Here is a 54,758-nt window from a genome sequence, read left to right on the forward strand (position 1 = left end):
GCCGTGGCCATTAGGCCCTGAAGCCACTACGGTTGGAGGTGCAGTACCATGGGTGACCGCCGGCTTGGTACAATCGAACTCTTCCTCTTGAAAAACCTTGTACGCCGAATTCACCTTCTCTTCTTGCCTCTGCGCGATCTGGTCGACCTTGACGCGCAGGTCCTCAACAGAACCTCTCAACGCATCAACTCTGGAATCCACTCTCGGCTTCCATCCCACCAACTCCTTCATCTCTTCCATGTTTGCATGCATCGACACTTGGAGAGCCTTGAGTGCTTCGCGATCTGCAGCACGATCCGCCACACGATAGATTTGCATTTCCTTCACCAGATCCGCCAAGTCCTTGACGGATTGCTCCATCTCCGCCACTCGCCTCTGCTCCCTCGTTTGATACTGAGAACGTAGAAGGTAATCCAGAATTTCCACCAGGATCTCACTGCTCTGATACCAAATGTCACGATACCAGCTCTCTCTCTCGATAATTCTGTGTCACGAGTACACGGATCAGATACAATCGAGCCGCAGCTCGCCGCCGCCGGACGCAGCCGGGGTTCTATTGGGGTAACGGGCCTCCTCAGCGTCGCACCCACGTTGGGCCTTCAAAACTTGGGTTGGGCTTCTTCTGGCGAATGGGCCTCCTTGCTTCTCCTTGCTCCAGTTGTTCACCCTGGACACCATCCTCCGTTGGCGTCAACAGCCTGGTCACCGTCGTGACAGTCACGATAAAAAATGTCGGAGAAATAAGCTCTCCGTCAATATTTCGAAGAAGTCCTGCAGCGAATTCAGCCTTCTCTTCCATAGGGTGAAGCAATACAAAGCTGATGAGATGAAAATTTGGTTGGCTCTACATTAGTGATTAGGTGCCAGGCCTAACTTGTTTCTCAGTTTTCTTTTAGTCCCCCCCCCCACCACCACTTGTAACTTGCGACTCTTGGTTTTTCATTTTTAATATATTTAATCAGTAGGGAATTTATCCCCTCCTGTTCTTTCAAAAAAAATTATTTCGAACAAATCACGGTAAAAATGTGACTACCAGCTAAAGGATGGAAGAAGCAAAGCAAAGTGACCATCATGATCTCCCTAGTTCCAAGTTCAAAATGGTCTCTAAGGTGCAGCAACCCCCAGCAAACTCTTCGCAACTAGAGCTACATCTAGAATATACATGTTTTGTACAATTTCATCGTTTTCTCTTCCATCCCCCATCAAGACCTAGAGCAATAACTGTAATCTGGGACCGGACAACTCGATTGGCTCTATTATGAAGGATGACGAATCATGAGGATCCTCATGTCGGACAGAGAAACTGTAAGGGCCACCATAGGGAAGAGGTTCTCTATTCAACTCGATGTTGCTCTCTGCCAGTGCGACGTTCGCTTCAAGAGTGTGCAGAACTACTGACATCTTAGGCCAAAGGATAGGGTTGGTCTGCGTACATTGGATAATCACGTCAACCGAACACTCCAGCTCTGCAACATCAAATGAATCCTTGAGATCCCTGTCAACCAGTTTGTATACAGTTTCTTTTCCTTCATCAAATTCGCAGTTTCCTCGGTTTAGCTGGATATTATCGCTGCTTTATTCCAGATTTCTCTAGAATAGCTAAGCCTATGACGGAACTGCTGAAGAAGGGAGTTAAATTTGTGTGGGACGAGAAATGTGAAAAATCTTTTCACACATTAAGGCAATATTTGACTACAACCTCAGTATTAGCTCAGCCAGATAACAGCAAGCCATTCGATGTTTATTGCAAAGTGACCATCATGATCTTCCTAGTTCCAAGTTCAAAATGGTCTCTAAGGTGCAGCAACCCCAGCAAACTCTTCGCAACTAGAGCTACATCCAGAATATACATGTTTTGTACAATTTCATCGTTTTCTCTTCCATCCCCCATCAAGACCTAGAGCAATAACTGTCATCTGGGACCGGACAGCTCGATTGGTTCTATTATGAAGGATGACGAATCATGAGGATCCTCATGTCGGACAGAGAAACTGTAAGGGCCACCATAGGGAAGAGGTTCTTTATTCAACTCAATGCTGCTCTCTGCCAGTGTGACGTTCGCTTCAAGAGCGTGCAGAACTTCTGAAATTTTAGGCCAAAGGATAGGGTTGGTCTGCGTACATTGGATAATCACATCAACCGAACACTCCAGCTCTGCAACATCAAATGAATCCTTGAGATCCCTGTCAACCAGTTTGTATCCAGTTTCTTTTCCTCCATCAGTTCTCTAACCTGGAGAAGAGGAACATGGGTGTTACTGTCTCCCACTTGGGAGTTAAATGCAGTAAATAGTACACAAATATGTGCATAGGAGTTTACCCAATCTAGAATCATGCCCTTCTGAGACTGGCCATGTCCATTGCTCAAGGTTTGAGGACCAGTAATCAATTCCAACAGGAGAATAAAAGTCGTGCTCAGGCTTAGTACTAAGGACACGCTGCACAATGGTGTTCCAAAAATTTGCCGTGGCATCACCACCCAAAGCATTGGGATCATCGTCATCGCCGGCAACATCACTTGTGACAATATCATCCTCATCATTAGAAGCACTAATGTAGCCATCATCAGTAGCAATGTACGTCTGTTGGCTATATTATGCTAAAAATATAATATCGTACCACCCTTCTTCTATGTCTTTCTCATAAAATCTCCACAATAACGTGATATATTTTAATATAACCACTACTTTTTAAAAAGTACCATCACATCAATTAATTGCCATATGACAAAAGTCAAAATCTCCTGCAAATACATTAAGTTTCCGGCCAACTGTGCTTCGCCGTCCCTAATAAATAATTTTACGCCTCCTTTAACCACAATAAATATAGCAAAAAAAAAGACATAAACCTATTTCGATACCTAAAATATAATATACTACTTAAATGATAGCATTATGACAATAGATAGCTCAAAATGTACCACAAATATTCTATGCATGAATTAAAGTTCGCATGAACTACAAACCTACAACGCGAAATACAGACCCCACGCAGCAAAGCCGCGGGCCATTCTAGTGACAAAGAAAAGAGAAACCTTTGAACCCTTCCTTATATCTCTAGTTTGCTGCCAGATAAAACTACTACCTCCTTTCCAAAATACAATTCATTTTACTTTTTTGATCCTAAGTTTTACCACTCGTCTTTAAAAAAAATAAACATAGTCAAATTTAAATCATTTTTGAAGAATTTTTATTAATAAAGCAAGCTACAACGAAAGAAATGATATGTTGCACAAAATTTTGAATAAACAAACGAGTAATTTTTACGATTCACTCTCGTTTCCACAACCCAAGTTAGCACCATCTCTTTCATTTAGTTAATGAGTTTGTGATCCATTTTGAATAAACTATTCGACTCAGGGATTTCTTAGCAGAGCTACGGAGAGCTCTACTAAAAATTCTTATATGTCTAGTTTTGTAAGGTGATTTTTAAAAATAAAACCAGTGGTTGCGAGCAGTAAATAGTACTTTATACTTAAATTTTAGCTTAGATGATCTTTTTTTTTCTTGCGGGTAGCATAGAGGATCATTTTCACTCGCAAAAATCACTTATTTTAGAAAATCACTTCGTACATGAAAACCTTATGATAAGATAGGAAAAGTTCTGCTAATCAAATCCTTGTGCTAAATAAATTCTTTAACAAGCTTATTGATATAAAATATATTTCCCAGCTTTATGATCAAGCTCATGAAGGAATATGAAATGAAGGAATAAAGGATAACGAAAATGAAAATCATAGCAAGTGCATACCTATACGAGGTTGACCGCACAAACGTGGTTGATAGATATCGACCCAAACCAAAATAACAGGTAGAAATCTCCGAGCACCAGCCGTGGAAATCTCACATGAACTCCGGCCGGTCTTTTTTGTGTCACGGTACTCATTTTTTGCCAGGAACTTCACAGAGTATCGAGACACGATGCTACAGGAAACCGATGTACAGTATAGCCATCGAACAACAGTCCTACGGGCTACGATGTCGGTTTCGTCGACCCGGTTTCGTCCTGGTGCCCCTGCCCCTGGCGTCACTGCGTGGAAAACCTGCTGACGACGACTGACCCCACACGGCGACCGCCCGACTGGACCCGACGGACCTGCCGCCCACGCGGGCATCCCCCGGTCCTCCTCCGGGTTCCGTCCTCGCCGTCTCTGTAACATCCTTAAAGTAATTTTGGTATAAATCATGTCTTCATCAAATAAAATTTAAATTGAGTTTGGTTTGATTTCCGAAATGTCCGGATTTTAATCCGGAATCTCCGAATTATAGCTTACCCGGAGTATCCAGACTGAACCCGGAGTATCCAGGTTTACTGTACTGGACACGTGTCACCCTCATAATCATTTGTTACCACCTCACCTCCTCGGCCCACACATCAGCCCCACCCCCCTTGACCTGGGAACCTCCTCCCAGTACCCTCTCTCACTCCTCCATTCACCTCCCTCACTCCTCTCTCTAACCAAGGCCATGGAGGAGCTCTCCCTTCTCCTCCACCATTGAGCACCCTCCACCTCGCCGGAGCATCGCCGGAGGACGCCGGAGATCGACGCCGACGAGCTGCACCACCTCCCCTTCATCTTCTTCCTTGGAGCTTGGATCTCCCCCAAGCTTTTCCTTCCTCTTCTTCAAGCTCCAAGCAAGAGGACGAGCTCGAGCTTCACCAAGCCCTCCCCACCATCTTCAAGACCTTGCTAGTGTTGCACTCATCGCCGGTAAGCCCATCCCCTTTCCCGATCCATCTCCACTGCCCTAGGTTGAAGCCATTAGAGCCCCTCTCACCATTGATGACCTAGAGCTCTCAAACCTCAATGCATGTTGGCTTTAGCTATCAAAATAGACTCCCCACGTTCCTACGAACCTTTAGAAACAAACCTCACCCCAAACCGAGGTCGGAATCGCCGGGAACGGACTTTTCAATGTTCCATACGTCGAGCTGCCGGAAAGTCCGGGGTTACTGTAGAAAAGTCAGGGGCCCGGACTATCCGGGGTTGACTGTCCGGAGTGTCCGAACTGAAGTCTGGAGTGTCCGGGAACCCCTATAAAATGGCTCTTTGATAGTTATTTAGTCCCATTGCTTTTAGTTATACTTGATCCCCATAAGTATTATATATTTAGCCTCCTTTATCATGGTTTTGCAATAATAAATCATGCTTCTCATATCCTATGCATCTCATAGCAATCATTCATGGCATATTTACTTATCAAGCATCATTACACTCATGTAGAGACCGTGACGCCGGATCAAGAGGCGGGTGAGCACGAACCAGAAACCATGGGTGACGACGCTTCCATTGAAACTCAAGGCAGGCACCTATGCATTCTTTTATCCCATATTTTGGATCAATGAAGTTTATATATGTGTCTTGATTGTGCATGAGTTACAATATATATATATATATATATATATATATATATATATATATATATATATATATATATATATATATATATATCAATGTTTGCTTAGAACTTATTTGATGCATTATCAACCTTGCTTAGGATAATCTCTCATAGTTGAGTATGCTTGTTAGGTGTCCCGAACTATATGCTTAGCCTTGCATAGTCTCGGTAGAAGTCGAGAGGTGGCAAGGTCACCACCGCTCGCGAGTTATAGGATATAATGTTTGATTCTACTTAGTTAGTCAATGATGAATAAAATTGAGCAACTATGAATTGGTGATTCAGACTTGGACAAGTATGGTAGAGCCATGTTGAGAGTGGAACTCAAATGGTTAGACTTGCTTGAGTTGATTAAGGACCGATGCGTAATCGCTTTGATATTTGAGCACTTTTTCCGTACGAATCACATGCTTAATAATGGGAAGGTAAGCCAACTAACATGAGTCACACCTTGCCTTGATCGGATTCGGCGCTGGTCATGATGGAGTGTGATCAATGGTTCCGGTGCACTTGTCCATCCCGATCGTTCGCTCATAGTCGGTTGTGTTCGTGTCAAAGGTTGAGGCATGAATCAACACTTATCCTTGGCCATGGGTATGGTCGTTGGTCTTGTCCTCGTGTGGGTAAAGTTGTACACCCCTGCATGGTTTTCGATCTATTGCAATAGCCGCGCTCTCGGACATTGAGCACGCTCTTGTACTTTGACTTTAACGTAGAGTTACCGATGAAGTTCATGGAAGATTGAGCTTATGATACATGATCACTTTACTTATGCAATTTCATTGATGTATGTTGTAGAGATTATAGATGCTATGTCTTTTGCTTCTTACAACTTGATCAAAGTAGAGGCTCTTTATGCAAAACTAAATACCATGACCTATCCTTGCTACTAACCAAATGCATTCTCCTTGAGGTCGGGCAAGTATATACCCATATCGAATAAGTCCTGCGAGTACCCTTTGTACTTATGGTGCTATCGTTAAAGTTGATGCAGGTGATGCGCAGCCGGAAGTCGTGTTTGGCTACTTCTACCCCGCGGACGGAGGTGCGGGTGAGGAGTAGATGGCCGGTGGCTATGAGAAGGGCACTATCGACATATAGTGTTACCTTCTATTTTGCATATGCATGGAGTGCGTGTAGTAGAACATTTCCGCTGCAAACTTTGAAAACTTAATGTAATGTACTTTGAACCTCTTTGTAATATAAACTTATGTGTGGATGTGCTTATGTAATGGTATTACTTTTGTGCTAGTGGAGTGTGTTTAAATCCTGGGCGGTGCTCATGACACATTCCAAGAACTACCGGGGTTAGTCCTTTCTAATTGAGTTGATCAATGGACGATGACTCGATTAGGCGGGATTAACTTGGGATGGTTCCTCACAGCGTGGTACCAGAGCTATGGTTGCATTCCATGCATAATTAACACTAAAATTTGGTGTGAAGCACGCTTAGAAATAAAATGGTGATCACTAATAATCAAGTACTTGTAAAAATTTTTGTTTTCCTAAGGTTTTATTTCTTCTGTGGTGTATATAACTCTTACTTCTCATAGAGCTAATTTTCTCATCTCATGGGCTGCACATTAATTATTCTTAATATGTTCACTAACTCATCTTGTCTTGCTCATGATAGATGAACGGGAACTTGGGCCAATTGGTCATGGTGACTCGTGCTGAGGAGGCGGAAGGCTTTCCTCCCCTCCTTGCCAAGATGCTTTGGAGAGGTGTTGACGCTCACTAACGACCATTTTCAGGTGTCAACTTGATCAGAAAATCATGAGAGTTTGCATTTCTTACACGCATCCTTATCCAATAAAGTTCCTAAATCACACTTTACATTTTAAAATATGCAAGTTCCACTTCACTGATAGTAACCTCCTGACCACTAGAAGCCGATAACAAGACTGTCCTCTGGGCACAATCTATCCGGACGCCCCACTTAGCAAGAGTCTCCATCCCCAGAATGACATCGATGCCCTTGGTGTCTAGCAGCATCAGATCTGTACTGAATTCTACCCACCTTAAGGAAACACTGAGTCTGGGGCAGAAGGTATGAGACCTCAATTGTCCTCCTGGTGAAGATACTAACAGGCACCACTTTAATGTTCTAGTACGAATACCATGTTGCTTGACAAAAGACTGCGTAATGAAGGAATGCATAACACCAGTATCGAAAAGCACTGTAGCTGGATATGAATTGACAATGAACGTACCAATAACCACATTGGGAGCCTCGGCCGCTGACTCGGCCGTAACGTGGTTCACCCTCATCTGAAGTGGCGCCCTGGGCTGAGCTGGGCGCCCCTGCTGTCCCGCCTGCGCCTTTCGGGGGCAAGAGTTGGCGTAGTGTCCCGGCTGGCCGCAGTGATAGCACGTGCGAGGGAGTGCTGGAGCCTGCTGTCCGGCAGGAGGAGCTGCCTGCCGTGGAGCCTGAGGTGCTGGCGGAGCTGGTGGAGCGGCACGAGCCGGAGGTGCCGGAAACCTCGGGCCCTGGCCCGCCTACTGTTGCTGTCGAGGAGGGTACTGCTGCAGCCGCTGTTGGTACTGCTGGGGCGGTCGGTACTGCTGCTGCTGGTACTGCTGGGGCGGCTGGAGGCGAGGACGGGTGTTGCTGCCGGAAGCAACTAGAGTGATCTTCCTATTCTTATCCTCCATCTCCCGGTGCTTGCGCTGCGTGTTGAGTGCGCTATCAACCAGATGGTTGAAGTCGTCGAAGCGGAGGTTGAGCAGCGCATACTGGATGTAGTCCTCAAGACCTTCCATGAAGTGCTCCTGCTTGTCGCGGTCATCTGCGACCTCAGCAGGGGCGTAGCGAGCGAGCTGAAGGAAACGATCACGATACTCTGTGACCGTCATAGTCCCCTGAAGTGAAAAAGAAAGATGTATGACGAATGATTCGCTTCTGTTTCAGAAAGATAGAACAAGGGAGATCTTAGCTCAAAAGGAAATGCTGAAGGATTATATCTGAGTTTACCTGCTTAAGTGCAAGGAACTCCTTCTTCTTTGTCTTCATCACGCCCGCGGGGACGTTGTGGCTGCGGAACCACTCCCGGAACTGGATCTAGGTGAAAGCCTCGCGGTCCTGAACCCGGTGGGACTCCCACCAGTCCAAAGCTGCCCCTCGCAGCTGTCCTGCTGCGTACAAGACACGCTCCCGATCATCGCACTGGGCGAGGTCCAACTGACGCTCCACTACACGGAGCTAGTCGTCCGCCTGGAGTGGGTCAGACATGTGGGAGAACGTCGGCGGGTGACCCCTCAGAAACTCTGCACGCCTGTCGCGGGGCTGCTGTGGTGGAGGCGGAGGCTGCAGCTGAGCATGGACCTGCTGCAGTGCCTGAACAGTGTTGTTCAGGGTGGCCATCATCTGCATCTGGAGCTGGAAGAACTGCTCCAGAGTCAAGGGTGGAGGCATCGGCATTCCGGTACCTTGGTTGTTCTACCCCTGCTGCTGGCTAGAACCGGAACCGGTGCTCCTGGTGTTCACCATCTGGTTTGAACAAAAGATGTATGAGCAAAGATATTGCAGAAATAATTTCAGACGGATATGATATCTTTCTGCAAGGAAAACTTAGGCATGATAAAGTAGACAAGATAGAGTGCATGGTTTTAATCCCAACGATCTAACTCATTTTATTAATTAATTAACTTTAACTTAAGACTAATTTTCATTAAACAAATTTAACAACTAAGCTATGCAATCAACCAAAGATCCAAAAACAAACATTTGCATAATAACAAGCATACAAATTTATACTTTGGCCGAGTTTAACACACAACTCGACTAACACAACGCGTCGCAGAATGTTCTATCGTGCTATTATAAAGGGTCATATAGCTTACACCTATGATAGTCAGTCAACTTACTTCAGGCCAAAATCTACGGAAACTATTCTATAGAGAGAAATCAAGGCAAGACGAGTAACAATCTTAGAATTCAAGGAATATAATAGCAAAATAATTTCAGTAGACAAGGCTTAGAGAGAAGAAGACCTAAAACTCGACCAGTTCTATCTAGGCTTTCGTCCTACAGTCGATATAGCTCTGATACCACTCTGTAACACCGGGTTTATAAAAAGACATAAACCGAGCAATCATATACGTGCCAGGATCAAGTCACACGTATGTACAACAGAATGAACAGCATATCACAGCACATATCACGTAAAAAGATATAATAAAGAGAGTACGAATGTTATTTATTACAATAATGACAAAATGTCTGATACAGCGGAAGCGTAAATACATATACGAAAACTCTCGGAAGCTGGGCGCCACAGGGACATTGACTGGGAGACGAACGCCTAGAAGTCCTCGTACTCCTGGTAGCTCCGGGTGAACTCCCTCGCATCGGCAGGAACTAAGCAGCAGTAGAGTATCCCAAAAAGAACAAGAGGAAAAAGAGTAGAGGAGGCAAGTGTGAGTACACAACTTGTACTGAACAAGTATAACACAAACTATGAGGCTCTAAGGTTGGCTGACTCAACTGCATTAGCTTTTAATCTTGGCAAAATTTTATTAAAGCTATTTACTACAAGTGGATGAATTACTATAAATCCAGTTACATTGTAATTAATCAAAATTAATTATGAACTACTGATAACCAAACCGAAACCACCAAGGTAACCCCACTAATCAAAAGGAGGATCCGGGCTGCTCATGACCGTGAGCACGGCTAGTATACCAGTTTTACACTCTGTAGAGGTTGCATATCTTTACCCACAAGTCGTGAGTTACACTAGTTGTTCATCACACTTCCTTAGGTGAGATGGCTAGCAAGCACACTACGAGGCCATTACAAAGAATCTCATTGGTAAGGCGTAACCGCGAAGAGTTGGATCAGCGACGATGGGGCCCACCTCACGGGGGTACAAGACACGGAGCACAGACCAAGCCGGAGGAGCAAGGACCATAGAAGCTTACCACCCTTGCCCCGTAGGTAAGTTACTCCAAACCAAAAAGACCTAATTAGTAAGCCAAGACCGTCCTATTCCAGTCTTGTGGTTGCGCGGTTGTCCCAGGTTGTCGCTCTAATGACGTACGGTCCTTATGGAGAGTAGCTAGCACAAAAACACAGTGCGAGCCCACTAAACCAAGTTTCTAGAAAAAACAATTTTTAACGAGACGTGAGCCACTCAAGCGGGCCACTCCCAGAATTAAGTTGCATATACCATTAATCAAATTAATTAAAAAGGACCAAGTGTGTTATAGCGCAGCAACCTAGCACAACTAACCAAATGCAACCCAAAGGATATATATAAAGGATATAAAGTGGCTAGGAAAATCCTTATAGGCATACAGTATTAAAATGCAGTATGAAATTGTATTTAAAAGTGATAGGTGGTGTTCATGTTATACTTGCCTTCCTCAAAGTTCTCCTGCTGGTAAAACTGCTCTGAAGACAGTGGCTGCTCCGGGTACTGGTACTGATGCTCCTCTGGTAGCTCAACGTCTACTCACGAACACATGGCCAAAAACAAGGCAACAACATAAACATACATGCAAACAAAGACTGACACTAAGAAACAGTATAACAATACATAAAAACAGCAAACAAAACTAATCTAGAACTATTCTACGCATTACAATGATCATGTGGACATAAAGAACGCCTAAAACAGAACTAGAACGTGAAAACTACGCTTAAAACAAGATCCAGGGACTAAACTGTAAGAAAAACAGACTTTCCAGGGGTTTTCTGCAAAAAGCAGGGACCTATACATAATTAAACTATAGATCTGGGGTCTAACGTGTAAAACCGGCAGGTCTGGACTGCGGGTTCTATTTTTAAAAAGGTCAGGGGCCTAAACATTAAAAACTGGGCCTTTCTGGAATTATTTTTGAACAGGCTAGGATGGCGTGTTGATTTTGAAGAAGCTGAGGGGCTCTTTAGCAAAAACGTCAGGGCAAAGGGTGTTGACGCTCCTTAGAGCACCAATTTACGTACCGCAAGCGCACGGATTGTGTAGCTTTTCACTTAGAGTATTCCCCCAAGGTTTATCAATCCACAGAACAAGTGTATTACTATGCTTAACTAAGCACTAATGATGTTGGTAAAAGATCTATATTGAGTGATTGAGTGTGAAATAGATCTAATATTACCAATCTAATCTAATCTAGACTAATGAGTAATGGTAGGTGTGTGCACAAGGTACGAAGAGCATTTGTCCATAGGGTCTAGGATCACTAGAGATGTAATCGCCAAGCAACGAAGAACGGATCTAATCTACCAAAGCTGTGTTCCAAGATCAAAACCTTTCCCTCCCGCATACTGTCACTACACGAGGATAATCGGTAACGAATCAACAAGAACATGATAGTTGATGTAATCTAAGTAAACCATGCAAGAGCAAAGCAAACCCAAAGCCAAGTCGCGAACTATTAGGCATCAAAGCATCATCAACAAGAATCGGGATAGATCAATCTCATAAAGGATTCGGCAATTACAACTCAAGATCTCCTTACAACCCCATGAACAAACGAGGACTTTATCCCATGAAGCTAAGCGAAGCATAGTCGATCATGGTGATGAAATCTCCGTCAAGGGATGGATCCCTTGCTGTCCTCCAACTTGCAGCCGCGCCCAGGGACGATGAGGCCTCCAGTGTCGCCTTTCTCTTGTGTCTAACTCGAATGGATCTCTGAAACTTGTCTCTGGATGCTCTCTCCCTGTGATCCCTCTGTGATCTCTCTTTTTTTGACGGCGGCTTCGGGGTATATATAGGCTGTTCGGGTCGGCGGTTTTGGTAAAACACAGATTAGGGTTGACGCATACTTCGCGCTGAAGAAAACTGAGGCCGATTGGGCCTCGGAATGGGCTGGGCCGGCCGGCTCAGAGGGCCCCAGGCCAGCTGGCCTGGGCCCTTTCTGGCCCCTTTCGGTCCCATCTTTCGTGTGCGGCCTCTTCTCCTTATTCCTCATCTTAGCCCAGTTGTGACCATGCGTCAAAACATCTCCGAAAATGTCCAATTTCCTGCCCAAACATAACATACTCCAAAATCTAGGACAAAATCGAAAATGGTCAAGTTCGGGTGCCAAGTGGCGAGTTAGTACATGAATCATCCCGAAGAATTTACCAAAACCACTCCTAATCATATAATAAAATGGCTACTTAAGGAGCGCCAACATTCCCCCCATGCTTAGCTTTTGCTCGTCCTCGAGCAAATCAAATCATCAAGTCCTTCCATGGGTTGCTCGAGAGTTCTCAAACTGCAAAATTTACTTATTCAAACAAGTCTAACAATATTTCTTCAAACAAAGTTCAGAGGAGCAATGAGGATAATCATATCATGGGCGTTTAAAAACTCATCCAATATTACTCCACGACTCTTACCTTTAGCCGGCAACTTGAATATCGACAACACTTGCTTTTCTTGCCATCCTTGGAGGTTTTTTTTTAGTTTTTAGAAGCAAAATACCCTGCAACAAAGGTTAGACCAAAAATTCTTGCACAAGTCCTTTCATGTCTCTCGATATAAGTGGCTATCCTATTATTATTTACAAACTCTCATCTCCCAAAAGTCTCTCAAGTATAAAGTGGGGCTATAGGTGAGGCTAGCAAAGTATATACATATATTGTCAAGTTAAGAAAACCTTCTAATGATTGCTTACCTTCCGAGCCAATGATCATGAGAGTTTCTCCATAATGTAAAGGGTTCAAGGATAAGAAGATTTAGAATGGTGGACATGTGCAAAGGCATACAAAAAGATTGACTTCAAGGCACAAGCATCGTCCTCGTTGTCGGATTGCACATGGTTGGAATTGAGGATATTGTTCTCAAACAACAAGGTGATATCTCTTTGCACTTCTCTAACCATAGAATCCCTTCATTTGTTCTTTTCTTCTCATACATTTTTTTTTCTTTCTTTCTTTCTCCCGAATTTTCTTTCTCTTTTCCGAACCTTTTCATAGGACACTTTCTATAAAACATAGATAGGCAAATCTCCGAAGTGGCTCCCTGAATTTTTTGGAGCCCGAGCCGAGGCCAGAGGGGCCTAGGCCGGCCGGCCCAAGGGGTGTAGGCCGGCCGGCCCAAGGGGTGTAGGCCGGCCGGCCTGGGGCTTTCCCAACTCGGCTTCGGTCCATTTTTCTAGTACTCCTTCCTTTCTTCATCCCAAAATTATGTTTTATACAAATCATGCGCAGAAACAGAACGTATCCTCACAATTGGGTTGTGGTCAAGGAAGAGGATAATAAACAAGATAATCTCAGGTTCGGGTTTTGGAATCCAGTAGATTTCATGAGTTGTTCCAATGAGGAATTCTCATTACCGAATATTGATGTGGCTAGCAATTCAGAGATGAAAAATACGGACATGATCATTGCTCGAAATTAAAACTCCCAAGAGAAAGAAATCCTAACTCAACTCAATGTACATCCAATACTTATGGTGGAACGAATATAGCTTGTGGATGATAGGATTTTTACTCTCAACTTGCCAAGAACTTGATCAACCTTATGTTTGTAGGGGTTTTATTATTTTTATGATCAACCTCCAAATCATGCCTTACACGCAAGCGTAATCAAAACCAAGTACTAGATCAAAGCTCAAGTGTGGGTATTAACATGGACAAATAATTTACTAAGCTCTATAAATACGAGTTAATTTTCATGACAACGCTCGTGAACAATTGCTTTAAAGAAAATAAAGTAAAACTGAATGCATAAATAAAATGCACGATCCAAAAAAACAAAGATTCTTTTTATTTTGTTTTCATGACTCAACACTAATTTAAGACTCACTCTCACACAAGCGAAAAATAAAGCACACAACGCTAAACTATGACTCTCACACATGCGGAATTAAAGACATGCACACGACGAACTTTCGAGTAAACAAAGACTAACAAAATTCAATCTACGAGTCGCCACACCTTCCCCCCATGCTTAAATTATGCGGCATCCTCGTCGCAATGATATAAAAGACGGGTGTCACGCTCGTCGGCGTTCTCAACGGCACCTAGGGCAATTGCATCTAGGGCGCCCTCCTCCTTGCTTTTGTAGATCTCCGACCATCCCGAATAACTTCCTTATGTTGCGGACAAGGAAGTTGTAGTCTCTCTCAACCAAGCTCTCGATGTCGTCCATCCTTCGATCCATTGCCACGATTTGATCGTGACACCTATCGATGGTGGCGCGGAGATCCGCGATCTCATTGCGGCACTTGAAACAGCACCCGGAGTGATGCCCGCTGCGGTTGGGGCTGTCGTCATCGGGCTCGTCGTCGTCCTTCTTCTTCTTGCCGCTGTCACCTTCGGAGGGGTCGTCTTCCTCCCTTCTCTCCTCTTCAGCCCACCCCGGCCAATCATCATCGTAGTCACGACCGGTGGCGCCCCATGAACTAGGGCTCATGATGCTCTCCCAATCGCTGTCCCCCGCATAATCCTTCGGCTCCAGGGTGTGCTCGACGTAGTTTTTCCGTTTAACTCCGAGAAGGCGCAAGGAACGCCTAGGTGCGGGTGGCTCTCTGTCTTGTCGCTTATCGCCTACGTCTTCATCGCTGATGACGATGCAAACCCTTTGGGCTTGAGCTAGCTTCTCATTGCACCATTAAAGGCCCTTCCCTCCTACGCTCATCCGTGCTTGGGTATTGAATTTCTTCGGAGGGGCCTTCGCTTCACATCGCTTTGCTTCAACAAGGAGGGGCTGCGCACCGGTTGCCGAGATGGGGCTAGGCATCCTTGGCGTGGGGGTGTCGGGCGTCATGCCCCTCTCCTTGATCTCCATTGTTTCAATCGTAGCTCTTGCGCTCGCTGGACCGGCCATTGTCGACGTCTCTCACGAGGTGGTGGTGTAGATTGAAAAGTATGAGAGAATAGATCTATCCCGCGCCTCTATTTAAGTCCTGAAAAGACTTGGACGAGAAGTCTAATATCTCTTCAGTTTTGGCATGCGAAATCTATAAGGCACAGGTTTGAAATTTCCTTATCTCGTGCCTACCAAAAATCGAGACCGATTCGCACACGAGGAGCCTCAGGCTGGCCAGCCTAGGGGTATTGGGCCGGCCGGCCCAGGGGATTTTTCGGCCCCCTGGGCTCCAAATTTTTCCGAGGTGCTCACCAACAAATTATGAGTCTATGTTTTACTCGAAGTTCGTCCAAAATAAAAACAAAACTATGAAAATAAAATCTAAAAGAGAATATTTACAAACTTACCTTGCTTAACGTCGTTAGGCTTGACGTTCCGGTTCCTCCTCCATGGCGTATATGTCGATGTAATGAAGGGGCACGACGTCGGGCTCCAAGAATACCTTTAGTCACTGTCCGTTCACCACATATTGGTCACCTTTCACATCCATGATTGTCACCGCTCCCGTGGGTGAAACTGAGTGTACGACGTACGGTCCATCCCATTTGCTTTGTAATTTTCCTTTGCCAAAAAGTTTGAATCTTGAATTGTAGAGCAGGACCTTGTCTCCTTCTTTGAATTCCTTGTTTTGTAATCGCTTGTCGTACCACCTCTTCATCCTTTCTTTGTAAATTGATGCACTATTGTATGCTTTCAATCTTAACTCCTCCAATTTGCTTATTTGGATTCTCCTTTTAATTCCAGTGGCTTCCGCATCAAAGTTCATTTCCTTCATCGCCCAATACGCCTTATGTTCTAGCTCAACCGGCAAGTGGCATGTTTTTCCATAAACAAATTGATAAGGAGTCATACAAATCGGAGTTTTGTGTGCCGTATGATATGTCCATAGTGCATCATCTAGTCTCTTCGACCAATCTTTTCCTCCTTTTATCACGGTCTTCTTTAGAATGTCCTTCAATTGCTTGTTCGAAGTTTCCACTTGTCCGTTTGTTTGGGGGTGGTAAGCCATGGACACTCTATGTTCAATTCCCAATTTCTTCAAGCATTTACCAAAGTCTTTGCCCGTGAAGTGTGTTCCTCCATCGCTTATCAAGATTCTCGGGATGCCATATCAAGGGAAGATAACCGATTTAATCATGTTTATGGACTCCTCCGTTGATGCCTTCCGACATGGCATAGCTTCAACCCACTTAGAAACATAGTCCACCATCACCAATATATGCTCAAATCCATGTGAGTTCACAAATGGTCCCATGAAATCAATTCTCCAGACATCAAATAGATCTATTTGCAAGTTGTAGTTCAACGGCATGGCATTTCTTTTCGAGATATTCCCCGTCCTTTAGCATTCCGGACAAGTCGAAACAAATCTTTTCACGTCTTCATGCATCTCGGGGCAATAGAATCCACTAGCCCATACCTTAGCTTGAGTTCTAAAGTGCCCATAATGTCCTCCATATCCCGACGAGTGACACTTTCTTAGAACTTCTTCACGTTCCTCCCTCGGTATGCATCTTCTTAAGACTCCATCTTCTCCATATCTATATAAGTATGGTGGATCCCAATAGTATTTTCTCTTTTTCGCGATCACTCTTTTCCTTGCATTTTTGTCCAAGTGATCCAAGGGCATCCCTTTTATTGCCCTTATTATTTCATTCATCCAACTATCTTTGTCGAGAATTCTATATAGGTGATCATCTCTCATTTGATCCTCGATAGGTTCTTTTCCATCATCTCCATGGTTCATCCTTGATAGGTGGTCGGCCACAACATTTTCTGCCCCTTTCTTATCCCTTATCTCCACATCGAATTCTTGTAGCAATAGGATCCATCGAATCAAGCGTGGTTTAGCATCTTTCTTGGACAAGAGATACTTGATTGCAGCATGGTCGGTATAAACTATCACCTTTGAATTTACTATGTATGATCTAAATTTTTCGAAGGCGAATACCACGGCAAGCAATTCTTTCTCCGTTGTTGCATAATTAAATTGGGCTTCATTAAGAGTCTTGCTTGCGTAGTAGATAGCATTTACCTTCCCCTCTTTCCTTTGTCCAAGAATGGCTCCTACGGCGTAGTCGCTTGCATCACACATGATTTCAAAAGGTAGATTCCAATATGGAGGTTGCATGATAGGAGCACTTATGAGGGATTGCTTGAGTGTTCGAAATGCGTGAAGACAATCACTATCAAAATTATACTCCACATCTTTTTGGAGAAGTTGTGTCAATGGCTTGGTGATTTTTGAAAAATCCTTTATGAACCTCCTACAGAATCCGGCATGACCAAGGAAGCTCCTCAAAGATTTGATGTCCGTAGGTGGTGGCAATTTCTCCACGGTTTCTATCTTTGCTCTGTCCACCTCTATCCCTCTCTCGGAGATAACATGACCGAGGACAATTCCTTCTTTCACCATGAAATGACACTTCTCCCAATTGAGCACAAGATCAACCTCTCCACATCTTTTAAGAACTTTTTCCAAATTTGCCAAGCAACTATCAAAGCTAGTACTATGCACCGAGAAATCATCCATGAATACCTCCATAATCTCTTCTATGAAATCTGAAAATATATCCATCATGCACCTTTGAAAAGAAGCGGGCGCATTGCACAATCCAAAAGGCATCCTCCGATATGCAAAAGTTCCATACGGGCAAGTAAATGTGGTCTTATGTTGATCATCCGGGTGAATAGGTATTTGGAAGAATCCCGAGTATCCATCAAGGTAACAAAAGTGTGAATGCTTTGCCAACCTTTCTAGCATCTCGTCAATGAATGGAAATGGAAAATGATCCTTCCTCGTTGCCTTATTCAATTTTCTAAAATCGATGCACATCCTCCATCCCGTGATGGTTCTTTGCGGTATCAATTGCTCCTTCTCATTTTTCACAACCGTGAGTCCTCCTTTCTTCGGAACGCAATGCACGGGGCTTACCCATTCACTATGTGATACGGGGTATATTATTCCGGCATTCAATAATTTGATAACCTCCTTCTTCACCACATCACGCATAGCATGGCTCAACCTTCTTTGATGCTCTTCGACCGGCTTGTATTGCTCCTCGAGTTGTATACGATGTGTGCAAAAAGCGGGGCTAATACCTTTCAAGTCATTAATCGAGTAGCCGATCACCTTTTTGTGCTTCTTTAATAAATTCAGCAACTTCTCCGTCTCTTCCGGGCTCAATTTGTCGCTAACAATCACCGGAAAAGTCTTGTCATCTCCCAAAAATTCATATTTCAATCCCTTGGGGAGTGGCTTCATCTCAACATCGGGCGCACCATCCTCTTCTTGATCTAACTCTCCAATGTCTTCAAATTTTTCTTCCTCCAAATTCCCGTGTTGCGGCTTCAACTCTTCCATTGTTTCCACTAATTCTCCATCTTGATCGTCTTGAGCGTCCCCATTCTCCAAAGCGCGTTGGAGAGGATCCCTAAAAGAATCAATGGAACGAATGCTCTCTACCTCTTCATTATCAAGAGGTAGAGGTGAAGCAAAAGACGGTTTTGAATGAAATTCAAATGTGCGCTTCTCTCCATCTAAATCAAAAGTGACAATCCCTTTTCCAACATCTAGAACAGCATTTACTAATTTGAGAAAGGGTTTTCCAAGGATTATGCCTTCATGCTCATCATCACTAGCATTAATCACAAAAAAGTCGGTAGGAATTTTTTTACCTGCTATAGTAACATTTAGATTTCTAAGCACTCCTAGCGGTTTGATTAATCTACCATCTCCCATGATCAATTTAATGATTGTGGCATCTAGGTTTGGTGTTTCATTAAAAAGATCGACATAAACCTTGGAACTCATCACACTAACATGGGCGCCAACGTCACATAAAACATTGCAACATTTTGTTCCGTTTATCATGCAATGAACACGAGGTGTGAGTGATGGATTACCTTCGCCTTGATCGCTTCCAATCGCATATACTTGGGCTATGTGCACGTAGGGTGATGATTCCTATTTCACTCCCATGATCTTTTTGACCTCCAGCACTTTGTCCAAGTCAATCTCTTCCTCTTTTTCTTCAAAAAGTTTCCGAATAATATCACCGGCCGATACCTTGCCAAATGTATATCCCGTGTGATTATCCGGTGAGAAGTCTTCCGCTATCACCTTCGCCATTCCTCGCTGATTTGGATGCGGTCTTGCTTTGTCGAACAATCTTCCGAAGTCAATTGGTATCCAATCCATTTGCTCAAATTCCCTTAGCGATTTGGCGGTGCCCATGGTTCTTCCTTTCTTTTCCGGGTTGTCTTTTGTTGCACTCCGGATCGATGCTTCTTCATCGTGGTTTGTATCTATGACTTTCCCATGCTTCGGTTGTTCTTCCCTCACTTTCGATGCCTCTTTTCTGAAAATTCCAGCAAGCACCCGCACTTGAGATTCTTCCTCGGAGCTTGCCAAACATTGTTTTTCCCAATCTCTTCGCATGGCCGCACCCTTGCTTTTTTTTGTAGTAGTAGTTGGGCGGCTTCCGTGAGTGTTTTCTCCATGAGATCTCCTCCTGCACACATTTGAATAAACTGCATGCACTCGGGGGTTAGGGAAAAGTAAAAGGTATGCAAGAGTACTTCACCGGAAAATCCGAGCTTCGGTCCTTGTTCAATCAATCCATTGAATCTATCTCATGCTTGATCTATCCCTTCTTCTTCTCCTTGCGCGAAGTTGATCACTTGCTTCCGAATATGTTGAACCTTGCTTAATGGAAAGAACCGCTCGCAAAATTTCTTCATCAAGTCATCCCAATTTCCTTTTACCTCGAAGGATGCAAGTGCAAACCATCTTCTCGCTTCTTCCGCAAGTGAGTATGGGAAAAGATTCCATCTAAACCAAGCTAGCGGAACTCCGTCTTGTTGTACTGTGTTGCATAGCATTGTGAACCACTTGATATGTCTATATGGGTTGTCCGTCTCATCTCCTCTAAAGGGATTTGACGCCGCCATCTTGATGATTTGAGGCTTGATCTCATACTCGGTGGCTCACAATACCGAATCTGATTTTTGCATGTCGAAGTCCTCCGATCGCGGGCTTGCATAATCCCTTAGTGATTTTACTCCTTCCTCCACGTGTTGAATGAGATGGGCCATCTAGACAATCAAAACAAAAACAAGAAAACAAAAATTTTCTAGGGAAAAGGTTAGGTGTTAGTAACCAACAAAATTAATACAAAGTTAAACGTAGCAAAATCGCTTGTTCCCCGGCAGCGGCGCCAGAAAAGCTTGTTGACACTCCTTAGATAGCCAATTTACGTACCGCAAGCACACGGATCGTGTAGCTTTTCCCTTAGAGTATTCCCCCAAGGTTTATCAATCCACGGAACAAGTGTATTACTATGCTTAACTAAGCACTAATGATGTTGGTAAAAGATCTATATTGAGTGATTGAGTGTGAAATAGATCTAATATAACCAATCTAATCTAATCTAGACTAATGAGTAATGGTAGGTGTGTGCACAAGGTATGAAGACCATTTGTTCATAGGTCTAGGATCACTAGAGATGTAATCGCCAAGCAACGAAGAATGGATCTAATCTACCAAAGGTGTGTTCCAAGATCAAAACCTTTCCCTCCCACATACTGTCACTACACGAGGATAATCGGTAACGAATCAACAAGAACACGATAGTTGATGTAATCTAAGTAAACCATGCAAGAGCAAAGCAAACCCAAAGCCAAGTCACGAACTATTAGGCATCAAAGCATCATCAACAAGAATCGTGATAGATCAATCTCATAAAGGATTCGGCAATTACACCTCAAGATCTCATTACAACCCCATGAACAAACGAGGACTTTACCCCATGAAGCTAAGCGAAGCGTAGTCGATCATGGTGACAAAATCTCCGGCAAGGGATGGATCCCTTGCTGTCCTCCAACTTGCAGCCCCGCCCAGGGACGATGAGGCCTCCGGTGTCGCCTTTCTCTTGTGTCGAACTCGAATGGATCTCTGAAACTCATCTCTAGATGCTCTCTCCCTGCGATCCCTCTGCGATCTCTCTCTTTGACGGCGGCTTCGGGGTATATATAGGCGGTTCTGGTCAGCGGTTTTGGTAAAACACAGATTAGGGTTGACGCATACTTCGCGCTGAAGAAAACTGAGGCCGATTGGGCCCCGGAATGGGCTGGGCCGGCCGGCTCAGAGGGCCCCAGGCCGGCCGGCCTGGGCCCTTTCTGGCCCCTTTCAGTCCCATCTTTCGCGTGCGGCCTCTTCTCCTTATTCCTCATCTTAGCCCAGTTGTGACCATGCGCCAAAACATCTCCAAAAATGTCCAATTTCCTGCCAAAACACAACATGCTCCAAAATCCAGGTCAAAATCGAAAACAGTCAAGTTCGGGTGCCAAGTGGCGGGTTAGTACATGAATCATCCCGAAGAATTTACCAAAACCACTCCTAATCATATAATAAAATGGGTACTTAAGGAGCGCCAACAAAGGGGTATCCTCAGATCTGATCCGTTGGATTCAGATCTGGCGGCTCAGATCTAAACGGGGCACGGTCTAATCTGGACCGTCCGTTATAGATCGGGCAGCTCAGGGCTGGGGTCGCGAGGGGCGGTGCTGAGTTGCCAGAGATCCAAGTCCTGCGGCGGCGCTGCGCGGAAATCTCGCCGGACTTTGGCGTTTTGGGGGTTCCAGGGCTTGGTTTGGGCCGGGGTTTGGCCGTGGAGCACCACCGTGGCATGCGTCGTCCACTGGCGGCAACAGGGAGGCAGCTCGGGGCGAGGAACGGCGTGCGCGGTGGCGCTCACTGGAGTGCGAGCGTTCCGGTTCCCGGGGTGGCCTACGGGCTCTAGGGTCTAGCGCAAAAGAGATAGGAGGTCAGGGTGTGGCTCACCGAGGGTCGTGATTGACCTGAGCTGCAGCACAGGGGAGTCGACAGTGAGGTCGGCGGCAGCGCACGGGTGAAGCTCGCAGCCCGGGGTGCGGGAGTGCTCCTCCGGGCTTCTGATCCCCTCGAATCGACGCGCAGGTGAGCTGTGAAGCAAGACAGGGGGTCAGCAGGGCACGAGGATCACCGGCGGCGAAGAATCGTGGCGGCGCAGCGACTCACAGGCGGCGATGTGCGGGCATGATTCTGGCGATGTAGAAGCTTAGGGCCCGGGCTGAGGGCTCTGGAAGCTTTTCTAAGGCTACGGCGGGGCTATTGCGGGGGTTGGACGAGGTTGGGAGGCGGCGGAGCAGCACGGCTGCGGCGGAGTGGGGTGTTCTGCACTGCGGAACACGGCGGGGGTGGAGCTAGGGTGCAAAGGCGGAGGTGGTGTGGCTAGGTGAGGCGCAGGAGGTGCGGGGTGGAGTTTAAAGAAGGGGGCCCGATGCTCTCGGCGTGCGTGCCCGGCTGGTGTAGCGCGGAGATCGCGGCGGGCTGGTGCAGCACGGGGAAAACGGATCTCGGCGCGATCCCAGTTCTGGTGTGGCGCTTCTAGAAGGAGGGGGTGCTTGGGGGCTGGCCAGGGGGTCCAAGCACGTGCGCGGGGTGGAGCGGGGCCACGGGGCATCGAGGGTGCGGGCGGAGTGGAGCGGAGAGCTCGGGCGTGAGCGGACGTCACGGTGAAGGAGATGGGTCTGACCCGTGGGGCCAGCGGGTCAGCGAGACGCGGGGAGCGGGCGACGCGTGGTCTGCGATGGAGCAGCAGCTCGGGCCGCGCAGAAGGAGGAGGCCAGCTAGGCCCGCGTTGGGCCGTGCGGGAAGAGGGTGGGCCGAGCGGGGAGAGGAGAAGGGGAACTGGGCCGGCCGGGTCCGGGGTTTTGGGCTGGATTCCGGTTTCTGGTTTCTGGGTTTTGTGTTTCTTTTTCTTTTCTATTTCCTTTTCTTTTTCAAACTAACTCACACTAACTATTTGAACTCAAATCAAATTTGAATTCAAACTCCTATGCACTCAAACAATTAAAACTTATGCACCAGCATGTATGTACAAACATATTGAACTTAAATAAATTTTATTTATTTATGAAAGAAAATTAAATTAAATGCAAGGCTAAGCATAATAAACCTTAGAAAATTAAATAAAGCCAATTAAATTTATTATTAAATGCTGAAATTTAAATTAGGGTGTTACACTCGAGCTCTGACTTTTACCTTGCTCCCGGCCTAAAGTAACCTTTATTCTTTTTATCCAAGAGAGTAGTTTGTGTGTGTGTCACACTAACTCCTACCATGTTATTATCTTACCTCTGTTTATGCATGAGAATATCCAATCTAGATAGAGCTCACCAACTGATCTATATATTCTCTCACTCATCGCCTTCCCTGCGAAAGTATAAATGACACCCCCGGTATACTCCCGGGTAAAATGCTACAGTGGTATTCCGTGCGCTTGCGGATCTATTCGTGGTTCATGAAATACTGCTGTCCCAAATTGCCGTCTGCGGGCGTCATCGCTAGGTGACGTTGGTAGGCGCCAACAAGCATTTTTGGCGCCGTTGCCGGGGAAGGCACAGAGTGAAATATATTGACAGAGTTGTGAACAAAATCGAAATTGGTATTCGCTTGCTAAACAGGCTAACTTGGCTTTGTTTTCTTGTCTTCGTTGATATAAAAAACAGGATAGTGTATGACCAGTTTCGATTTGCCGCAAAACTTTCAATCCGATCTAGAGTCACTTTTGAGGAGGACGCGAGCTCGTCTCGTATCACCTCAGAGATCACTCTCGGCAGTTGATCCAGTCATCGCATCGTCGTCAGCTCCTAGAGCTATGGCCCAGGAGACACTCCGTGATTACTCTGCTCCGTCTGCTAGCCAGGTCCCGACCGGACCCGAGGTTAACATCAGAGGAGAAAATTTCGAGATCAAGACGGGTCTCATTACGATGGTGCAGGCCAGCCCATTTTGTGGCAGCTCATCTCCAGCAGTTCCTAGAGTTCTGCAGTACTTTTGTTATCAAGGGTGTATCACAAGATGCAATCCGGCTCTATCTGTTTCCGTTTTCGATCTTGGGCAGAGCGAAGCAATGGTTTTATGCTAACAAGGCTGCTATGGATACTTGGGACAAATGCGCCAAGGCGTTCCTCTCGAAGTTCTTCCCGACGGGCAAAACCAATGCTCTTCGTGGTCGAATTTCGAACTTCCAGCAGGCATCAAATGAGTCAATTCTGGAAGCTTGGGAGAGGCTTCAGGAGTATATTATGGCGTGTCCGCACCATGGAATGGATAATTGGCTCATTCTACAGAACTTCTACAACGGGTTGACACAGTCATCCCGTGATCATGTGGATGCCGCTGCGGGTGGAGTTTTCTTTTCGCTGACCATTGAAAGAGCTACATCATTGATCGAGAAGATGGTTTCCAACCAAGGTTGGAGTGATGATCGCCTCCAACCGCGCCAGCGAGGTATGCACTCCGTCAAGGAGGCCGATATGCTCGCTATGAAGATTGATCTCCTCCTCAAGAATTTTGAGGATTATTCCCAAGATAAGGCTCATATGCAAACACTTCAAGCCTTGGAAACTCGCATGACGTGCGAGGTCTGCGGGAATGTTGGACATTCGGGCGACAATTGGCCAGAAACCCAAGAAGAAGCTCTATTCCTCAATGGCAGCAATGGGTTTCGTTCACAAGGAGGTCAGGGGTGGAATCAACCATGCCCATATTACCAAGGAGGTAATGGGAATTCGAATTCTTTCGGTCCTAACCAGCCTACCTTGAGAGATCTTGTCTACGGCCAAGCGAAGATCAATGAGTCCCTTCAGAAGAAGTTGGCCGCTACAGACAAATCTATGGAGACCATCCATGCCAAGATGGACGGATTCTCCACTGCTATGAAAAACCAGCTGAGTTTCAATAAGGCGCTAGAAACTCAATTGGCTCAACTAGCTGATCTACACCTGCTGCTGAACTAGGGAAGATTCCGGAGCAACATGAATCAACTCTAGAAAGCGTGAATGTCATCAATGCTATGTGGAAAGAGCCCCTTAGCAGGACATCCCTCAGCTATGCAGAGAAGCTCACACGCCCAAGAAGAGGTGCGTGGGGCGAGTTGGCAGCCACAATAAGAGAAGATCTCGGAACCCCAATGATCAGCTGCTCAATCTTTGATTATGAATTTGATCACGCCATTTGTGGCCTTGGAGCCAGCATTAACATCATGCCCAAGGTGACTTTCGAGAAGCTAGGATATTGTTGGCGCTCCTTAAGTACCCATTTTGTTATACAATTAGGAGAGGTTTTGGTAAATTCTTTGGGATGATTCATGTACTAACCCGCCACTTGGCACCCGAACTTGACCGTTTTCGATTTTGTCCTGGATTTTGGAGCATGTTGTATTTTGGCAGGAAATTGGACATTTTTGGAGATGTTTCGACGAGACTCATGATCATGCAATAACACGAAGAAAGACGAAGGCCAAAGCCCAAGCAAAGGACCAAAGGCCATGACAACTAGAAGCCCGTTCATGCACATCCACCCTCCAATGAAGCCCAAAGGACAAAGCCCACAAGATGAGATCGAGATACTTCAGGGCTAAGCAAAGAAAATAGAGGTTTAAGGAAGGATTCTCCATCCTATCCTTTCCCTCGAAGAAATCTCGAATATAACGACGTCCAACGGGGTGCAATCGTGAAAGGTATAAACTCCAGAAGACTCCAGAAGACTTGGGCAGAAAGGAGGACGCGAGGCGGCGAGAAAATGGGCCAGGCCGGCCGGCCTGGGCCCATTGAGCCGTCCGGCCTAGGCCCTTTTCAGGGAGTCTCGGCCTCCCCTTTGACCTAGGGTTTCCTGAGTCTATTTAAAGACCCCCTCCCCCAGGCTCACGCAGGAGATCATTGGGGAGACGACGCCAAGGAGCAGAGATGATTTCTAGATATCCATTCGAGTTAGACACAAGAGAAAGGCGACATCGGAGGCCTCATCGTCCCTCGGCGCCGCTGCAAGTTGGAGGATAGCAAGGGATCCATCCCTTGCCAGAGATTTCGTCACCATGATCGACTACGCTTTGCCTAGCTTCATGGGGTTATAAGGAGATCTTGAGTTGTAATTGTCGAATCCTTTATGAGATTGATCTATCACGATTCTCGTTGATGATGCTTTGATGCTTAATAGTTCGTGACTTGGCTTTGGGTTTGCTTTGCTCTTGCATGGTTTACTTAGATTACATCAACTATCGTGTTCTTGTTGATTCGTTACCGATTATCCTTGTGTAGTGACAGTATGCGGGAGGGAAAGGTTTTGATCTTGGAACACACCTTTGATAGATTAGATCCGTTTTTCGTTGCTTGGCGATTACATCTCTAGTGATCCTAGACCCTATGGACAAATGCTCTTCATATCTTGTGCAGACACCTATCATTGCTCACTAGTCTAGATTAGATTAGATTAGATTGGTTAGATTAGATCTATTTCACACTCAATCACTCAATATAGATCTTTTACCAACATCATTAGTGCTTAGTTAAGCATAGTAATACACTTGTTCCGTGGATTGATAAACCTTGGGGGAATACTCTACGGGAAAAGCTACACGATCCGTGCGCTTGCGGTACATAAATTGGCGCTCTAAGGAGCGTCAACAAGCTTTTCTGGCGCCGTTGCCGGGGAACAAGCGATTTTGCTACGTTTAACTTTGTATTAATTTTGTTGGTTACTAACGCCTAACCTTTTCCCTAGAAAATTTTTGTTTTTTGTTTTTGTTTTGATTGTCTAGATGGCCCATCTCATTCAACACGTGGAGGAAGGAGAAAAATCACTAAGGGATTATGCAAGCCCGCGATCGGAGGACTTTGACATGCAAAAATCAGATTCGGTGTTGCGAGCCACCGAGTACGAGATCAAGCCTCAAATCATCAAGATGGCGGCGGCAAACCCCTTTAGAGGAGATGAGATGGACAACCCATATAGACATATCAAGTGGTTCACAATGCTATGCAACACAGTACAACAAGACGGAGTTCCGCTAGCTTGGTTTAGATGGAATCTTTTCCCATACTCACTTGCGGAAGAAGCGAGAAGATGGTTTGCACTTGCATCCTTCGAGGTAAAAGGAAATTGGGATGACTTGATGAAGAAATTCTGCGAGCGGTTCTTTCTGTTAAGCAAGGTTCAACATATTCAGAAGCAAGTGATCAACTTCGCGCAAGGAGAAGAAGAAGGGATAGATCAAGCATGGGATAGATTCAATGGATTGATTGAACAAGGACCGAAGCTCGGATTTTCTAGTGATGTACTCTGGCATACCTTTTATTTTTCCCTAACCCCGGAGTGCATGCAATTTGTTCAAATGTGTGCAGGAGGAGATCTCATGGAGAAAACACTCATGGAAGCCGCCCATCTCCTACAAAAAAATAAGCAAGGGTGCGGCCATGCGAAGAGATTGGGAAAAACAATGTTCGGCAAGCTCCGAGGAAGAATCTCAAGTGCGGGTGCTTGCTGGAATTTTCAGAAAAGAGACATCGGAAGTGATGGAAGAACAACCGAAGCATGGGAAAGTCATAGAGACAAACCACGATGAAGAAGCATCGATCCGGAGTGCAACGAAAGACGACCCGGAAAAGAAAGGAAGAACCTTGTGCACCGCCAAATCGCTAAGGGAATTCGAGCAAATGGATTGGATACCAATCGACTTCGGAAGATTGTTCGACAAAGCAAGGCCGCATCCAAATCAGCGAGGAATGGCGAAGGTGATAGCGGAAGACTTTCTGCCAGATAATCACACAGGATATACATTTGGCAAAGAATGGGCCGGTGATATTATTCGGAAACTTTTTGAAGAAAAAGAGGAAGAGATTGATTTGGACGAAGTGCTGGAGGTCAAAAAGATCATGGGAGTGAAATAGGAATCATCACCCTACGTGCACATAGCCCAAGTATATGCGATTGGAAGCGATCAAGGCGAAGGTAATCTATCACCCACACCTCGTGTTGATTGCATGATAGACGGAATAAAATGTTGCAATGTTTTAGGTGACGTTGGCGCTCATGTTAGTGCGATGAGTTCCAAGGTTTATGCTATGTTTTTAACAAAACACCGAACCTAGATGCTACAATCATTAAATTGATCATGGGAGATGGTAGATTAATCAAACCGCTAGGAGTGCTTAGAAATCTAAATGTTGCTATAGCGGGTAAAGATATTCCTACCGACTTTTTTGTGATTAATGCTAGTGATGATGAACATGAAAGCATAATTCTTGGAAAACCCTTTCTCAAATTAGTAAATGCTATTCTAGATGCTGGGAAAGGGATTGTCACTTTTGATCCAGATGGAGAGAAGCACACTTTCAAATTTCATTCAAAACCATCTCGTGCTTTACCTCTACCTCTTGATAACGAAGGGGTAGAGAGCATTCGTTTCATTGATTCTTTCAGGGATCCTCTCCAACGCGCTTTGGAGAATGGGGACGCTCAAGATGATCAAGATGAAGAACTAGTGGAAACAATGGAAGAGTTGAAGCCGCAACACGGGAATTTGGAGGAAGAAAAATTTGAAGACATTGGAGAATTAGATCAAGAAGAAGATGGTGCGCCCGATGTTGAGATGAAGCCGCTCCCCAAGGGATTGAAATATGAATTTTTGGGAGATGGCAAGACTTTTCCTGTGATTGTTAGCGACGAATTGAGCCCGGAAGAGACGGAGAAGTTGCTAAATTTATTAAAGAAGCACAAAAAGGTGATCGGCTACTCGATTAATGACTTGAAAGGTATTAGCCCCGCTTTTTGCACACATCGTATACAACTCGTGGAGCAATACAAGCCAGTCATAGAGCATCAAAGAAGGTTGAGCCATGCTATGCGTGATGTGGTGAAGAAGGAGGTTATCAAATTGTTGAATGCCGGAATAATATACCCCGTGCCACATAGTGAATGAGTAAGCCTCGTGCATTGCGTTCCGAAGAAAGGAGGACTCACGGTTGTGAAAAATGAGAAGGAACAATTGATACCGCAAAGAACCATCACGGGATGGAGGATGTGCATCGATTATAGAAAATTGAATCAGGCAACGATGAAGGATCATTTTCCACTACCATTCATTGACGAGATGCTAGAAAGGTTGGCAAAGCGTTCACACTTTTGTTACCTTGATGGATACTCGGGATTCTTCTAAATACCTATTCATCCGGATGATCAACATAAGACCACATTTACTTGCCCGTATGGAACTTTTGCATATCGGATGATGCCTTTTGGATTGTGCAATGCGCCCGCTTCTTTTCAAAGGTGCATGATGGCTATATTTTCAGATTTCATAGAAGAGATTATGGAGGTATTCATGGATGATTTCTCGGTGCATGGTACTAGCTTTGATAATTGCTTGGCAAATTTGGAGAAAGTTCTTAAAAGATGTGAAGAGGTTGATCTTGTGCTCAATTGGGAGAAGTGTCATTTCATGGTGAAAGAAGGAATTGTTCTCGGTCATGTTATCTCCGAGATAGGGATAGAGGTGGACAAAGCAAAGATAGAAACCATGGAGAAATTGCCACCACCTACGGACATCAAATCTTTGAGGAGCTTCCTCGGTCATGCCGGATTCTATAGGAGGTTCATAAAGGATTTTTCAAAAATCACCAAGCCATTGACACAACTTCTCCAAAAAGATATGGAATAAATCTTTGATAGTGATTGTCTTCACGCCTTTCGAACACTCAAGCAGTCTCTCATAAGTGCTCCTATCATGCAACCTCCGGATTGGAATCTACCCTTTGAAATCATGTGCGATGCAAGCGACTACGCCGTAGGAGCCGTTCTTGGGCAAAGGAAAGAGGGGAAGGTTAATGCTATCTACTACGCAAGCAAGACTCTCAATGATGCCCAAGTTAATTATGCAACAACGGAGAAAGAATTGCTTGCCGTGGTATTCACCTTCGAAAAATTCAGATCATACATAGTAAATTCAAATGTGATAGTTTATACTGACCATGCGGCAATCAAGTATCTCTTGTCCAAGAAAGATGCTAAGCCACGCTTGATTCGATGGATCCTATTGCTACAAGAATTCGATGTGGAGATAAGGGACAAGAAAGGGACATAGAACGTTGTGGCCGACCACCTACCAAGGATGAACCATGGGGATGATGGAAAAGAACCTATCGAGGACCAAATGAGAGATGATCACCTATATAGAATTCTCGACCAAGATAGTTGGATGAATGATATAATAAGGACAATAAAAGGGATGCCCTTGGATTACTTGGACAAGAATGCAAGGAAAAGAGTGAGTGCGGAAAGAAGAAAATACTATTGGGATCCACCATACTTATATAGATATGGAGAAGATGGAGTCCTAAGAAGATGCATACCGAGGGAGGAACGTGAAGAAGTTCTAAGTAAGTGTCACTCGTCGGGATATGGTGGACATTATGGGCACTTTAGAACTCAAGCTAAGGTATGGGCTAGTGGATTCTATTGGCCCGAGATGCATGAAGACGCGAAAAGATTTGTTTCGACTTGTCCGAAATGCCAAAGGACAGGCAATATCTCGAAAAGAAATGCCATGCCATTGAACTACAACTTGCAAATAGATCTATTTGATGTCTGGGGAATTGATTTCATGGGACCATTTGTGAACTCACATGGATTTGAGCATATATTGGTGATGGTGGACTATGTTTCTAAGTGGGTTGAAGCTATGCCATGTCAGAAGGCATCAACGGAGGAGACCATAAACATGATTAAATCGGTTATCTTCCCTCGATATGGCATCCCGAGAATCTTGATAAGCGATGGAGGAACACACTTCACGGGCAAAGACTTTGGTAAATGCTTGAAGAAATTGGGAATTGAACATAGAGTGTCCACGGCTTATCACCCCCAAACAAACGGACAAGCGGAAACTTCGAATAAGCAATTGAAGGATATTTTAAAGAAGACCGTGAGAAGAGGAGGAAAAGATTGGTCGAAGAGACTAGATGATGCACTATGGGCATATCGTACGGCACACAAAACCCCGATTGGTATGACTCCTTATCAATTTGTTTATGGAAAAACATGCCACTTGCCGGTCGAGCTAGAACATAAGGCGTATTGGGCGATGAAGGAGATGAACTTTGATGCGGAAGCCGCTGGAATTAAAAGGAGAATCCAAATAAGCGAATTGGAGGAGTTAAGATTGAAAGTGTACAATAGTGCAACATTTTACAAAGAAAGGATGAAGAAATGGTACGACAAGCGATTACAAAACAAGGAATTCAAAGAAGGAGACAAGGTCCTACTCTACAATTCAAGATTCAAACTCTTTGGCAAAGGAAAATTGCAAAGCAAATGGGATGGACCATACGTCGTACACTCGGTTTCACCCACGGGAGCGGTGACAATCATGGATGTGAAAGGCAACAAATATGTGGTGAACGGACAGTGACTAAAGGTATTCTTGGAGCCCGACGTCGTGCCCCTTCATTACATCGACATATATACATTCTCTTTTAGATTTTATTTTCGTAGTTTTATTTTTATTCTGGATGAACTTTGAGTAAAACATAGGCTCATAATTTGTTGGTGGGCACCTCGGAAAAAGTTGGAGTCAAGGGGGTCGAAAAACCCCCTGGGCCGGCCGGCCCAACACCCCTAGGCCGGCCGGCCTGAGCCTCCTCGTGCACGTCTCGGTCTCGATTTTTGGTAGGTACGAGATAAGGAAATTTTAAACCCATGTCTTATAGATTTCGCTTGCCAAAGATGCAGAGATATTGGACTTCTCATCTAAGTCTTTTCAGGACCTAAATAGAGGCACAGTTTAGATCTATTCTCTCATAATTTTCAATCTACACCACCACCTCGTGACAGACATCAACAATGGCCGTTCCAGCGAGCGCAAGAGCCATGATTGCAGCAATGGAGATCAAGGAGAGGGGCATGGCACCCGACACCCCCACGCCAAACCAACAGATGCCTAGCCCCATCTCGGCAACCGGTGCGCCGCCCCTCCTTGTCGAAGCAAAGCGATGTGAAGCGAAGGCCTCTCCGAAGAAATTTAACACCCAAGCACGGATGAGCGTCGGAGGGAAGGGCCTTCTGTGGTGCAAGAAGAAGCTAGCTCAAGCCCAAAGGGAGGTCATCATCATCAGCGACGAAGACGAGGGCGAGAAGGGACAAGACAAAGAGCCACCCGCACCTAGGCATTCCTTGCGCCTTCTCGGAGTTAAAAGGAAAAACTACATCGAGCACACCTCGGAGCCGAAGGACTATGCCGGGGACAGCGATTGGGAGAGCTACATGAGCCCCGGTTCTTGGGGCGCCACCGGTCGTGACTACGATGATGATTGGCCGGGGTGGGCCAAAGAGGAGAGAAGGGAGGAAGACGACCCCTCCGGAGGTGACAGCGGCAAGGAGAAGAAGAAGGACAATGACGAGCCCGAGGACGACGACCCCAACCGCGGCGGCCATCACTTCGGGTGCTGTTTCAAGTGCCGCAATGAAATCACGGATCTCCACGCCACCATCGATAGGTGTCACGATCAAATCGTGGCAATGGATCGAAGGATGGACGACATCGAGCGCTTGGTCGAAGGAGATTACAACTTCCTTCTCTGCAACATAAGGAAGTTATTCGGGATGGTCGGAGATCTACAAAAGCAAGGAGGAGGAGGTCGCCCTAGATGCAATTGCCCTAGGTGCCGTTGAGAACACCGACGAGCGTCACACCCGTCTTTTATATCATTGCGACGAGGATGCCGCATAATCTAAGAATGGGGGGGGAGGTGTGACGGCTCGTAGATTGAATTTTGTTAGTCTTTGTTTAGTCGAAAGTTCGTCGTGTGCATGTCTTTAATTTTGTTTGTGTGAGAGTCATAGTCTAGCATTGTGTGCTTTATTTTTTGCATGTGTGAGAGTGGGTCTTAAATTAGTGTTGAGTCATGAAAACAAAATAAAAAGAGTCTTTGTTTTTTGTTGGATCGTGCAATTTTATTTATGCATTCAGTTTTACTTTATTTTCTTTAAAGCAATTGTTCACGAGTGTTGTCATGAAAATTAATTCTTATTTGTGGAGCTTAGTAAATTATTCGTCCATGTTAATACCCTCACTTGAGCTTTGATCTAGCGCTTGGTTTTGATTACGCTTGCGAGTAAGGCATGATTTGGAGGACTTTAATTTCATAAAAATTAAAAATTAAAACCCCTACAAACATAAGGTTGATCAAGTTCTTGGCAAGTTGAGAGTAAAAATCCTATCATCCACAAGCTATATTCGTTCCACCATAAGTATTGGATGTACGCTGAGTTGAGTTTGGATTTCTTTCTCTTGGGAGTTTTAATTTCGGGCAATGATCATATCCGTATTTTTCATCTCTGAATTGCTAGCCCCGTCAATATTCGGTAATGAGAATTCCTCGTTGGAACAACTCATGAGATCTACCGGATTCCAAAACCCGAACCCGAGATTATCTTGTTTATTATTCTTCTCCTTGACCACAACCCAATTATGAGGATACATTCTGTTCCTGCGCATGAGTTGTATAAAACATAATTTTGGGATGAAGAAAGGAAGGAGTACTGGAAAGACGGACTGAAGCCGAGCTGGGAAAGCCCCAGGCCGGCCGGCCTACACCTCTTGAGCCGGCCGGCCTAGGCCCCTCTGGCCTCGGCTCGGGCTCCAAAAATTCAGGGAGCCACTTTGGAGATTAGCGTATCTATGTTTTATAGAAAGTGTCCTATGAAAAGGTTCGGAAAAGAGAAGGAAAATTCAGGAGAAAGAAAGAAAAGAAAAAAATAAGAAGAGAAGAAAAGAATAAATGAAGGGATTCTATGGTTAGAGAAGTTCAAAGATATATCACCTTGTTGTTTGAACAATATCCTCAATTCCAACCATGTGCAATCCGACAACGAGGACGACGCTTGTGCCTTGAAGTCAATCTTTTTGTATGCCTTTGCACATGTCCACCATTCTAAATCTTCTTACCCTTGAACCCCTTACATTATGGAAAAACTCTCATGATCATTGGCTCGGAAGGTAAGCAATCATTAGAATGTTTTCTTAACTTGACAATATATGTATATACTTTGCTAGCCTCACCTATAGCCCCACTTTATACTTGAGAGACTTTTGGAAGCTGAGAGTTTGCAAATAATAATAGGATAGCCACTTATATCGAGAGACATGAAAGGACTTGTGCAAGAATTTTTGGTCTAACCTTTGTTGCAGGGTATTTTGCTTCTAAAAACTAAAAAAAGAAAGAAAAAAACCTCCAAGGATGGCAAGAAAAACAAGTGTTGTCGTATTCAAGTTGCCGGTTAAAGGTAAGAGTCGTGGAGTAATATTGGATGAGTTTTTAAATGCCCATGATATGATTATCCTCGCTACTCATCTGACCTTTCTTTGAAGAAATATTGTTAGACTTGTTTGCATAAGTAAATTTTGCAGTTTGAGAACTCTCGAGCAACCCATGGAAGGACTTGATGATTTGATTTGCTCGAGGACGAGCAAAAGCTAAGCATGGGGGGGAATGTTGGCGCTCCTTAAGTACCAATTTTGTTATACAATTAGGAGAGGTTTTGGTAAATTCTTCGAGATGATTCATGTACTAACCCGCCACTTGGCAACCGAACTTGACCGTTTTCGATTTTGTCCTGGATTTTGGAGCATGTTGTATTTTGGTTGGAAATTGGACATTTTCGGAGATGTTTCGACGAGACTCATGATCACACAATAACACGAAGAAAGACGAAGGCCAAAGCCCAAGCAAAGGACCAAAGGCCATGATGACTAGAAGCCCGTTCATGCACATCCACCCTCCAATGAAGCCCGAAGGACAAAGCCCACAAGATGAGATCAAGATACTTCGGGGCTAAGCAAAGCAAATAGAGGTTTAAGGAAGGATTCTCCGTCCTATCCTTTCCCTCGAAGAAATCTCAAAGATAACGACGTCCAACGGGGTGCAATCGTGAAAGGTATAAACTCCAGAAGACTTGGGGAGAAATGAAGACGCGAGGAGGAGAGAAAATGGGCCAGGCCGGCCGGCCTGGGCCCATTGAGCTCACCGGCCCAGGCCCTTTTCAGGGAGTCTCAGCCTCCCCTTCGACCTAGGGTTTCCTGAGGCTATTTAAAGACCCCTCCCCCAGGCTCACGCACGAGATCATTGGGGAGACGACGCCAAGGAGCAGAGACGATTTCCAGAGATCCATTCGAGTTAGACACAAGAGAAAGGCGACATCGGAGGCCTCATCGTCCCTCGGCGCCGCTGCAAGTTGGAGGACAGCAAGGGATCCATCCCTTGCCGGAGATTTCGTCACCATGATCGACTACGCTTCGCCTAGCTTCATGGGGTAAATTCCTCATTTGTTCATGGGGTTGTTTCGGAGATCTTGAGTTGTAATTGTCGAATCCTTTATGAGATTGATCTATCACGATTCTCGTTGATGATGCTTTGATGCTTAATAGTTCGCGACTTGGCTTTGGGTTTGCTTTGCTCTTGCATGGTTTACTTAGATTACATCAACTATCGTGTTCTTGTTGATTCGTTACCGATTATCCTCGTGTAGTGACAGTATGCGGGAGGGAAAGGTTTTGATCTTGGAACACACCTTTGATAGATTAGATCCGTTCTTCGTTGCTTGGCGATTACATCTCTAGTGATCCTAGACCCTTGGACAAATGCTCTTCATATCTTGTGCACACACCTATCATTGCTCACTAGTCTAGATTAGATTAGATTGGTTAGATTAGATCTATTTCACACTCAATCACTCAATATAGATCTTTTACCAACATCATTAGTGCTTAGTTAAGCATAGTAATACACTTGTTCCGTGGATTGATAAACCTTGGGGGAATACTCTAAGGGAAAAGCTACACGATCCGTGCGCTTGCGGTACGTAAATTGGCGCTCTAAGGAGCGTCAACAGCTATCCATCAATTTCTCCTACCACTATGTGTGTTCAGCTGGCAGATTCCACGATAAGATATCCAGAAGGAGTTGTGGAAAGGTTAATGGTAAAAGTCAAGAATACCTACATATTGGTGGACTTCGTAGTCCTTGATATGGAAGGAGATCTTGGAATTCCGCTCATACTTGGGCGACCATTCCTCAAGGATGCAAATGCCAGAATTGATGTGGGGAGAGGAAGAATCAGCCTCCGTATCATGGGAAAGACCATGAAATTTAAATTCCAAAACAAGAAAGAGGTATTCCTGATTCATGAGAATAGTAAGAAACAAGGGCTATGGTCAGAACCCGGCTGGGATGATCAAGACTATCACCCCTCTTCCAAGCCAGCTTGGGAGGATTGGGAAATTCATACTCCACCAACCGAGCCAGTAGAAGATGATCAGAAGATCCCTGATTTCATCACCAATACTGTATGGGAAGATCTGGAAATCGTCTATCCAACATCCGAGGATCTTGTTCCTGCGCCGTCTACGCCACCAAAGAAGACCAAGAAGGTGTGGTGCAAGAAGAACAAGACGTCATCGACCGCTACTACTTCTCCAGGTACGGACGAAACGACCTCAACCTGATCAGGTATGGAGAAAGGTCCTGCTTTTTGTCCCTAAACTAAGAGCTAGCATGGGGGAGGTTCCCTCCCCTAAGTCAAATGTATCCCTTTATTTGCTTTCAATAAAAATTGATAAAAACTTCCAAAAACAAAATAAAAATTTATTGCTTTATTTCCCTTTTCCATGATGCGCGGTAAGAATGTTTTAACTCCCTTTTGATATGTTGAAAGGATGAGTTTTACTTTGCTCTATCATGTCTGTTGTGCCTAGTTTGAAAATAAGAGTTCTCTTGAGTTTATATTCGCTGGTTATACAAATATGTTGCCAATAAACCTGAAAGTTCCGTGGGTTGCATATGCTTGAGCCGAGTCTAAGTTGTTGTGAGTTAAGATATGGTAATTAAGGTTATGCAAGCTTGTTTTAGTGATGCTTGAAATCTGGAGTTGTTTTCAAAAAAAGAAGTTTTAAAAAAAATTAAAAGGGCAAGTTTCCCAGCGATATGCAATGTCCTACAAGAGCCATATGTCATATTCCATGAAAAACCCTTATACATATGTTGCTTGATATTCTGTTGAGTTTTGTCAAATTGGGTGACCCTAGTAAGATGCTCTTCATGCTTTCTCGATCATAAGCACGTACACGTCACATCCATTTGTTATATTTCTACACTGGGAATTAGCACCACCATCCACTTCACATCTATAAATGCTCCATGTCTTGGTGATCTCTCTCGTAGAACATTCCTGAAATAAAATAAAGTCAGATTATGGTTGCCCTAAAAAGAAGAGAAAAGATGGCATGCCAAAGAAGCATGACCCAAAAGAGAGAGAGAGAGAGAGAGAGAGAGAGAGAGAGAGAGAGAGAGAAAGGGGTAACCATGTCTCAAAAAATAGAGAAATAGAGAGAGAGACAGGGATGATTCGAGAGAGAAAAGCCATTACCTCAAGGAGTAAGCCATATTCATCCATCTATCCGTCCATTCATACACTTGCACCTTTTGATCGAGATTGCATGACTTGTTTCTCTACGGATCCTCTCTTTGACTTTACAATAAATAGAATACAAGTGTGCTCTGTTCTTATCCTACCTTGAGCTCCACAAAGGCTTGTAGTAGTAGGGAAGATCAAAGGCAAACACTGCCCTGGTAAGGAAATACAAGATGAGTGTCTCGAGAGAGTTATCCTGGAGCTTTGCCATGTTTTCAAAAAAAAATTCAAAAAAAAGTGTCTCCAGATGGATTGAGGATCTATGAACAAGTAAGTACTGCTTTATGCACCATTCTAACTCTCAACAGTCCAAGACAAGGAGACAACTAAAAAGCCCCATAAGGGAGTAAGGTAATTGAGCAAAGGTATGCTAACCAACTTATTTAAGCTTATAGATGAATCTTTTTGCTTCAGACTATGACATGACAGGTAAGGTACGAGTCAAAGTGATTTTCTGATCAACAACCTGATTTCTAACGACCATTTCCAGGCGTCCACTTGATCAAAAAATCATGAGAGTTTGCATTTCTTACACGCATCCTTACCCAATAAAGTTCCTAAATCACACTTTACCTTTTAGAATATGCAAGTTGTGTTTTCAAGCTAATATGCAGGTTACAAGCACACTTTGGCCTGACACAAAATCACATAAAATATCAAAGTACCAATTCAGGCTCAAATGGACCAAGTGAAGCCCAAGAACTGAAGCAAACCCAGCTGGGGCAGGCCGTGCCTCAACTTTAGGGCAAGGGGAGACCAAGACAAGCCCACTCTAGAAAGTTGGGGGTGGTTGCCAGCCCGGGCAGGCCGACCGACCTACCTAGTCGGCCGGCCAGGCCCGTGGGCCCCACTGCCTCAACCAAGGCACGTGGCGCTTCCCTGTTGGCTCACAACATCGGTTTGGGGTGCTGCGGCTGGTGGCTCCCTGCTATAAATAGAAGGGGGTAGAGAATAGAACACACACACACACACCCCACACACCTCTTCCTCTCTTGCATTCCTTGCATAGTCTTTAGGCTTAGTGGAGTTTAGGAGAAGTCTAGGAGTCATCGAGTCGCCGGAGTTGCTCGAGAGTCTTGTATGGGTTCATCTCTAGCTCTCTCTTGTAATATTTGGTCGTTTGTAATAGAATTAGACTATGGTTACTGATATCTGCTTGAAGTATATTCTAAGTTATCGAGTATATGCTTCTTGTCATGGTTGCGTTATTATTCAATGCTTGCATTGCATAATCGCCCTATGCTGGAGATGGTTAGTCTTTTGTTCTTAGAACTCTATCAACTGCTCCAGTATTCTTATGATTGCTCTAGTGTGATGTCTGTCCATCAGGTGGGTGGGGGCTCCGCGCGGGACACTAGAGTATCCCTTACTAGTGTAGACATGGTGTCTAGATTAGCTAAGAGTTGCTGGATGTCAACTATAACCATGGTTTGTAGAGGTAGCCAGCAGTGGTGACAGCCCTGTCCGTGCCTTTTAGTAATCCTCCACGTTCGGTATGGGGGGTAGGAGGTACATAAAGTTGCCGGGGTGTACGGGCTCCTCCCGTTACTTCGATAGCGATCTCCCTGTTGTGTAGTTTAATCTCTGACGAGCTAACTAATGAGAAAGTGATCGAGTTGGAGCGTTACCTCTTCACTCATTTTCCAATTCAAGGACCGGTGCAAGGTGTGAATGTGTTTGAGATGGGAATGGAAGATGCCACATTGTATGAGAGGCGCATGTCCGAGTTGGTGGCAGCACAAGACCGAAGCATTTTTTGCATCCGAGCTGAGTTAAGGGAGACAAGATGTCGTTTCAATGAGTTACAACACATCGTGGAGCCATATGTTCGTATGGGCCAAGTGCCCCATGGTGTGTTGTATGGACCCAATGACTACACTCCACATGAGGCGGCACCTTTGGAGCTTCGATTTCCACAAGTTCAAGGCATATACCTTCCTCAACATGTTGTGGGGCAAGCATGCATGTCTAATGGGCTGCGTGTGCGCCATTTTGCCCCCACAACCATGACTACAGAGATCATTTTTGGTGGTGAACATGCAGCTCTTACTCACCCGAAGAACCCCCGAAGACACCAGATCCCCTCAATACCACCTCTTGGATGACTTCCCACCGTACTTCACGAGAGGTCCCTATGGTCCATTCTAAAAATATTTATGTAATCTTACGGCGATTGTGAGACTTCTCGAGCTATATAACTCATTGTAATGCACCGCGTATTTTATGTAATCGAGTAGTTAATTGTCGAGACCGTGTGAGACACTAATTAGCTATGATGCCTATGTATTGTACTAATATTATCTATGTGAACCTCCGTTATTCTAGTTGTGTGACGTGTTATTTATGCGTATAGCTGCGACATGTCATCATTTGTCATCATTCATGCAAACATTTTATGGCACTATATGGCTTACTAAATATTTAACCATGGGTATCTCATGTGAATAACTTTCTAGTTGCTGTCCAAAATTCCTTGGTTCCATCATTCTTGATCCATCATATCTATAATGTCATCCTCTTTATTTATTCTCACACATTTGTGGTTGATATCTTATATGGTTGTGCAATTTCCTTGTGCAATTGTATTATATCAATTTTCTTTTCTCCCGGTCGCTAACCTGAATTGTGCTTGGCGGCAGGATGGCTCAAAATGACGGCGTCGGCGGTGATGACAAGTTGCCCCCTCCTCCTCCGGTGCATCCAACCCTCTTGGAGATTCTTAGACGGTCGGAGGAGAGCCGGCAAGCACAAAATCAGATCATGCAAGTTTTGGTGCAGAATTTGGGTGGACAAGGACATGGAGGTCAATGCCATGGTTACTTAGCTTTCATGGCCACCGATCCTCCTATCTTTCGTGGGTCCAAGGAGCCTTTAGATGCTGATTTTTGGTTGCGTGCCATGGAGCAAAAATTTGGTCTTATCCAATGCAATGATCAAGAGAAAGTCAGTTTTGCGGCTCATCAACTTCGGGATGCCGCGGGAGCTTGGTGGCATGGGTACATGGCACAAGTTGCCGAAGGTCACCAAGTGACTTGGGCTGAATTTCGTGAAGCTTTTCGTACTTATCATATTCTGTAACACCCGGTTTATAAAAGGACATAAACCGAGCAATCATATACGTGCCAGGATCAAGTCACACATATATACAACAGAATGAACAGTATATCATAGCACAAATCACGTAAAAAGATATAATAAAGCGAGTACGAATGTTATTTATTATATTAATGACAAAAAATGTCTGATACAGCGGAAGCGAAGTACAAATACGATAAGAACTCTGCGAAGCTGAGCAGGGCGCCACAGGGACGTCGACTGAGAGACAAACGCCTAGAAGTCCTCGTAGTCCTGGTAGCGAACTCCCTCGTGTCGGCAGGAACTGAGCAGTAGTAGCGTATCCAAGAGGAAAAAGTAGAGAAGAGGCAAGAGTGAGTACACAACTTGTACTCAACAAGTATAACACAAACTATGAGGCTCTAGGTTGGCTGACTGACTGCATTAGCTTTTAAGTCTTGGCAAAATTTTATTAAAGCTATTTACTACAAGTGGATGAATTACCATAAACCCAGTTACATAGTAATTAATCAAAATTAAACATGTTACTACTGAGAACCAAACCGAAACCACCAAGGTAACCCCGAGAGGCACCCCCCTCGTCGGAAGGAGATAACCCCACTAATCAAAAGGAGGATCTGGGCCGCTCATGACCATGAGCACGGCTAGTATACCAGTTCTACACTCTGCAGAGGTTGCACATCTTTACCCACAAGTTGTGAGCTACGCTAGGTGTTCATCACACTTCCTTAGGTGAGATGACTAGCAAACTCACTACGAGGCCTTTACAAAGAATCTCGTTGGTAAGGAGTAACCGCGAGGGTTGGATCGGCGACTATGGAGCAGGTCTAGTGGGCGTCATCGACGAAGCCACTCAGTACGAGGGACATAGAAGCTTACCACCCTTGCCCCGCTAGTAAGTTACTCCAAACCAAAAAGACCTAATTATTACGCCAAGACCGTCCCATTCCAGTCTTGTGGTAGCGCTGTTGTCCCAGGTTGTCGCTCTATGAACCGGTCCTTATGGAGAGTGGCCAACCCAGCAGTAAGCACCGTGCTGGCCCCCTAAACCATGTTTCTAACAAAAACCAATTTTAACGAGACGTGAGCCCCTCAAACGGGCCACTCTCATAATTAAGTTGCATATACCATTAATCAAATTAATTAAAAAGGACCAAGTGTGTTATAGCGCGGCACCTAGCACAACTAACCAAAATGCAACCCAAAGGATTTATATAAAGGATATAAAGTGGCTAGGAAATCCTTATAGGCATACAGTATTAAAATGCAGTATGAAAATGTATTTAAAAGTGATAGGTTGTTCATGTTATACTTGCCTTCCTCGTATTGCTCCTGCTGCTGCTAAAACTAGTCAGAAGACGGCTACTCCGGGTACTGGTACTGGGGCTCCTCAGATGGATCAACGTCTACTCACGAACACATGGCCAAAACAAGGCACAACAATAAGCATACAAGCAAACACTAAAAAAAAGCTAAGAAATAGTACATCAATACATAAAAACTGCACACTAAACTAGTCTAAAACTATTCTACACGTTACAACGATCGCGTGGACATAAAGAACGCCTAAAACGGAGCTAAAACACAAAATCTAGGCCAAAAACAAGTTCCAGGGACCTATTTGTAAGAAAACTGGCGTTCCAGGGGGTTTTGGGCAAAAACGAGACATCAAGAGAGATGAATTCCGTAGGTTGCGCCAAGGCAACAAGACGGTGATGGAGTATGTCAACACTTCCAACTATCTTGCCCAATATGCTTTGGATGATATCAACACGGATGAGAAGAAGCAAGATCGCTTCATGGATGGTTTATCTTTGAGGCTTCAATCTCATCTCTCTACCACTGACTTTCGGGATTTCAATGACATGGTTAGCAAGGCAATCAAGGCCGAGTACAAGATGAATGCTCTTGAGAATGAGAACCGCAAGATGGATGCAGAGAACCGCAAGCGGGGTGCCTCTTCTTCAACCGGTGGTAACCCGCAACGCCAGCGCATGGGACTTCCACCTCACCCCGTGCGCTGGGTTTTGGTGCTCCTCAAGCTATGTTGATGCCACGCCGTCCTCCGACTCCCCAAGGTCAACCTCCTCGGGCTCCGGGACAGCCGGGAGGCGGTGGTGGAAATGCCTCCCGAGGACCATGCTTCAATTGTAGTGGTCAAGGCCACTATTCAAGGGATTGTCCCTCTCCAAAGAAGAATGGAGCCGACAATGGTCCAAACCCACTAGCCCATCCTCCTCCTCCTCATCAAGTTGCAAAGAACGGGCAAAATTCCAAGAAGAAGCTAGTGATGATATGCAAGTTCTTGTTAGTATGGTTTTCATCAACTCTAAACCCACTCGAGCATTATTTGATTCCGGTGCATCTCATTCCTTCATGAGTAGAAAATTTGCGTTAGAACATAATTTTCCTATTCGGATAATTCCTACTCCATTCATCATTGATGCTCCCGGAGCAACATTAATATCTAAGGAAGTGGTCAATCTAGCTCAACTTGAAGTTTCGGGGCTAATTTTCATGGTGAACTTTGTGGTTATTGATCTAGAAGATTTGGATGTCATAATTGGGATGAATTGGATGACTAAACATGATGCAATTATTCGATGCAATCCTCACTCTATTGAACTTAGGCACCCCTCTGGAAAACGAGTCAATCTTTATCTTCATGAGAAATTGGGCTCTCAACTTCACGCTCTCAATGCCACCATTGTACCGGAGTTAGAGGCAATTCCGGTGGTGTGCGGATTTCCGGATGTTTTTCTCGAAGAATTGCCGGGGACGCCTCCCGACCAGGAAGTGGAATTTGTTATTGAGTTACTCCCCGGAACGGCCCCGGTATCTAAAGGACCTTATCGCATGCCTCCTAATGAACTAGTTGAATTGAAGAGGCAATTGCAAGTTCTTTTTGACAAGGGATTTATTCGTCCGAGCTCCTCACCTTGGAGATGCCCGGCTCTTTTTGTCAAAAAGAAAGATGATGGTCTAAGGATGTGTGTGGACTATCGATCGTTGAATGAAGTGACCGTGAAGAATAAATATCCTCTTCCTATGATTGAAATCTTATTTGATCAATTAGTTGGTGCTAAATTCTTTTCCAAAATTGATCTTCGTTTGGGGTATCATCAAATCAAAATCCGAGAGGAAGATATCCCCAAGACGGCTTTCTCTACTCGGTATGGGCTTGATGAGTACACGGTTATGTCCTTTGGGTTAACCAATGCCCCGTATATTTCATGTACCTCATGAATTCTATCTTCTTTGAAGAGTTTGATGTCTTTGTGGTAATTTTTATCGATGACATTCTTATCTTTTCCAAGTCCGAGGAAGAGCATGCCGAACATATTCGCATTGTTCTTCAAAAGCTTCGTGATCATCGTCTCTATGCCAAATTTAGCAAGTTTGAATTTTGGCTTAAGGAAGTGGCTTTTAGTGGACATATTCTTTCGAAAAATGGTGTAGCTGTGGATCCAAGCAAGGTGAAGGATGTGCTTGATTGGAAGCAACCCCAAAATGTTAGTGAGATCTGGAGTTTTCTTGGACTTGCGGGTTATTACCGTAGGTTCATTGAAAATTTCCCCAAAATTTCTAAGCCCATGACTGAATTGACAAAGAAGAGTGTGTAATTCAAGTGGACCGATCCTTGTGAGAATGCTTTTCAAACTCTGAAGACTAAACTCACTACTACTCCTATTCTTGCTCAACCGGATATCACTAAAGGATTTGATGTGTATTGTGATGCATCTAAAATCGGACTTGATTGTGTTCTTATGCAAGAAGGCCGAGTAATTGCTTATGCTTCACGTCAATTGAAGCTTCATGAGGAAAATTATCCTACCCATGATCTTGAACTTGCAGCTGTTGTTCATGCTCTCAAGTTATGGCGTCATTATCTTCTTGGAAATTCGTGCAATATCTATACCGATCACCAAAGTCTGAAGTATATTTTCACTCAAGCGAAACTCAATATGAGGCAAAGAAGGTGGCTGGAAATCAAGGATTACAAATTGGAAGTTCATTATCATCCCGGCAAGGCCAATGTGGTTGCCGATGCTTTGAGCCGAAAGGCACAATGCCATTGCTTGCGTACCCAATCCGGAGTTAACACTCTTTGCGATGATTTTCGGAAGCTAAATATCTCTGTGGTAGAGCATGGGTCGCTTGCTTCTTTAGTTATCACTTCTAATCTCATTGATGAAATCAAGAAGGCTCAACATGAAGATAAAGGAATGATGAAGCTTAGAGCTAGAATCAGTGAAGAAAAGCTCAAGTGTTTCAAGTTCGATGATCAAGGAATTCTGTGGTTTGGGAAACGATTGGTGGTTCCCAAGAATTTTGAGCTTAGAAAGAAAATTCTGGATGAGGGTCATGAATCTCAATTTTCTATCCATTCCGGTAGCAACAAGATGTATCAAGATTAGAAGCAAAAAATTTGGTGGACTCGCATGAAAAGAGAAATTGCAAGATATGTAGCCGAGTGTGATGATTGTCAAAGAGTGAAGGCCGAACATCTCAAGCCAGCCGGAACTCTCCAACCTCTTACTATTCCTTCTTGGAAGTGGGAGAACATATCCATGGATTTCATTACCGGACTTCCTCGTACTCTCCATGGGTACAATTCTATTTGGGTCATTGTGGATCGTCTTACAAAATCAGCTCATTTTCTTCCGGTAAGAGATAGATATACTGTTGACAAATATGCCGAGCTCTACCTCACCAAAATTGTTTGTCTTCATGGAGTTCCTAAATCCATAGTATCTAATAGAGGCCCTCAATTCACCGCTCAGTTTTGGAAAAGTCTCCATGATGTCATGGGTACCGATCTCACCTTTAGCATAGCTTATCACCCTCAAACCGGTGGAAAAACCGAGCGAGTCAATCAAATTTTTGAAGATATGCTCAGATCATGTACCATTATTTATGAGAAAAGTTGGGATGAATGTCTCCCCTTTGCAGAATTTTCCTACAACAATAGTTACCAAGCAAGCATTGGGATGTCATCATTTGAGGCTTTGTATGGACGGAGTTGTAGAACTCCTCTCAATTGGTCGGAATCCGGAGAATGAGTATATTTTGGCCCGGACATTGTTATGGAGGCCGAAGAGAAGGTGAAAACCATTCAAGAACGACTACGAGCAGCACAATCTCGCCAAAAACATTATGCAAATCGGCGTAGGAGAGAGCTATGTTTTAAAGTTGGTGATCATGTCTATCTCAAAGTTACACCTTTCAAGGGGACTCAACGGTTCTAAGAAAAAGGCAAGCTTGCTCCTCGCTATGTTGGTCCATTTCGGATTTTGTCAAAACGTGGAGCGGTCGCCTACCGATTGGAATTACTACAATCTCTATCAACCATTCATGATGTGTTTCATGTCTCTCAATTGAAGAAATGTCTAAGAGTTCCCATAGAAGCCACCAATTTTGAAGATCTCGATATTCAACCTAATCTTTCTTACAAAGAGCACCCTATCCAAATTCTTGACCGAGCTGAGCGCAAGACTAGGAACAAGACTACAAAATTTGCAAAGATACAATGGAGTTGCCATTCCGATCATGAAGCAACATGGGAACAAGAAGATCAACTCCGACAATCTTATCCCGACTTATTCATGGATGAGTATGTGTACTCATGATTCTTTCTCTCATTTCTTCTTGATTATGATGTTCTAGTTGTCCTAGGATAATTGTTACCTAGCTATCTTATGCCTTAGAGAGGACCACCAAACTAAGCTTATTCTAGGCAAAATCATGACTTGAGGACAGTCTGCCTTTACCAAAGAATCTTGGGAAAAATCAATCCAAATTAGGATGATCCACTAATTCGATCTATGAACAATCCTTTATCTCTAGATCTTTAATGAAATCTCGGGACAAGATTTTTCCAAGAGGGGAAGAATTTGTAACAACCTTAAAGTAATTTTCGTATAAATCATGTCATCATGTGCATCATCAAATAAAATTTAAATTGAGTTTGGTTTGATTTCCGGAATGTCCGGATTTTAATCCGGAATCTCCGATTTATGGCTTACCCGGAGTGTCCGGACTGAAACCCGGAGTATCCGGGTTTACTGTACTGGACATGTGTCACCCTCACAATCATTTGTTGCCACCTCACCTCCCTGGCCCACACGTCAGCCCCACCCCCCCTTCACCTGGGAACCTCCTCCCAGTACCCTCTCTCACTCCTCCATTCACCTTCCTCACCCTCTCTCTCTAACCAAGGCCATGGAGGAGCTCTCCCTTCTCCTCCACTTTGCCGGAGCATCGCCGTAGGATGCCGAAGATCGACGCCGACAAGCTGCACCACCTTCCCTTCATCTTCTTCCTTGGAGCTTGGATCTCCCCCAAGCTTTTCCTTCCTCTTCTTCAAGCTCCAAGCAAGAGGACGAGCTCGAGCTTCACCAAGCCCTCCCTACCATCTTCAAGACCTTGCTAGTGTTGCACTCGTCGCCGGTAAGCCCATCCCCTTCCCCGATCCATCTCCATTGCCCTAGGTTGAAGCCATTAGATCCCCTCTCACCATTGATGACCTAGAGCCTTCAAACCTCAATGCATGTTGGATTTAGCTATCAAAATAGACTCCCCACGTTCCTACGAACCTTTAGAAACAAACCTCACCCCAAACCGAGGTTGGAATCGCCGGGAACGGACTTTTCAATGTTCATACGTCGAGCTGCCGGAAAGTCTGGGGTTACTGTAGAAAAGTCTGGGGCCCGGACTATCCGGGGCTGAAACGCGGACTATCTAGGGTTGACTGTCCGGAGTGTTCCGGACTGAAGTCCGGAGTGTCCGGGAACCCCTATAAAATGGCCCTTTGATAGTTATTTAGTCCCATTGCTATTAGTTATACTTGATCCCCATAAGTATTACATATTTAGCCTCCTTTATCATGGTTTTGCAATAATAAATCATGCTTCTCATATCCTATGCATCTCATAGCAATCATTCATGGCATATTTACTTATCAAGCATCATTGCACTCGTGTAGAGAACGTGACGCCAGATCAAGAGGCGAGTGAGCACGAACCGGAGACCGTGGGTGACGACACTTCCATTGAAACTCAAGGCAGGCACCTAAGAATTCGTTTATCCTATATTTTGGATCAATGAAGTTTATATATGTGTCTTGATTGTGCATGAGTTACTATATATATATCAATGTTTGCTTAGAACCTATTTGATGCATTACCAACCTTGCTTAGGATAATCCCTCATAGTTAAGCATGCTTGTTAGGTGTCCCGAACTATATGCTTAGCCTTGCAAAGTCTTGGTAGAAGTCGAGAGGTGGCAAGGTCACCACTTCTCGTGAGTTATAGGATATAATGTTTGATTCTACTTAGTTAGTCAATGATGAATAAAATTGAGCAACTATGAATTGGTGATTCAGACTTGGGCAAGTATGGTAGAGCCATGTTGAGAGTGGAACTCAAATGGTTAGACTTGTTTGAGTTGATTAAGGACCGATACGTAATCGCTTTGATACTTGAGCACTTTTTCCGTACGAACCACATGCTTAATAATGGGAAGGTAAGCCAACTAACATGAGTCACACCTTGCCTTGATCGGATTCGGTGCGGGTCGTGATGGAGTGTGATCGGCGGTTCCGGTGCACTTGCCCTTCCCGTTCGTTCGCTCATAGTCGGTTGTGTTCGTGTGAAAGGTTGAGGCATGAATCAACACTTATCCTTGGCCATAGGTATGGCCATTGGTCTTGTCCTCGTGTGGGTAAAGTTGTACACCCCTGCAGCGTTTTCGATCTATTGCAATAGCCGCGCTCTCGGACATTGAGCATGCTCTTGTACTTTGACTTTAACGTAGAGTTACCGATGAAGTTCATGGAAGATTGAGCTTATGATACATGATCACCTTACTTATGCAATTTCTTTGATGTATGTTGTAGAGATTATAGATGCTATATCTTTTGCTTCTTACAACTTGATCAAAGTAGAGTCTCTTTATGCAAAACTAAATATCATGACCTATCCTTGCTACTAACCAAATGCATTCTCCTTGAGGTCGGGCAAATATATACCCATATCGGATAAGTCCTGCGAGTACACTTTGTACTCATGGTGCTATTGTTAAAGTTGATGCAGGTGATGCACAGCCGGAGGCTGTGTTAGGCTACTTCTACCCCACGGACGGAGGTGCGGGTGAGGAGTAGATGGCCGGTGGCTATGAGAAGGGCACTATCGGCATATAGTGTTACCTTCTATTTTGCGTATGCATGGAGTGCGTGTAGTAGAACATTTCCGCTGCAAACTCTGAAAACTTAATGTAATGTACTTTGAACCTCTTTGTAATATAAACTTTTGTGTGGATGTGCTTATGTAATGGTATTACTGTTGTGCTAGTGGAGTGTGTTTAAATCTTGGGCGGTGCTCATGACACATTCCAAGGACTACCGGGGTTAGTCCTTTCTAATTGAGTTGATCAATGGACGATGACTCGATTAGGCGGGATTAACTTGGGCTGGTTCCTCACAGCATGGTACCAGAGCTATGGTTGCATTCCATGCATGATTACCACTAAAATTGGTGTGATGCACGCTTAGAAATAAAATGGTGATCACTAATAATCAAGTACTTGTAAAAAAATTTGTTTTCCTAAGGTTATATTTCTTCTATGGTGTATATAACTCTTACCTCTCATAGAGCTAATTTTCTCATCTCATGGGCTGCACATTAATTATTCTTAATATGTTCACTAACTCATCTTGTCTTGCTCATGATAGATGAACGAGAACTTGGGCCAATTGGTCATGGTGACTCGTGCTGAAGAGGCGGAAGGCTTTCCTCCCCTCCTTGCCGAGATGTTTTGGAGAGGCAACTTCTCACGGAGGTCGGAGTATTCGGTCTTTGCAAGGGGACTTGGGCCGGGCATGGTGGACTATGTTGCCACCGTGTTCATCCCAAGGCACTTTGTTGAAGGAGTCACGGAAGCTCACAACATTTCGGCTCATGGAACTTCAATTGAGATGGCAATTCAGGAAGTTGAATACAAGGCCATGGCAATTCTCCGCAAAGAAGTGATCGAGTTGGAGCGTTACCCATTCACTCATTTTCCAATTCAAGGACCGTTGCAAGGTGTGAATGTGTTTGAGATGGGAATGGAAGATGCCACCTTGTATGAGAGGCGCATGTCTGAATTGGTGGCAGCACAAGACCGAAGCATTCATTGCATCCGAGATGAGTTAAGGGAGACAAGACGTCGTTTCAATGAGTTACAACGCGCCATGGAGCCATATGTTCGTATGGGCCAACTGCCCCATGGTGTGTTGTATGGACCCAATGACTACACTCCACATGAGGCGGCACCTTTGGAGCTTCGATTTCCACAAGTTCAAGGCATATACCTTCCTCAACATGTTGTGGGGCAAGCACGCTTGTCTAATGGGCTGCGTGTGCGCCATTTTGCCCCCACAACCTTGACTAGAGAGATCATTTTTGGTGGTGAACATGCAGCTCTTACTCACCCGGAGAACCCCCGTAGACACCGGATCTCCTCAATACCACCTCTTGGATGACTTTCCACCGTACTTCGCGAGAGGTCCCTATGGTCCATTCTAAAAATATTTATGTAATCTTATGGCGGTTGTGAGACTACTTGAGCTATGTAACACGTTGTAATGCACCGCCTATTTTATGTAATCCAGTTGTTAATTGGTGAGACCGTGTGAGACACTAATTAGCTACGATGCCTATGTATTGTACTAATATTATCCACATGAACCTCCGTTATTCTAGTTGTGTGACGTGTTATTTATGCGTATAGCTGCGACATGTCATCATTTGTCATCATTCATGCATACATTTTATGGCACTATATGGCTTACTAAATATTTAACCATGGGTATCTCATGTGAATAACTTTCTTGTTGCTGTCCAAAATTCCTTGGTTCCATCATTCTTAATCCATCCTATCTATAATGTCGTCCTTTTTATTTATTCTCACACATTTGTGGTTGATATCTTATATGGTTGTGCAATTTCCTTGTGCAATTGTATTATATCAATTTTCTTTTCTCCCGGTCGCTAACCTCAATTTTCCTTGACCGACGAGGAGAAGGCGCAACGACTCCGCCGCAACGAAGTCCGCGCCAACATGAGGCGCAACGACGAGGCCATTGATCAGGCCAACCGCGACCTTGAGAACGCCGACCGTCACAACCCCAGGAACCGGTGCTCACCAATCCGGCTCCGTGACCTCGACGTCGACTTCGTCCTCGACTACAACGGCCAAGACTTCTTCGCCACGCCGTCAGCCAACCTCGCCGCGATGTTCCAGGTGCTCGAGGGCCTCCAGGAGACCCTCGAGATCATCAAGGCTCGCGCTCGTCTACACGTGGCTGCCACTTAAGCCCAGCAGCTGCGCGAGGACAACTCGGCCTACCGCGCCCAGTCGAGCCACCACTCGACACGACCCCACAGCGACGACGGAGAGGTCAATCAGAACAACCTCCTCCAGCTCAACCAGCAAGACCTACGTCAACGCATCAACAACCGTCACTGCCAACGCGACGCCACCGAGCATGAGCGACGTCGCCAGTACAACGAGGACCATGGCGTCCCCGACGCCGACCATCAGAACCGCGGCCGCCGGGGTGACAATCATCCAAGACGACCCCACCGCGACTACGAACCCGGCAATGACCTCGACGGCTTCTCCGCCTTTTCCAGCCGGCTCCGGGCCATCCAATGGCCCGCCACCTTCAAGCCAACCGGGATCGAGAAGTACGACGGCGAGTCAAACCCCAAGACATGGCTGCGCACCTACTCCATCGCCGTCTGAGCTGCGTGTGGCGACAACGACATCATGGCTACCTACTTCTCGGTCATGATGGGTCGCCATGCCCTCAACTGGCTCGAATCGCTCCCTGCCAGCTCCATCAACAGCTGGTAGGATCTCTGCAACACCTTCGTCCAGTACTACCAGGCATCCTGCCCGGGTCCCAAAACCAGACGGGATCTGGCCAGCGTCAAACAACAACCGGACGAGTCCCTCCGTGACTACATTAAGACGTACTTCGCTAACCGTAATACCATTACGGAAGCTGATGACAGGGACGTTATCTACCACTTCAACGAAGGCCTCCATAACATCGAACTATGGAGGAAGATGTTCGAGAGCAACCCCAAGACCGTGGGAGATATGATATTGGTCGTCAACAAGAATGCCGACATGGAAGATGCAGAACGAGCTCACCGCTGGCACAAGACCGAGAACAACTCCTCCGAGCGCCCCCCCCCTCAGCGGGACAATCGCTCGGAACGCCGCCGCGACGAACGCCCACCTCGTCACGGGAAGAAGCACGACCGTGCCAAGTCATCCAAGAACAGGGACCGCAAGCGTGGCTCCGAGAACACCGTCGCCGTCGCCCAAAGGTCCCAGTTCCGCTCCTCCCTCAACCAAGCAGACCTAGATCGGCTCCTGGATGGCAAGTGTCCTTGGCACAAGGACGCAAACCACACCGCCCGGGAGTGCCAAGCACTCTCCAACAGCGTCATCAAGGATGACGACCCCAAGCGACCACGCCGCGACGACCGCGACAGGCCGGGTGGTTCCAGAACCACCCGGGCGCGCCCACGGAGGCGTAACTCGCCCAAGCGAGATGACGACGAGTAGAGGGAAGATTCCTCAGGGAACTTCTAGGAAGAAGACAAGGCCGTCAACTTCATATATGGCAGCCCCAGCAAGCCAACATGCCTGCGCAAACTAAAGTTGGATGATCGCGAAGTCAACCTGGTGTTCAAACACTGGGTTGAACCCCTTCGGTGGTCGGAGACGCCGATCACCTTTGACCGCCGCGACCACTGGGTCCACCTGCCCAGGCCGGGTGCCTACCCCCTCGTGGTTAGCCCGGTGATGAGCCAGCTCCGCCTGGCCAAAGTACTCGTCGATGGTGGCAGCGCCCTCGACATCATCTTCGCCAGCACATTTGAGAGCATGGGCTAGGACATGACCTCCCTGGTCCCATCCGATCAGGCCTTCTACGGCATCATCCTCGGAGCCGGGTCGACTCCGGTCGGCCGTGCCACTCTGTCGGTCACCTTCGGCACCCGCGACAACTACCGCACCGAGTACGTCAACTTCGAGGTCCCGAGTTCGAGACCTCCTACCACGCCATCCTGGGAAGACCCTCCCTCACCAAGTTCATGGCAATCCCCAACCACATGTATCTTCCCCTAATGATGCCAGCTCCAAAGGGGGTCCTCTCGGTCTACGGAGACCTGCAGACCTCCTACGCGTGTGAGGCCAAGGACATCGAGCTCTCCGACACCCTGGAACGATCCAGGAACTCAGTTCTTGTTGCCCAGGTAGCAAAGAACCTCCCGGTGGATCAGCAGCAGATCCCCGCCAAGGAGTCGACTTCCGAGTCGCAACTCGCGCTAGCCGTGGCGACCAAGACCATCGTCCTCCGGGACGATGAACCGCACAAGACTACCGTGATCGGGGCCAGCCTCGACTCGGCGTAGGAAGGCGCGCTCACCTCCTTCCTCCGGGAGAATTGGGACATCTTTGCATGGAAGCCATCTGACATGCCCGGAGTCCTATGGGAGGAGGTTGAGCACTCCTTAGATCTAGACAAGAAGGCAAAACTCGTCAAGCAACGGCTCCGCCGCTTCACGCATATTCGAAAGGAGGCTATTAGGGTAGAAGTAACCCGGCTCCTCGCCGTCGTTTTCATTAGAGAAGTCGCACACCCACATTGGCTGGCAAACCCAGTCCTTGTAAAAAAGAAAAATGGTGAATGGAGAATGTGTGTTGACTATACCGACCTCAACAAATACTGCCCTAAGGATCCCTTTCCTCTGCCACGCATCGATCATGTCGTCGACTCGACGGCCGGGTGCGTTCTCCTTTCTTTTCTTAACTATTACTCAGGGTGCCACCAGATAGCCCTCAAGGAGTCGGATCAAGAGAAGACGTCCTTCATCACCCCCTTTGGGGCCTACTGCTACAACACCATGACGTTCGGCCTCAAGAATGCCGGCGCCACCTACTAGAAGGCCATACATAGATGCCTCCAGGGGCAGATCGGGCGCAATGTCAAGGCCTATGTCGATGATGTCATCATCAAGATAAAATGTAATGATCAATTCATTATGGACCTCTCCGAGATATTTGAAAATCTTGGGAAATTCAAATGGAAGCTCAACCCGACCAAGTGTGTTCGGTGTCCCATCCGGAAAACTACTCGGCTTCATAGTCAGTAGCCGGGGCACTGAAGCTAATCCCACCAAGGTCAATGCCATCAGGTTCATGAAGCCTCCCAGGAGCAAAAAGGACCTAATGAAGATCACAGGGTACATGGCTGCCTTGAGTAGGTTCATAACCCGACTCGGCGACAGAGGCCTACCCTTCTTCAAACTTCTCCGGAAGTCCGACAAGTTCGAGTGGAACGACGATGCTTCCAAAGCATTCCAGGATCTCAAGGACTTCCTCACCTCGCCAACTGTCCTAACAGCACCAGAAGATGGGGAAGTCCTCCTCCTGTACATTGCCGCCACTACCAACGTGGTGAGTACCGTCCTGGCCGTCAAGCGCGACGAGCTGGGTCACGCCTACAAGGTGCAGTGACCCATCTACTTCATCAGTGAACTACTCAGCGAGTACAAGGCATGCTACGCTCAAGTGCAGAAGCTGTTGTATGCCATCCTCATCACATTAAGAAAGCTCCGGCATTGCTTCCAGGCCCACAAGATCAAGGTGGCCTCATCCTATCCACTCAACGACATCCTGCATAACAAGGATGCCAACGGCCGAGTCGTCAAATAGCCAGTAGAACTCGGCGCATTCATGATCGAATTTACGCCGCGATCCACCATCAAGTCTCAGGCGTTGGCCGACTTCGTTGCTGAGTGGACCGAGACCCAAGATCCTCCACCCGACACCAGATCCGAGCACTGGATCATGTACTTCGACGGCGCCCTCAACCGCGATGGAGCCGGCGCTGGAGTCCTCTTCATCTCCCCGAAATGTGAACAACTCAAATACGTCCTCCGGTTACTTTTCAAGGCTACCAACAACGCTGCTGAGTACGAAGCTCTCATCCACGGTCTCCGGATCGCTGTTACACTCGGCATCAAGCGTCTGCTGGCTTATGGCGACTCCAAAGTCATCATACAGC

The 54,758-nt window shown here is 45.5% G+C and overlaps 1 non-coding gene across 1 annotated transcript; it reads right to left on the bottom strand.

Moving 5' to 3' along the window:
* Nucleotides 1-24,254: 24,254 nt before the first annotated feature.
* Nucleotides 24,255-24,361, bottom strand: LOC120668225. Its single transcript, XR_005672323.1, has one exon. It is a non-coding gene; the product is annotated as a small nucleolar RNA R71 (small nucleolar RNA).
* Nucleotides 24,362-54,758: the final 30,397 nt, after the last annotated feature.

The sequence above is a fragment of the Panicum virgatum genome, chromosome 3N, assembly GCF_016808335.1.
Source record: "Panicum virgatum strain AP13 chromosome 3N, P.virgatum_v5, whole genome shotgun sequence".
Taxonomy (NCBI): Eukaryota; Viridiplantae; Streptophyta; class Magnoliopsida; order Poales; family Poaceae; genus Panicum; species Panicum virgatum.